The 72,089-nt window shown below is 43.2% G+C and overlaps 1 protein-coding gene across 1 annotated transcript; it reads left to right on the top strand.

Annotated features, from left to right (window-relative positions):
• The first annotated feature begins 9,091 nt into the window (after positions 1-9,091).
• On the top strand, positions 9,092-37,878 carry LOC141085739 (putative ferric-chelate reductase 1). Its single transcript, XM_073571274.1, has 9 exons — positions 9,092-9,220; positions 13,612-13,807; positions 17,620-17,759; positions 19,851-19,942; positions 20,031-20,121; positions 21,137-21,233; positions 21,640-21,660; positions 21,753-21,911; positions 37,841-37,878. Exons 1-9 carry the CDS (start codon positions 9,092-9,094, stop codon positions 37,876-37,878), a joined length of 963 nt encoding a protein of 320 aa, XP_073427375.1.
• Positions 37,879-72,089: the final 34,211 nt, after the last annotated feature.

Raw genomic sequence — 72,089 nt, forward strand, 5'->3', positions numbered from 1 at the left:
CAGCTGACATTACAAGGCTGACATCAACCCCAACCCTATTACTCCACTAGCTACTGCCACAGGGCAAGTGGGAACAGTGAGGCTAAGTGCCAGATTTGGCACATCTTACGTATGTGCCATTTCTGGGGTGGCTGAGGGCTTATGTTGATAGCTTGGGGGAAGTATGGGAGAAATATATCTGGCCTCTTCCCAGACTATTAATATCAACTCACAGCTTTCTGTTTAGCCTTTGCTGGTTTGAATTTATAGGTGGACCATACATCATTTTTTTCTGGAGTCCCCCTTAAACTCACCAGTAAAGGCTAAGCAAACAGCTGTGAGCTGTTATTAATAGCCTGGGAACACTTATGGGGCATTGTCCCTTGTCTCAGATTATTAACATCAGTCACCAACCGTGGCGTTTCCCTCTACTGGTTCTGAATATTGCGCGGGAGCCGGGTTTTTTAATCTTTTACACAGGAGTTACACACCTTATCCTGGTTACAACTCCCAACATTGTCTCCTGGTCGGGCTGATCTCAGCACAACCATGAGACAATGATGAGAGCTGCCTCAGATGCCGAAGCCTGGGATCAGTGCAAACTGTACTGCTTTTCTTAGGCGCTGCTACATGTCACACGCACACACGGATGGCACACGGATGTGACACACGGACAGCAAATGAATACACGGATGTCACACACATACATACAAATGACACACGGACACAGACCACAAATCTCACCAGTGCTGTTTTTTTCTGTACAGGAATCACCAGGACGTCTGATGGAGGGCTTTCAGAAATTGTACAGGATAGGACATTATTACGATAAGGTGCCAGGATGAGGACATTACTACATGGAGAGTGATCATGCATATATCTTTATAGGGTCTAGAACGTAACTAAGGCCCATACATCTGACAAACATGGATGTGGGGTCTCAAGTCCAAATATTTGCAACGAGGCAGACAGGACTCTAGTCATGCCAAAATTCTTGCGTTATGGTCTGTTTGTTATGGGAAAATGAATTGGTATAGCATTATATTCAGACATATTCTAATATTATGCAATATACAGTATTTCATATTTTCTTGCATTTCGCTATGACACCTGAAATGCTTTGTGATGAACAAAACACAATAATTTACTGATAAATACTGCATTTCCTTTGAAGTTTTGCTTTAAAAAGTTTTTCTTTTGGATGCGAAAGTCCTCAATGTCAAATTCTTCTTATTTTTCATTACATGTGCGTTCCGCATACTATTCATCAGAGGTATTGAGCATTGCATTTTACTGTGTGATTATAATGTTGATGTGATTTTTAGGAAACCAGTAGCATGAAGAAGTAAGTAACCACTGTAAATAAAGCTGTATAAACCCAATACAGTGAATAATGGACTGTCGCTCATGCATTCACTTTCCTTGATTTTAAAGCAATCATAAAACATAACCAAAATACAATTGTACGTGACAAAAACAACTGTGCAAATTAAATACAACCTTATATTACAACATGGTCAGATACATCTACCACACATACTTTTATATGCATATTTGGATAGTGATGTATCCAGGTCGGACACAGACTGTAGTGGGCCCTTGTGTAAGAAATTTTTCGGGGCCCCCCCGTCCTTCATAGGACAACAAAGTTATGTAAACATATAGATGGGTAATATATATAGGCACCCCCATTCCCCTTTGTTTCATAATGCTCTCCCCCATATGCGGTCTACTTTTGGCATAGTGCTTCTCGCCCTATGTGGCCCCCCCAGTTTATGTTGCTTCTCCCCATGTGGCCCCCAGTTTATGCTGCTTCTCCCACTATGTGGACCGCCCGATTCAGGTTTCTTCTCCCCCCATGAGCCGTCCCATTCATGAGCAGCTAAGCATCCCCCCAGGGCCCCCCATTCATGAGCAGTCATGCTTCTCCCCAGGGGCCCCCCATTCATGAGCAGCCATGCTTCTCCCCAGGGGCCCCCCCATTCATGAGCAGCCAAGGCCATGCTTCCCTTCTCCCCAGGCCAGGGACCCCCCATTCATGAGCAGTCAGGCCATCATGCTTCAGTTCTCCCCCAGGACGGAACCCCCCAAAATCATGCCTGCCATGTTCAGTTCAACCCACCCCAGGAGCCCCCCAAAATCATGCCGGCACCTCGGTCCCAGTCCCTCAGTCCTGCTCAGCTCTGGTAGTACGCTTACCTGGAGCAGGCAGGGCAGGCCAGACCAAGAGGATCCATCCATTCCACACTGTCCAGTGTCCGCACTCCGCACATTCCTGAACTGCTGCAGCATATGGGCAGGGGCAGGGCTGCCACTAGGAATTTCGGGGCCCCATACTGGGAAAATTTTCGGGGCCCCCGCAAGACTCCGCTCAGGCTTCCCCCCCGGCCCCACGAAATCATATAAAAAAACCCAAAAAACGATACTTTATTATTAAAAGACCAAAGGTCACACCACAAAGTGAACAAAACTAAACAACAACGTGTCCAATAACATCCAATTACAAAAAACATGTAATGGGGGTTACCTAGGAGTCCCTAATACAGTCTAACGCTCAATCCTTCCTTACCGCGGAGGTTGGCACCCTAGGGGGAACGTTGTGGCGCCCCCGCTCAACGGTGGCTGTCCCTAGGGACCCTGATAAACCCTGCAGCCACTAGGGATCCCTTCCCCGATGCTAAAGGGACCCCTATCATTAGACAGAGATCAACTATAATAAGGAGGACCCTAATCCCCAAAAGGATTAAAAACAAAAGGAACACATTAATATACTGGCATTAAAGTGTTGGCATCGTGGTGACGTGATTCAAATAAATGCAGTAGAGAAGGTCCACAGCATATAGAGTATCAAATATCATTTACATGAGGTTAGATCCAAATGGCACAAAAATGCAAACTCAACAAATGGTGAATCACTAAATGGCCAAAAAGTTTGCATGCAAAATGACAATGATCATGCCACTAGATTAGAAATACGGTGCCATTAGATACATAATTCAAACACTCAGTGATCAATGCTGCAGATACTCATCATGTCACACGCCATCTGCCATGTACGTGAAGCGCCTCAACGCGTTTCGCCCCATCTGGGCTCATCAGGAGGGCCGATCTCAATAACAATAGTGTCCTGATGTGGTATAGTAGATGTGCTGGCATGATAGCCCTTATTTTATAGTTACCGCCACAGCGTTCGCCAGCTCCGGACGCTATGAAGGGACACACCCCCTTAACGCTACTGCGCATGTCCCGACTCAAAAAGACTCACCCATTGGTTATAGAGTGTCTCATTCATTTCCTCACATCGAGTACGCCTATCATGACTTAGATAACGCCCCTGTCACGGGTGTAAAGGCAAACCCACCCTACCCCCGTATTATACTGCGTTTGATGATAAACGCGCAAAGTCCCGGGGGATGGATATGTGTTGACAGGAACATGTATTGATGAATACGGGTCAGTTTGACCTAATTCCTAACACGCATGTCGCTCATCAATATACCAAAATATGGGGCTTGCGTATGTACAACCTGGAACTGATTGTATTATTTCCGGGTAGGTCAAAGGTGGATCTCACTGTGCAGAGCCACGGCCTCTCAAAAGCGCACTCACTTCATCCATAACACAAAAGTGTCCACCGTGCAGATTCCAGCTTGGAAGCACCACTATCATACATCCCTATTACTGCGCATGTCCACCATCGGCCATTCAATGCCCGTATTCAGAGCGGGTGCATAGCACTCAATGAAAGCCGGCAGAAAGCATCCAGAACAAAGCACAATAGAAACAGATGAACCCGATCCTCCAATCCAGCAGAGCAGAGGCAATGTGTACCGCTAGCTCCACAGATGACATACAATTGAAGCCCATGTTCGTCTCTTAAATATGGTACCAGATGAGACACATACAGTGTAGATCCATGATAAAAAGCATCATGTTAATAGGTGCATTCTGTCCTCTATTTATGTATATATATTTGGCCAATGTATACATCTATGATTAAACACGATACTTTATATTAACAGAGCAAAGGCAATATATACTACTGTCCTCATAAGTAACATAATTTTAATGCCCGTGTTCATCTCTTAAATATGGTGCCAGATAAGACACCCTGTTGGTAGGTGCATTAAATCCTTTATTAGTGTATATTAGGCCAATACATAAATCTGTGATTGGCCAATATCAGACCTAAAACTACCTTGATCATCTGGGTGGTCTCAGAGCGGGGTGTCAAGTCCCTAATAATTTAAGGGGGAAATAATCATCAAAAGAATTTGTCATGGTAGATCCATGTAGGTCTTTAAACAAGACCTTAACAAGAATTTGGAAAACAGTCCAGTCTTACATTTGGTCCTCATATAAACTATATCCGGGTTTAGTATATAGCAGACCCGTGAAAAAGGAAGAAAAATCACAAAAAACAGGCAAAGGAAAGTTGTTCATTTAGTCCCCTCGGTTCACGACTCTCCATCCTGAATATCCATTCACACTCTCTTTTCAGGATGGTTTTATCCGTATTACCTCCTCTGGGATTAATATTCACTACCTCAATAATCGTGAATCTGACCTCAGCAAGGGAATTATTGTGGAATAATTGCATGTGCTTAGCCAAGGGGGTGTCTCTCCCGTTCCTGATGTCTCCCATGTGCTCGCCTACTCTACGTCTGAATTCCCTCTTCGTCTTCCCAATATAATCCTTAGGGCAAGAGCAAGTGGCCAGATAGATCACTCCAGTGGTCTTACAGTTTGAGAAATTGCGTTGGTAGACGGTCTTCCCCGTGGCAGCACTACAAAAGAATTTGTTGGGCTTCATCCATCTACAAAGGCTACAGTCCCCACACTTGAAAAAACCAATAGGTTTCCTCTCAAGCCAAGTACACTTTGGTTCCGGTCTCTTGTATTGACTATGTACTAGCATGTCTCTAATGGACTTCCCTTTCCTGAATGTAATATTGGGGCGTTCGCCTATCAGACTTCCAATATCCGGATCTAATCTCAGAATATCCCAATGTCTTGCAATAATTCTCCTAACTTCTTGATGTTTATCATCAAATGTACCTATAATTCTCACTATTTCAGATGTATCCCGTTCAGTACGTTTTTGTAGGAGTTGCTGCCTATCCGCTCTTTCAGCAAAGTTTAGTGCTGTATCCAAGACATGTGTCGGATATCCCTTTTCCCTAAATCTGTTATACATGTCCCCAGCCTGACTATAAAAGAGGTCATTTCTCGAACAATTTCTCCTCAGTCTAAGGAACTGGCCTTTAGGGATTCCTCTCTTGAGAGGGACAGGGTGATGACTCTGCCAGTGAAGCAGACTGTTGGTACTAGTAGGTTTACGATGAATACTCGTTGAAATATTCCCGAAAGATTCTCTCCTGATTTTAATATCCAGAAAGGCCAGTTCTTGCTTCTCAATTTCAAAGGTATATGCGGTCTACTTTTGGCATAGTGCTTCTCGCCCTATGTGGCCCCCCCAGTTTATGTTGCTTCTCCCCATGTGGCCCCCAGTTTATGCTGCTTCTCCCCCTATGTGGACCGCCCGATTCAGGTTTCTTCTCCCCCCATGAGCCGTCCCATTCATGAGCAGCTAAGCATCCCCCCAGGGCCCCCCATTCATGAGCAGTCATGCTTCTCCCCAGGGGCCCCCCATTCATGAGCAGCCATGCTTCTCCCCAGGGGCCCCCCCATTCATGAGCAGCCAAGGCCATGCTTCCCTTCTCCCCAGGCCAGGGACCCCCCATTCATGAGCAGTCAGGCCATCATGCTTCAGTTCTCCCCCAGGACGGAACCCCCCAAAATCATGCCTGCCATGTTCAGTTCAACCCACCCCAGGAGCCCCCCAAAATCATGCCGGCACCTCGGTCCCAGTCCCTCAGTCCTGCTCAGCTCTGGTAGTACGCTTACCTGGAGCAGGCAGGGCAGGCCAGACCAAGAGGATCCATCCATTCCACACTGTCCAGTGTCCGCACTCCGCACATTCCTGAACTGCTGCAGCATATGGGCAGGGGCAGGGCTGCCACTAGGAATTTCGGGGCCCCATACTGGGAAAATTTTCGGGGCCCCCGCAAGACTCCGCTCAGGCTTCCCCCCCGGCCCCACCTCCACCCTTCAAGCTGTCCACAGTCCCACCGCCCTCTCTTGGAAAACTCCACTTCTCACCAATCACACATTAACAGTTCCCATCACCAGATCACACATATAGCCGGCACATTTTTTTTTCGCCAAAATATTTTTTAAGCTGCCATCACCACACTATAGACACTTTTGGCTGAGCTCTACTCTACTGTAACCTATTAAATATTTGTTAAAATATGCAATACAATTTAGGTACATTTGTATTAATTTTTCAATTTTTAAAATGACCATTAATATCATATACAATGGACAAATACCACCGCACCATGACCAGACACAATATTACCACCACATAGTGACCTATTATAATTAATATCACATACAAGGAACAAATACCGCCACACCAGGACCGGACTATATATTACTACCACAGTGACCGAATAATATCACATACAAGGAACAAATACCACCGCACCATGACCAGACCACATATTACCACCACAAAGTGACCAAATAATAGCACATACAATGGACAAATACAGCAACACCATGTCCAGACCACATATTACCACCACATAGTGACTGAATACTACAATAGTGATCAGTAATAAAAAAAACAATACTATCGCTATAAGTGCCATTATACACAGGGGATCTGTACTTACTATCCAGTGTCTCTGTACTGGTAATACAGTGATTAATGACATTATACACAGGAGCTCTGTATATAACGTACAGGTAATACAGTGATCACTGGTGACATTATACACAGGACCTCTGTATATCATATACAGTGTATAGTGTCAGTGTACAGGTAACACACTAACTCACCAGTGATGTCTCTAGGTAAAGTCCTTCATCCTTGCTTTTCATCTTTCATCCAGCACAGATCGCCATCACTTCCAGACAGGGCTCGTTTCCGCAGGAAATAATACAGTTATCTAGAGCTCCGCTTGCAGAACACATTACTTATTTTTTTCCCAACTTCTACACTACACCACATGAAGAAAAAAAGGCAACATAGTATCACTCTACACAGTAACAGGACTGCCCCCCCATTTAAAACAGTATACTCAAAAAATAAAATAAATACATCACTGCAGTAATAATATCCTTTAATTAACCTCTATGGTAATAATATCCCCCATCCTGCCCCCCATGTGTCTCATTCCCGGCTTCAGCCATATGTTCTCCCATCCCACCTTCATGAGTATCCATTGTGTCCTATATGATCTCCCCATCTGTCTCCATCGTATCGATCCTGCCCCATCTGTCTACAATCCTGCCCCATCTGTCTACAGTCCTGCCCCCTGTGTCGCCAATCCTGCCCCATGTCTCCATTTTGCTCTGTTTCTAATCATGCCCCTTGTGTCTTTCATCCTGCCCCTTTTGTCTCCAATCATGCCCCCTGTGTCTGCAATCATGCCTCATGTACCTGCAATCCTGCCCCCATGTCTTTCATCCTGCCCCCTTTGTCTCCAATCATGCCCCCTGTACCTGCAATCCTGCCCCCGTGTCTCCAGTCCTGCCCTCGTGTCTCCAGTCTTGCCCCGTGTCTCCAGTCCTGCCCCTGTGTCTCCAATCATGCCCCTTGTGTCTGCCATCCTGCCCCCAGTGTCTGCCATCCTGCCCCTGTATCTCCAATCCTGCCCCTTGTATCTCCAATCCTGCCCCCTGTATCCAATCTTGCCCCGTCTCCACCCTGCCCCCAATCCTGCCCCCCGTCACCATCCAGCCCCTTCTCCATCCTGCTCCCAATGTCTCCAATCCTGCCCTGTCTCCATCCTGCCCCTAATGTCTCCAATCCTGCCCCAATGTCTCCATCCTGCCCCCAATGTCTCCAATCCTGCCCCCAATGTCTCCATCCTGCCCCCCAATGTCACCATCCTGCCCCAATGTCTCCAATCATGCCCCGTCTCCAATCCTGCCCCATCTCCATCCTGCCCTGTCTCCATCCTGTCCCCAATGTCTCCAATCATGCTCTGTCTCCAATCCTGCCCCTGTCTCCATCCTGCCCCTGCCTCCAATCCTGCCCTATCTCCTGACCCCAATGTCTCCAATCCTGCCCCCATCTCCAATCCTGCCCATCTCCATCTTGCCTCCCCCCTGTCTCCAATCTGCCCTGGCAGGATGAAGACACACGGTGCGACATTTGGCACCATCTGGAAGTTCACAGCTCCGTCAAAACTGTAGTGGCTGAGGCCAAGTATTACTGATCCATCCTCTATATATGAATAGTAGTGTATCTGTAGTACCAACTCATGGCCGCTATGGAATTGACGGAACTGTTGGTTCCTGCAGCATTTGAGAACTTCCAGTAGCCATATGCACCGTTAACACCCCATCGGTCAGAAGTTGATGGCCTATCTCAAGGATAGGTAATCAATTAAACAGTAGTGGCCAACCCTTTTAATATACTGTATATCAATGAGATTTTAAAGCAGAAGTATCTGTTTAGGTTAATAGTACACGAGCACTAACAGGAATCTCAGATGAGTTTCTAACAGATAAGTTACTTTTAATCTTTGTACTATTACTGCCAGGGCTGGGTTACCGTACATCAGCAGTTTGATAATGTATGGAATATGGACCCATACTGGCAATGGTGACAGGTGGTGCTTGCAGACAGTTGATGGTATAGTAGTCATTTGTCCTTGTGTATGGTCTACAAAGCACTGCAGGACTTTGGATTTGGTGGTGAAAAAGTTGGCAGACCATTTAGACAGTAAATATATTACATTTTATTTCCTTATTTTATATACTGTATGTGGCACCATGTCCATAATTTCTAGGACTGGGCAACCCATCTTATACATTTATTTCTATCTTCAACTTTTTTGTAAACCTATTATTTTCTTCTAATTCTTTTTCCTTTTCTCATAAACTCCAGTGTTTAGAATATAATTTAAGTCTTCTGTGTCTCATCTTTCCTCCTCTTGCTCACCATCACCAGCGGGTCATTGTCATGGATTTATCTTTACACAGATCACAATGATACTTACAAAGTAACAATAGATAGCACATACTTCTAGACATGATAGACAAGTGGCCACTCCCCGAGCTCCATACCTGCATCATTTATAAGACTGTCTCTTTGTTAACGATTAACAGTGGGAACCTGACCTTGGATATTCGTGAACAGACCAACTCTGTAAAAGACAAGGTAAGAATATCATCCTTCTCTGATTTTCTTAATTGAATATTTCAATGGTATATTCATTACAGAATATTATATATGTTATATATATTCCATGTACAGTATATGATATTAGCTAAAAACAATTGACTGACCTAGATATATAGTATGTTAACAGCTGCCGCGGGGAACAGATAATTTTTGGTCGAAAACTTGCTACATTGTATAGAAAGTAAACAAATGTTTATTTTTTGCTATCTTATGGCACCCTGATTCTACTCAGACTACGTTAGCCTATCTTAACCTCATTTAATTTTTTCCATTGTATTTTAATAAATATATCTAAAGTTTTTCATAATAATGTTATCCTCTTAATGCCGCAGGTTTTTTTTTCATTTTGTTTATTATTCCTGCCTTCTAGTAGCTCTACCTTTTTCATTTTTCGGTTAACGTAGGCAATCTTGTTTTTTGTTGGATGAGTTGTAGTTTTTAATGGCACCATTATATTTACCTTATATGATGTATTGGAAAACAGAAATATAAATCTAGATAGAGTGGAATGGAAAAAACACATAAGTATATTCTCACCAATTTATGCCATTTATCTTATAACCCTCTGTTGCTTATCTGCATGACTGAGTTCTTCTTTCTAGGATTATATGTCCTCCCAGATATGCCACATTATTGAAAGTACTGGCTTGAAGTCTATAGAGACTTTGACTTGTTCTTTGTGTGTGGAGCGTTGGAATCAGATATATCTTTATATTCCTTTCCTCTTGGCTTGAGATACAGTTGCAATTAAAACTACCATATTCAACCCCAATAAAAAAGTTCAAGAAGGATCAGGATGCCATTTTTTTTTTTTAAATAAATAATATATTACCAGCTATGGGTAGTAGATTCTTTGATGGTACATTGATCCAGAGGACTAATCTAATTGCCGTATTTGGGGTCAGGAATGCATTTTTCCCCTAGTTTGGGGCAATTAATGCCTGCCACATGGATATTTGCTTTACTTTGTATCAACACGTCGACTTCTTTCAACCTTAAGACTATAAAATTAAGCGTATTACCAAAATGTAAAATTTTTCAGATGTTTGCAATAAACCAGTGAATCAAGTATAATTTAAATAAGTTAACAACTAATATTAGTGGTTTCTCCAAACTCTACACAAAATGACGCTTTTATTACTGAAGCTTCATAATTACGCAATCCTTTCCTGAAAAGGGCTTTAGTACATAGTAGAGCATCTCTTGCTGTTTTCACTTGCTGCAAATGTGATGCATAGCCAGACACCAACTTCTGGAAGCCGTTTTGAGAAATCTTTGCTCATTTCTGGTTGGCAGTGGTGTCCAGTTCACTAATATTTTTGGGTTTGAACACTGCAACCGCCCTCTGCAACTGCCATTAATGATTATCTATGGGGTAAAAGACATGAAACTGTGATGGCCACTCCAGAATCTTCTACAAATTCTTCTGAAACCAAGTCTTAGTGGATTTTGAAATATGCTTGGGATTATTGTCCTGCTGGAAGATCCAATGATGTCCAAACTTCAGCTTCTTCATATAATGGATTTATTTTCTCCTATAATTTCCCTATAATTGATTGAACCAATCTTGACCTCCTGACGCTGCCGATTTCTAGTCCCAGAGTTAGGAAAGCAGTCCCAGATTATCACCGATCTACCGCCAAAGTCCCACCTGTAGGCAAGGTGCTCTTCTCAGCATATGCTCATTTTTTTTCTCCTCCAGACATATCATTGATCCATAGCCCAGAAAATTCCAGTGTTGTCTCATTGCCCAACAGAACAGAATACCAGAACGTTTGTAGCTTATTAACATAGTTTTGAGCATACTTAAACTGTTTTTGGATCTGTAGAAGTGTACATCTTGCTCTTCAGGCAAATACACCTTCAGAGTTTAGAATGCTCATTATTGTGCAAACTAAAACGTCAGTGCCTACTGTGAGCAAATCTTCCTGCAGCTCTTTTGCAGACATTTAAGGGTTTGTGACCACCTGTCTCCTGAGTCATCTGGTGATAGTTGGTGGTAGCTTCCGCTTTCTGCCATGTCCTAGTAGTGTAGTCAGTTCTCCTTTAACTTGGAACTTGCAGACTAAGCTTCCAACTGTATCTCTACTCTACAAACATTCAATTCCTTTGCTTTGTTATTGTATCCTTTTCCTTGGTATGCAAGGCAATATTCTCTTCTCTTAACTTTTTGGACCACTCTCTCAACATATTTAACATGCAAATGTCACAATCAATAAAGCCCTAGCCAGTCCGGGTATTTGATATGTTTTATCTTAAGCATACCTGATACAAGTGATGAAGTTTTTCATTGGTTGCATCACATGCGCTTGATTTGAAAAACCAAAAAAAAAACCTGATTTGAAAATGTGTCATTATTTGGGATTCTGTTCAGAGGGTTAAATAATTGTGAGATTGCAGTAGTCAGTAAAGGGGGCATTTTGTGTTGAATTTTATACTAGTTGTGTAAAGCTATTTAAAATGTTTTTGTTTGATGTTTTTATTGCAAATGACAGAAAGTTTGTACACCTAATTTACAATGGAGGTTAAATAATTTTGATTGCAGCTCTATCTTGAGATGTATAATTTGGAAAATAGAAGTATATAAAAGAACTCTGTATTCGAGTGACTGTCGATTTTACAAAATGGTTGAGATAAAGAGTTTCACTGATTCGTATTAATTAAATTGTATAAGACTGTTCATAAAAAACATTAAGCATGGTCCTCTTTCACTATATAGGGATCTGGACTAATGTATTATGGGATTATTTTTGTGCAGTTTCCTTATATGTGATGTTTAGCTGGTGGCCTCATTATATTGGAGGAATAAAAAGCTGGAAGTAAAAGGAGAAGTATCAGCTTTGTGTAAAGTTATGTTTGTCAGACAAAACTCAACTTCTAGTAAAACTGGTTTTATGTAATTGAGTAACTACCCATGTACAGCTCTTTTCATAAACCCGGAATTGCATTATTTTTATTTTCTGTATTTGAGTTCCTGGTCAACATATCCATGGTTAGGGGTATACAATTTATGACACTATCTATATACTTTATATAATTATTCCACAAAAATGTCATTGGTGAGTGAATTCTACTCTTTAGGTATAAATGACTCATTTCAAGTCATGCTTCCTAAATATAAAGTGTTACATGGAGAAAATGTTAGGAAGCGTGCGAAAGTATTACTGACTTGTGTTTGTAATATCCATAAGCCTCATATGTAAGTATCAATATGATGGGGTAATACTACTACTATAACTATTACTACTACTGCTACCTTGCATCAACATCAGTACAGCTGTTGAGCTGCGGAGAACTATTAATGCAGACTTTGTAGAAATCATACAATTGTAACCCCCACCCCTTTCTTAAGGAAGATCCCGCAATGGATAGATAGACTTTTAAATGTCGAAAAAGCATACTGAGCAGATTGTCAATCAATAAAGAGGCTGTGACAAATCTGGTCAGTCCTTACTTTCTCCTGATCCTAAGGTTACATTCAGATGTCCACACAAAGTCGGACTGCAATGCACGGACTGGCCATTGCTCTCCCAACCCAAGTGTGACAACTTCCTAGAAATATATCAAGCTGTCAAGCTCTGGTTGAGATACCCATGGCCAGTCCGTGCATTGTGGTCCAATCTTGGACCGATTTGCACAAATGTCTGAATCCGCACTAAACTTCCAGCCAATTTCATTACAAAACAGAAAGGTGTTAATACTTAAAAACTGAACTAAAAAGATAAGGAATTCAACACCTCAATCACCAGGGTCTTTCTTAAAAATCTCATCATTATTCTAGATCAATTGATTAATTTATATTTAACTTTATTGGCATCATAGACGACCAAGGATGTGTTAAAGCAGCCCTTCTACATATCCTAAATAAATATTTGGACTATTAGAATGATATGTCACTTGGTTTCACAGTACAAAGTGCATACAATGTTGAATGGACCATCAGAGACACATCCAATGATGCAGTTTTTCAGTTGACTGCTGCAGCCAATCAGAAGCTTCAGTGGTCAGGTGACTGAAAAACAAGATGTCACTACTGCTTCTGATCTCAGCACAGGCCACCGATGTGACTTGTGCTGACTCCATGGGGATTAAAGCAGGTTAGTATAGGAGTTGGTTTGCTATTTTATAAACATCCCACTGATTTCCAGATTTTAGTGTATGTTGGACAACGCCTGTAAGGACCTCTTACAGAAGCCTTTTAATTAGACCCATTAAATAACCAATTCCTTGGATTGTACTGAATACGACGCCTCCTCCGCGGTCTCCACTCCAGTATACACCATATTAGTAGCTGTATTGCTACAATTATAATAGTCGTTATGTTCTCATATGTAGAAATATTAGTAAGAATGTTATTTCTGTTCCAGATGAATCCCTTGTTCCAGTACATGGTGGTCGCCCTTGTTCTGTTCCCTCTCCAAGTTACTGCTTACCCAAATGGTTTAGTTACAGAAGCTTGTTCGGATATGTCGCCTCAGCATGGGTACGCCGCTCAGACCAGCAGCGCCCCTTATATGCTAACCGCATCCAAAACCAGTTACAAGGCTGGAGATAAAATCACAGGTACCTCTTATTAATAACCGTATCACGACTTATCAAGATTCTTTGAGGACAATTAATTACATCATTTCCACCAATGGCTATAAAATTGCTAATTTTCCATCAGTGAAAAAGTTTTGCTCTTTTTGCACCTGCTCCGTCAAAGTGGCAGAGGCTTAAGGACTGCACCAACCACAGCACAACAGATTAACTGTACATTTTAATGACAGGTGTATGTACCAGTGTTCCCACTTTAAATACACAGATACTTGGTATACAGAAGCAGCATATACCAGAAACGCAGACTGCCTATGTGCTGAATAGAGCAACTGTAGTATATAGATAAGAGGATATGCGCTACAGCACCGAGGTAAAATAAAAAATGCTCCAATCAGACCTGAAGACATGAGTCCAAAGAGTCCCCAATTTTTGAGTGAAATACCTCTATGTTAGGAGTTGTCCTCAGAGAAAATGTCAGTCGATCACCTTGGATTTCTCTGTGCTCTGCTGGGTGGATTCACAGACAAATAAAAGTATCATCCAAAAGATTAAGATCTATTAGATACAAACCGACCAATCATTGTCCCTAATCACCTATAAAAGACCCCTTTGTCCCTACAACGATAATCTCTGAGGAAGGACGACATTATCCTGCGAAACACGTAGGTTATAGTCATACCTACCTTTTTCCTGCATAGGAGTCCATAGCTGGTGACATCACTACAACATGGGGCAGCAGTTTTATTTAATCTTGGGAGGCTTCATCCAGCATGACCGGCCGGAACGCTGAGTACTGATAGCACCATGGATTTTGGTTTGATCCACTCAGCAAAGAGCAGAGAAATGCATGGCTATCCACTAACATTTACTCCGAGGCCTTCTCCTGACATAGAGATATTTCATTCATAAACTGGAGCGGGACTCTTTGGACTCATACGCTCAATTACATCAGCATTTTTTTATTTTACCTCGGCACTTTAGCACATATCCTCTTATCTATATAGTTCGGTAACAGTAAATTTTGCTCGACAGTGGTGTAAAGCAGAGCTCATAACAGTTTTAGATTTTTAGAGTACCTGTAAATTTGCCTAATTTATTAAAGGGAGTTTGTCACCCTTTTTTGGACTATGAGCGGCCGGCAACGACATCAGTGGCTTATCTACAGCATTCTATAATGCTGTAGATAAGCCCCCGATGTAACCTGAAAGAGAAGAAAAACGAGATATATTATACTCACCGGGGGGGGGGTGGTCCAGTCTCGGTCCGATGGGTGTTGTGGTCTGGCGCCTCCCATCTCCATACGATGCCGTCCTCTTCTTCCCTTCCTGTCATGGCTCCGGCGCTGGCGCACTGCTCTGCCCTGTTGAGGGCAGAGCAGAATACTGCAGTGCGCAGGTGCCAGACCTCTCCCGTCGCCTGCGCACTGCAGGACTCTGCTCTGCCCTCAACAGGGCAGAGCAGTGCGCCTGCGCCCGAGCCACGACAGGAAGGGAAGAAGAGTATGGTATCGTATGAAGATGGGAGGCGCCAGACCGCTACACCCATCAGACCGGACCGCCCCCTCGGTGAGTATAATCTAACTCTTTTTTCTTATCTTTCAGGTTACATCGGGGGCTTATCTACAGCATTACAGAGTGCTGTAGATAAGCCCCAGATGTCGATGCCGGCAGCTTATAGTCCAAAAAAAGGGTGACAGATTCCCTTTAAGAGATGGGCAGCACGGTGGCTCAGGGGTTAGCACTGCAGCCATACAGCACTGGGGTCCTGGATTAAAATCCCACCAAGGACAACATCTGCAAGGAGTTTGCATGTGCGCCTAATGTTTGTGCCGGTTTCTTCCGAGTTCCCCGGTTTCCTCCCACATTTCAAAGGCATACTGGTAGGGGATTAATATTGTTGGGACAGTGATGTCTGTAAAAGTGCTGCAAAATTAATGGTACCATGTAAGTGAATAAAATAAATAAATGTGCACCTCTTAATGAATTTAAAAACAAAGGGAAAAAAAGGGAAAATTGCAAGTCAGCTCACCACATCCAGGAGCACCTTGCTGTGTCAGGTGAAGCTGCACCGAGCCGTTCCAGACCAAGACGTGAAAATGAAAGAAGGAAAGAGAGAGGTCCTCCAGCAGCAAATGTCCACTATATAAATCGATAATCTGGTTGGAATAGAAAAAAAAAATCGCCTTTTATTGGATCAACATAAAAAATATAAAAGCTGACTACCTAAAAGGATGGAATGTGTACAAACCGACACGTTAAAGCTAAGTGCCTTAATCATGGTGTATATCAAAGCATACTGGACAGGATTCTGTCATACCTTACCTACTCCCAACACAGTTGAAATATATAAAGGTTGGATAATTGTAACAAAATTTAACCCTATAGGATGAGGTGGAAAGTACAAACAGATTTATAAACAAAAATAGGAAAAAACAACTAAGGAAAAAATAATAATACAAATGAAACATATCATACAAAATATCCAGATAATTATAAATTAGAAAATTGACAATCAACTATACATAAATATTTTAATTATATTGTAGAATTAAATCTTGTTTGTAATTCTTTCCATGGGGGACTCTTGTTTGAAGCTTGAAAATCGAAAAAGATTCTCGATTGAGTATCTTTCTCTTTAGATCTCCTCCTCTTTTAGGTCTGAACACTTTTTCTATGCGACAGAATTTAAAGTATTTGGTATTACCCTGGTGAACTTGGGAAAAGTGTTTAGAGACTGCGGAAGTATTAACCGTAGCGGTATTAACCGCATCCTACAAGTGCCTCCTAATCCATTTCTTGAGCGGTCCTGTAGTGCAGCCGATGTATTGTACGTTGCACTCCTCACAAACAACCAGGTAAATCACCGCTATTGTATAACAATTGATGAAGTTTTTTATTGTAAAATTTTGGTTAGTGGTAATGGATTTAAATGTGTTAGTCCTCAGTATCGGAAGATTACTGATATTATACAGAAATATCTACCTATATTAAATGCAGACAGCAAACTGTCTGAGGTCCTCAATAAATCAGGTATTAGATTTGTTGCTAGGAAGGCATCCACATTAGGCAACTTAAGGCCCCTTTACATTTAGCGATGCACCAGCGATCCCGACCACGATATGACCCGGTCAGGATCGCTGGTGCATCGCTAAACGGTCGCTAGTGAGCTGCCAAACAGGCAGATCTCACCAGCGATGCAGCAGCGGTCGGCGGTCGCTCTTACCTTTCAGATGCAGCAAGGGTGTCCTTCTTCTGCCTGTGTCCATGGCTCGCTCGTCGGCGCCAGCAGGAAGCCGGCGACGAGAAATGGACCAGGCCGATCTCGCACGATCAGCGATGACCAGCGGGGGAGCCGGTCGGAGGTAAGTATCACATGTAGCGATATCGCTAACAATATCGCTGCTGCGCCACAAAATCGGTGACGCTTTAGCGATATTGCTAGCGATATCGCTATGAGTAAAACCCCCTTTACTCTCACCTCCTTATTTTTCAATTAATTAGCAAAAACCACATTCTACATGGTTTTCCCTAAAAGGTTTTTGAAAGTGTGTGGACACTATTTGTAAGGCTTGTGTTTATCCTGAGAACGGAAAAAACATATTTAAATTTTTAAAAGGCGATGTTTTATTCCAACCAGATTATCGATTTATATAGTGGTCATTTGCCGCTAGAGGACCTCTCTCTTTTCTTCTTAATGAATTTAGACCACCCCACAGGAGTAGAGTTAATTTTCAAGTTAGGCTCTTGGAGCGTTATAAACTTTATATAACTTCAGGTATTTTATTTAGTTTTCCATGGGAGTAATTTCAGCCTTTATTTCTTGCTATTCTTTAACAGTGACGCTGAAAAACACTTCCCAAGACTATCCTATCGAAGGTTTTCTGATCCAAGCCCGACAACCAAACAGTAACACTCCTCTGGGCTCATTCCAAGTCACTGGTTCAGATATACAGACCTTAAACTGTACCACTACTGCGGTGAGTCCTTAGGGTACATTCCCATGGAACAGATTGGATTTTGTTCGGAAATTTCAGTGTCCGTGCAATTTACCAATTCATGTGAAAAGGGATTGCAAATATTCATGCAAGTTCTGCAAAAATATCTCCATTACATAGAACAAACTTTTGAATCCCAAAAATGTCTGCAGTGAATTGGCCACCTGTGAATTTACCTTTGGGAATTTGATACAGTATGTGACAGTTAAGAACATAACTACAGATAGGAGCTTTAACCCCTTAATGACCTATGATGTGCTGTGTTGATCATAGGCCACCTCCCCCTCTTGCGGGCTCCAGTGATGAGTCTGCACCTTTTCTGGCACATGACAGCTGATCTGATCAGCTGTCATGTGACCCTAACAGCCACGGGTGGAATAGCAATCCACTCACGGCTGTTAACTAGTTAAATGCTTGTCAAAATCTGACAGCGGCATTTAACTTGCGCAAACCGAATGCACATCTTAGCTGCGACCATTGGCGCCCGTGTCACATGAGGGTTGTCAATGGGTTGGCATGACAACCTGTGGTCTGCAGTCAATGCCCAGTGTTCGGCGCTCATAGCAAATGAGCAGATGATAGCAGCTTCTAGTCTATTAGAGACTATAGAAGCAAGTAAAAAAAAAGTTTTTAAAAATATTTTTTTTTTAAAAGTTCAAATCACCCCCCTTTTGCCCCATTCAAAATAAAACAATAAAAAAATATAAAACATACACATATTTGATATCGCCGTGTCCAAAATCGCCCAATTTGTCAATATATAAAAAGAATTAATTCAATCAGTGAATGGCGTAACGAGAAAAAAAAGCCAGAATTACGTTTTTAGTCACTGCAACATTGAATAAAATGCAATAATGGATGATCAAAACATCATATCTATCCTAAAGTAATGTCAATGAAAATGTCAGCTGGGAGCGCAAAAAATAAGCCCTCACCCAGCCCGAGATCCCGAACAATGGAGACGCTACATGTCTCAGAAAATGACACCATTTTTTTTTTTTACATATTTTGTATTTTTTTTTTCACCAATTAAATAAAGAGATTTTTTTCACGTTTTCCAGTACATGATATGGTGAAATCAATGGAGTTGTTCAAAAGTAAAAAAGCAAGCCCTCACAAGGCCATATTGATGGAAAAATAACAAAGTTATGGCTTAACGGGAGAGAAAAATGGAAATGCAAAAATGGAAATACCCCTGGTCCTTAACGGGTTAAGGCAATAATATAATGTACATACTGTAGCACTAATGATATAATGTAACCTGCAGCGAAAAGCACCTTCATGGAGAGGTCCTTGACCACGATCCATGGCATAGTGATAATTACACTTTGCCGTCCTAGGAGAATAAATGTGGTATGTTGAGATACCAACACTGATAATATTCTGTGGGAGGTCCATGGGGAGTTCATGGGACACAGGGCTTAATGTTGGTTTAGGTTTAGTTTAGCAGAACTGCAGAAAGTTGAGGTATTACAGCAGTAAGGGGGTGTGCACACATTAAGTATATGGTGTAGACATTTCTGCACCACTAAGCAGGAAAAATGCAGTGGCAAACATGCATGATTTTGTTTCATTTTCTACTTTAGTTTTTTGGGAAGATTTTCCCCCACTCATTAGTACAAGTGAAATCTGCAGCAAAACACAGAAAGAATGGGCATAATGCAGATTTGAGTCTGCACGAAATCTGCAAGTCACAAATAAGCAACGTGTAGATGAGGCTTCAGGATTCTCGTTCACTTTGTTGGTATCAGGAAACCTTTCAAGTTTTGTGACAAATCTGCACTGAAATCACAGATAAAAAGCAACGTGCAAACACAGCCTTAGGGTACTGCCACGTGCTGCAGCCGGACAAAGCCCCGAAACTTGACCGTCCATCTACAGTGACATAAAATCGAGCTACGGGGGGCGTGAGAGAGCCAAGCCTGCACCAATGATTAGCCAGGAGGCTTGTCTAGGACTACCTCCAACCCTCTATCGGCAAGGCAAATAAATGGATAAACTGTAGTCAAGGATCACAGCTATCATTTTTTAGCTCATGCCTGGACAGTTGATTTCACTTTCTATATCTTACAGAGCGCAGTTAGCCACACATCCGACAAGGCCAAGGATATTGTGGAGGTCACCTGGATTGCCCCAAACGTCACCTTTTCAACAATCCAGTTCAGGTAACTGGGCAAAACAGACATAAGACCGAGACTAACGAGAGCACTCAAGTCTTCAAATTGTGTGAACCTTGGATTTTCTTCTTTCTAGGGCAACAGCTGTGAGTAATTTGTCAATTTTTTGGACAAATCTAGCTGGACCAAGTCTTACATATTCTGGCTCTGGACTATCGCACCTAACAGTAAGTGACTTTAAGACTATTTTTCACTAAAGTGCTAAGGACCTACCAAGTGACCAGCATGCCACCTACAGTAAAATGTTTTTCGCAACCAGTTAAAGATCAGGCCATTTTCCACCATTAATAGTTTTTTGTGTTTTCTCGTTTTGGAAGAACCCTGTTCCTTACCACAACTCTGTTCATTAATCACCCTTCCAGGGTCCAGTGCTGCTTCACCGCTGCTTCTCCAGGGTATCTTGTATCGTGTTGATATCACAGAGCTGAAGACAATAACTATCACATGATCATGCCACATCTCCTGGGCAGGGGTGGAAGCAAAAGAGAGTATACAGACAAGACATCATTGGATCACAGATTATTCTTTTTGTGAGTCAAAACATTTCCCTGTCTGTTTTTAAGCAATGTTCTACCTTAGGGCTCATACTCACTTGCGAGAGACTCGTGCAATTCTCGTGCGAGTCTCTCGCATGAAAACCTGGCACTGCCGTTGGCACTCGGACCGGAGCGTGCGGCGGCATAAAAATACATGTAGCCGCTTGCTTCGGTCCGAGTGCCAGTGGCAGTGCCAGGTTTTCATGCGAGAGACTCGCACGAGAATTGCGCGAGTCTCTCACAAGTGAGTATGAGCCCTTAAAGAAAGAATCATCTACGATCTCCTGCTGTAGGGTCTGTATACTCATTTGCTTCCTCCCCTACCCAGGAGCTGTGGTATGATCAGACCATGTTCCTGCATGGTCAGACACAGCCATTACAAAGTACACAGCAGGGGCACATTTATAAGATTATCTCAGCACAGGAACATTTTTATTTAACCACATCCAATTGTGGAACTTATTATTATTCCAAGATGTATTGATTAAAATGTTGATTAAAATTAACTTTGTTCCTGTAAAAACCCCTTTAAATATTCATTTTAATATGTTATTTAAAGTAAATATTTTGCAATTAAAAGTCAATAATTTTTATCTTATATATGACATGCACCAAAATTTGTAACTTTATCCTACAAATGTTGCAGAAATTAATAAATTCCCTTCTGTTGGATGAGCCATCCATGATCAGGGGAAGACATACCACTAATGCATGTTTTATCCATGGCATGTGCTGTCCAGTAGGTAAGAATATGTACACGTGTGGAGTCACACCCATGCCGACTCATGATGAAATCACATTGCCCCATGATTGTGAGCTCTCGGAATTACATTGCCTCTCTTGTGTGACATGCACATAAATGAGCTGCCTTGCACCACGAGCCCATAATGGGGGGCGCCTGTCTGTACCCTGTTCATTTAGACAATGTTCAAATGTTCAGGTTTTAAATACATTAGATAGGGACTGCTCCGTGAAGGGTTACCTTTACGTGGTGTAGCAGCTTGCTATACAGTTTTTTCAAAAAATGTATCGACTAAATACCCTTTATTTGTTATCCAGCACTTGCTGATTACTGTCATATTTTTTACTGCAGAGTATTTTTGCAAATTTGTCATTTTGTGTTTTCTTGTTGTGTTTCTTGTAATATAGGTGTAGAGTATAAAATGCCTAGTAATAGACTTCTTCTGAAGGGTCTTACCCAATCCCGCCATATTATATTATTTTATTTTCAGCATTCATTGCCGTGTTGCTCTGTCTTTCAGGCTCCTTGGCGAATTACATACTTATCCATGTTATTCAGCATCTCGCTGACATTTTCTTCACAATTCTGAAGCAACTTCCCAAACATCTCAAGATGATCACATCTTTGCTGCAAAACCTTCCAGACAAGCAGAACCATTATATATCTCAATCCTCAAGATGTAAATACATAGAAGAAATATTCTACAATGTAGTTTATAAACGGTAGTTATAACGTCTATTAACTTGTTTGGATCAAATGATAACTTGTGCTCCATTTTTAACACCTATTTTTTTTTTAGTTTGAGTAATTACAACTAAACAATGTAAGATAAAATCCTATTTTTGTTACATAGCTCTATAGTAAATATGGTTGAAAAAAGAGAAATGTCCATTGAGTTCTATTGAGGGATGGGAAAATATATACATTTTTATTAACCAATCGGTAAAATAGGTAAAAAAGTAATGTGAGATCAATAGCATTGTGCTTTTAGTATAGTAAAAAAAAAAAATAATGAAACATATTGAAATTGACATTTTATTGGGGTTTATGAATATTTTTTTTTGTTTCTTATGTAATCAACTGTTCACTGAGAGCAAGCAGAGACACTGAAGGATCTGAATTAGGCCGGGATCACACATGCGAGAAATACGGCCGAGTCTCACATGTTAATACCCAGCACTGCCGCCGGCACTCGGGAGTGGAGCGTGTGGCCGCATAGCAATACATGCAGATGAACGCTCCGCTCCTGAGTGCCGGTGGCAGTGCCGGGTATTAACATGTGAGACTCGGCCGTGTTTCTCGCATGTGTCATTCTGGCCTTACAACGCATATTAGAAAATTGTATGATTTTTCTTTCCCAGGGTCAATCCCCTATAAATATTGTAAATTACCCCAAATTTTACTGTAAGTATTACTTTATGGTATTTCCCAATGTTGTAAGCCATGGTGTTGAATTGCAGTGATCAGTCTTTGTTTGATGGTGATTGAGACGTTCAACATTTGATCCACGCATACTATGGCCGCACGCATACTATGGCCGCATGCCATATGGCTGGTATTTAACACCTGCTCTGGACGGTCATACCACCACTATGATTAATGAGGGACCCAAGAAATACGAAGCTGTCGGCCACTTCTGCTCAATCATTGTTGATCTTTATATGAACTTCCTCGTTGGTAGTAGCCATGATTGTGGTCTTCTTGAGAGATCAGGTAAAGTCCATGTGTATATAGCATCTGATATTTTCAGGATGTAAAGAATTCCCACAAAAGCAAATTATAATCTGACCCTTTTTTCAATAGAAAGAGATGCCAATTATCATTTGAGCTGAAGCTGCTCATCCAATGACTCCATCAGGCTTCTTCTTGGAAAAGGATCTTATTTAAATGTCATCTGTCACCTCAGAAAGTGCTATATGCTTACACATAAAAGGTTTATCTGCAGGTAAATTGCATTTAAACACTGACTGGTTACTTACTGAAGGTGCGGCTACTGGAAGTCGATGAACTTTTTTTCTCCCAGGTGTTGCCGGCTTTCAGTTATGGGGGTGTGTACAAAGTGGCTTCAGTCACCATTCAGAATACAGTGAGATTCAGCTGTAAGCACGCCCTGGCACCTTAACTGACAGTGTGCTCTGCACAGATGTGCTGCAGAGCCAATTGATAATCCAAGTGTGGCAGGGTGCGCTTACAGCCGAATTTTACTGTGTTCTAAATGATGACTGAAGCCACTTCGTGCACACCCCCATAACTTAAAGCCGGCAACTCCTGGGAGAAAATAAGTTAATTTTCTCCCAGTAGCCGTACCTTCAGTAAATTTACTTGTAGATTGAACTTATATCTGCAGCTGATTAGCATTTTCTAAGTTGACAAGTTCTCTTTAAATCTCTTTACCTTGCTCTTAACCTGACATATTTTCCAAAAATTATAACTATTTTTTCACATGTCTAACATGTGTGAACCGAGGTGTTTGTTTCTGCTTTTAAGATGTGTTTGGAGGGAGGTCCTCTTCTTTAATCATTGCATTGTATTGTTGATATATAATTCATGGCATGCAAACCCGGCGGTATATATCCCACTAAATTATCAATTTGTATACTCTTTATTATCCCTTTAAGGACCCCGCCTGTTTGCATATTAATGATCTTGCCAGTTTTTGTAAATCTTAGTACGTGTGAATATTTCAGGAAATAACTGTGGATCTTTTCACATTCAAGGAATTTGCTGTCAAATGTTGTACTTACTTTTGTTGAACATGTTTTGTGTTTATTAATAAAAAGTCATGAAAAACTATAAAAATAACAAAATAAAAAAGTCTTATTTTTAATTGTGTTATATTAAATATTTGTGCACACGCTATGCAAATCTGGTAAAAATGACAGTAATTAAATGCAAAATTTACATTTTTTTAATGTTCTATGCCAAAACTTCATACAACGAAGCTTACATTAAGTAATTCAGAAATACACTCTATACATTGCTAATGTGGTAAATGACTATTCTAGCTGCAAACATCTGGTTTGTAATGCAATATCTTCATAGGTGTATAGAGGCCCATTTCCAACAACCATCATTCCAGTGTTCTTATGGTTCTTTGTGTTTGCTAACTGTGTAAGAAGGCTGATGGATGGTTAGAATACCCTTGAAAACCCTTGTGCAAGTATGTTAGCACAGCTGAAAACAGTATGGCTGATTAGAGAAACTATAAACCTGACCCTCCTCTGAGCTAGTTGACAATCTGGAGCATTACATTTGTTGGTTCCATTAAACTCTCAAAATGGCCAGAAAAAAAGAACTTTCATGTGAAACTCGACAGTCTATTCTTGTTCTTAGAAATGAAGGCTATTCCATGTGAGAAGTTGCCAAGAAACTGAAGATTTCCTACAACGGTGTGTACTACTCGCTTCAGAGGAGAAAGAGAAGTGGGAGGCCCTGCTGCACAACTGAGCAACAAGACAAGTACATTAGAGTCTGTAGTTTGAGAAATCAACGCCTCACAGGTCCTCAACTGGCAGCTTCACTAAATAGTACACGCAAAATGCCAGTGTCAATGTCTACAGTGAAGAGGCGACTCCGGGATGCTGGCCTTCAGGGCAGAGTGGCAAAGAAAAAGCCATATCTGAGACTGGCTAATAAAAGAAAAAGATTAATATGGGCAAAAGAGCACAGACATTAGACAGAGGAAGATTGGAAAAAAGTGTTATGGACAGACGAATAAAAGTTTGAAATGTTTGAATCACCCAGAAGAACATTTGCGAGACACACAACAACTGAAAAGATGCTGGAAGAGTGTCTGATGCCATCTGGCAAACATGGTGGAGGTAATGTGGTTGTCTGGGGTTGCTTTGGTGCTTGTAAAGTGGGAGATTTGTACAAGGTAAAATGGATTTTGAATAAGGAAGGCTATCACTCCATTTTGCAACGCCATGCCATATTCTGTGGGCAGCGCTTGATTGGAGCCAATTTCATCCTACAACAGGACAATGACCCAAAGCACACCTTCAAATTATGCAAGAACTATTTAGGGAAGAAGCAGGCAGCTGGTATTCTATCTGTAATGGAGTGGCCAGTGCAGTCACCAGATCTCAACCTCATTGAGCTCTTGTGAGAGCAGCTTGACTGTATGGTACGCAAAAAGTGCCCATCAAGCCAAACCAACTTGTGGGAGGGGTTTCTGGAAGCATGGGGTGAAATTTCTCCAGATTACCTCAGCAAATTAACTGCTAGAATGCCAAAGGTCTGCAAGGCTGTAATTGCTCCAAAGGGAACATTCTTTGACTAAAGCAAAGTTTGAAGGAGAAAATTATTATTTCAAATAAAAATCTTTTTTTCGAACCTTGTCATTGTCTGGACTAGACTTTAAATTCATTTGGCAACTCATTTGATTAATAAAAGTATGAGTTTTCATGGAAAACACAAAATTGTCTGAGTGACCCCAAATTTTTTTTTTTTTTTATAATATATTTTTTTAATAAGGAAAACTGAAGCAACAATACAATTATTTAGTACTTTTCAATTACAGATGCAGTTTCCAGATAATATGTATGTCGCAGGGTCTAGAGGGTTTAACTAACAGAGTCAAGCCTAACAGTATAACAAGGAAAACAATAGAACAGTACATTGGTACAAGTTTGCGAGGAGAGTAAGGAGTGAATGTATACAGTTGTGGCTAAAAGTATTGACACCCCTGCAATTCTGTCAGATAATACTCAGTTTCTTCCTGAAAATTATTGCAAACACAAATTCTTTGGTATTATTATCTTCATTTAATTTGTCTTAAATGAAAAAACACAAAAAGAATTGTCCTAAAGCCAAATTGGATATAATTCCACACCAAACATAAAAAAGAGGGTGGACAAAAGTATTGGCACTGTTCGAAAAATCATGTGATGCTTCTCTAATTTGTGTAATTAACAGCACCTGTAACTTACCTGTGGCACCTAACAGGTGTTGGCAATAACTAAATCACACTTGCAGCCAGTTGACATGGATTAAAGTTGACTCAACCTCTGTCCTGTGTCCTTGTGTGTACCACATTGAGCATGGAGAAATGAAAGAAGACCAAAGAACTGTCTGAGGACTTGAGAAACCAAATTGTGAGGAAGCATGAGTAATCTCAAGGCTACAAATCCATCTCCAAAGACCTGAATGTTCCTGTGTCTACCGTGCGCAGTGTCATCAAGACGTTTAAAGCCCATGGCACTGTGGCTAACCTCCCTAGATGTGGACGGAAAAGAAAAATTGACAAGAGATTTCAAAGCAAGATTGTGCGGATGTTGGATAAAGAACCTTGACTAACATCCAAACAAGTTCAAGCTGCCCTGCAGTCCGAGGGTACAGCAGTGTCAACCCGTACTATCCGTCGGCGTCTGAATGAAAAGGGACTGTATGGTAGGAGACCCAGGAAGACCCCACTTCTTACCCCAAGACATAAAAAAGTCTGGCTGGAGATTGCCAAAACTTACCTGAAAAAGCCTAAAACGTTTTGGAAGAATGTTCTCTGGTCAGATGAGACAAAAGTAGAGCTTTTTGGGCAAAGGTATCAACATAGAGTTTAGGAGAAAAAAAGAGGCATTCAAAGAAAAGAACACGATCCCTTTAGTCAAACATGGCGGAGGTTCCCTGATGTTTTGGGGTTGCTTTGCTGCCTCTGGCACTGGACTGCTTGACCATGTGCATGGCATTATGAAGTCTGAAGACTACCAACAAATTTTGCAGCATAATGTAGGGCCCAGTGTGAAAAAGCTGGGTCTCCCTCAGAGATCATGGGTCTTCCAGCAAGACAATGACCCAAAACACACTTCAAAAAGCACTAGAAAATGGTTTGAGAGAAAGCACTGGAGACTTCTAAGGTGGCCAGCAATGAGTCCAGACCTGAATCCCATAGAACACCTGTGGAGAGATCTAAAAATGGCAGTTTGGAGAAGGCACCCTTCAAATATCAGGGACCTGGAGCAGTTTGCCAAAGAAGAATGGTCTCAAATTCCAGCAGAGCATTGTAAGAAACTCATTGATGGTTACCGGAAGCGGTTGGTCGCAGTTATTTTGGCTAAAGGTTGTGCAACCAAGTATCAGGCTGAGGGTGCCAATACTTTTGTCTGGCCCATTTTTGGAGTTTTGTGTGAAATGATCAATGTTTTGCTTTTTGCTTCATTCTCTTTTGTGTTTTTTCATTTAAGACAAATTAAATGAAGATAATAATACCTAAGAATTTGTGTTTGCAATCATTTTCAGGAAGAAACTGAGTATTATCTGACAGAATTGCAGGGGTGTCAATACTTTTGGCCACAACTGTATGAGTAAGTCATCTGTGGAACAGTATCGAAAGTTAGGATTTTTAGAGGCTTTGTTTGAGGAGTGGACCAGAGAGGGAAGCCTAGTAGCCTATAAGGCGAGGGTCTTCCAGAAGAAGGGGGTTCTTAGGATGGTAGATAGTGAGTGGACCAACCTGGGAGAGGATAGAGGATGGAGAGCATATGGGGTGACCCCAAATTTTTGAACGGTAGTCTAAGCTCTGGAGGCAGATTCTCAGGGAGATCTATGTCCAACTTATAGATCTTAACAGCTCACTTACATATTTAAAAAATGTGGATTTCTCTGCAATAAGACATCGGATCATAGATATCAAGGTATCATTTTATTCAGCTTTCTATGACCTGCGTGCTCATATAGATGGCTTAGGAGGGTTGATTCTGCTGACAGATTCCCTTTAACGAGTCTTGCTACTAATAAGATTGTTACTTACAATAGGTGGCACTAGAATTCTAGTCTCTTAGGCTAGTTTCACACTTGCTTTTTTTTGCAGCGCGTTTTTCCCGCAAAAAAACGCATTGAAAAAACGCATACAAAAGCATACAACTGCTGCGTTTTTTTCAAGCATTTTTATGAGCATGCATGAAAAAAACGCAGCGTTTTTATGCGTTTGTATGCATTTTTAGTGCGTTTTTACCGCGTTTGCGTTTTTTTCCAACATTTTTAGGTGGCCCCTCACACTACCCAAACCATGACTTTACTAACCCTAACCCTGACCCTAACCCTAACCCTAACCCTGACCCTAACCCTTAACCAAATCATACTTAACCCTAACCCAAACCCTAAACCCTAACTAACCCTAACCCTAACCCTAACCCTGACCCTAACCCTAACCCTAACCCTGACCCTAACCCTAACCCTAACCCTAACCCTGACCCTAACCCTAACCCTAACCCTGACCCTAACCCTTAACAAAACCACACTTAACCCTAACCCTGACCCTAACCCTAACCCTAACCCTGACCCTAACCCTAACCCTAACCCTGACCCTAACCCTTAACCAAACCATACTTAACCCTAATCCTGACCCTAACCCTGACCCTAATCCTTAACAAAACCATACTTAACCCTAACCCTGACCCTAACCCTAACCCTGACCCTAACCCTAACCCTAACCCTGACCCTAACCCTTAACAAAACCATACTTAACCCTAATCCTGACCCTAACCCTGACCCTAACCCTTAACCAAACCATACTTAACCCTAACCCTGACCCAAACCCCAACCCTAACCCTAACCCTGACCCTAACCCTAACCCTAAACCCCCTTAACTAACCCTAACTCTAACCCAAACCCCTAAATTCCATGGTTAAAAAAAAAAAACGCATATGAAAAAAAACGCATACATGAGCATGCCAGTGCGCACATATGCGCATCCATAGGCTATAATGGCCATTTTTAGCGCAAAACGTGCGCATATGTGCGCATGCGCTTTTTTGCAGGGCCAAAAAATGCAACATGCTGCGTCTGGAAAATACAAACGCACACCCCAAAAAAACGCAGCGCATGAAAATCGCATACATGCGCTTACAAGCGCGCAGGTATGCGCACCCATGTTAAATATAGGGGAAAAAACGCATGCGCACATATGCGTTTTTTTCCAGCGCTAAAAAACGCAAATGTGAAACCAGCCTTACTCTCTGAAGTGGCAATTTGCATATTTAATTTAATTCATTTCATACAGGAGCTGTCATGATGTGACTATAGGGTAGTTAGGACTGTGGGCCCTAATTTAGTCCCTCGAGCTAAAGGGGCCCTAGCCTGTCCCTGTCCCCAGGATTACTGCTCAACTCCTGCTCCGTACTAATCCGAACTCCTTCCGCACACAGGGAAGAAGGGGACAGAAGTGAAAGGGTTAACACATAATAGACAGACAGGGGAAAACAGAAGCTCAGTCTCACAGAACTCACACAGGAATAATCACCAAGGTGCAAGAGTAAGAAGACAGTGAGGCAAAGAAACTACATGAAACATCAAAAGGAAAAGAAAAGGATTTCACTAAAAACCGCACACAATCACAGAGCAACCACCATAAATGCCTGGATTTGTCCATCTCTCCAGACCAGGTTAAGAAAAGCTATAACTGGCACTATCTGAACAGTATATAGTAGGCGTTAATTCATCGCACACTCCTTTTGGATATGCAAATAGTTTATTTTACATATAGTGATTCAGATGTAAGCACTGATATAAAAAGGGTGCAGGAAAAATGCGACATTTTAGCATTTCAACCCTGCCAAGGTCTCATTCATAATGTCTCTGTGAAGAAAAAGAAACATTTCATAAATAACAGCTATACTGTGCATACATACAGACTACATACAAAAGAAGCCTTTCTCATGCTAATTGTGGATACAAGTACATTCTTCAGCGTCCTGAAGGACATACTTCTTATATTTAAGAATCCGGTAAATACCTTGACACATGGTAGATTATAGGTACACTTTTAGTGGACCGGACAGAAAAGGCCCAAGTAGAGCAAAGAATTGGAAATTAAAACAAAAATATGAAAACAAGAGGGCAAATCAACAGAAAATAAAATGTAGATGGGTGGAACTTAGGTAATCCTTACTTCCTTAGTCAAGGACTTAGTCATCCCCAAAGAGGAAGAAGTTTTCATGCAATACTAAACTTAATATGTCAAGACAGAATTGAGTTGAATCATCGCTCAAATTTCATTTTATTGCGTCAGAAATGTTTCCAAGGCCTTAATCATAGGTAATGGACATGTATAAACTGTTAACATCTAATGTGAACAGTAAGCTGTCTGGAGGAACTGACTTGTTGTGATTGATAATTTGTAGGAAGTAACTCTGTTGGGCAAGTAAGAGTTGTTATTTTTGGTGAGGGGTGTAAGTGCATTCTTCAAATAAACAGATAAAGTGGTCAGACTATACTTGTAGTCGGTGTATGTTAATATGGGGCAATCAGGGGAATTGTCAGTGATTTGTGTATTTTTGGTATAATGTGAAAGACCTGTGTTATGGGATGTGGATTGGTGAGAAATGAAGCAGTGTTTTGGTCTATGGCATTTTTACAAAGATAAGTTGTTATGGTCTGTTGAATTTTGTCTCTGATTGTGGTAGTAGGGTCCCTTGAAACCTTTTTGTAGGTGGAATCAGACAGTTGGCGTTGTATTTCCTTCAGGTACTGTAAGTGGTCCATGACTAGTATAGTGCCCCCAGTGATGAGCAAATATACTCATTGCTCGGGTTTTCCAGAGCATGTGTAGGGAGATGGACAGGGCTGGGGCAGCTTCTTGTATGTCTGGGCTGGAACCATCGGGGCTGTCACCATTGTTGCGGGGGGAAGTGCTTTCTGACCTGAGCAGACCTGAGCACCTGACTGCAGGGATAATTAGCACTGAGCGCGCAAAAAGGGGACTTCTGATGGGAAGACAGAGAACACGATAGGAGAAGGTTGACTCCGTCTCCATTGTTCCTCGCCAATCAGCAGGCCGACGCCGTGGTTTATCCTCCTCTACGCGCACAGCCTGCGTCCAGGCAGAGCCGAGCTCCCAACAGACTTCCACATCTGTGAGCTCTGATTGGACAGCACCCCTCGCAGTTCCTGACAGTCGTTTGCAAACAGACCACATGCAACACGCTGCCTGCAAGGTCCCCTCTTCTTTCTCCTCTCCAGAACTTTGTGACTCACTTGTTCTTTCATCTTCTTCACCCCGTGCAAACCCGTATACCAGGATCGGAACCCCGCAACAGGAAAACCAGGAACCGCTGTTTCTTTCAAGAGACATTGCTTTGACGTCATCCGGGATCGATTCCGAGACTTCTCCTGCCACCTGCGTCTACGCCGTGGAATCGTGTAACCCAGACTGGCCGGGAGCTACAGACTGATAAGTTTGATCCATTCCTTTTTGTTAGCGTTAGGTCTACACTGTTCATCTTTCCTGTATTTGTATTACTTTGCTTTTGTGTTCTCCCTCCGTGGAGCACTGACTGCCAATTAATCTCTGCATTAAATACCCGTTAACTTTTGTTCTGCCTTTTGTTCTGCCATTGCATCCCGCGTTCCTGCTAGTACCTTGCACATGCTCGGGTGTCCTCAGAGTATTTTGGCGTGCTCGAAGATTTAGTTTGTGTCGACACAGATGCATGATTTGTGGCTGCTAGACAGCTTGAATACATGTGGGGATTCCCTAACAAACAGGCATTCCTCACATGTATTCAGGCTGTCTACCAGCCGCAAATCATGCAGCTACGTCGACACAAACTAAATCTCTGAGCACGCCAAAATACTCAGAGGAAACCTGAGCATGCTCAGGAAAACCCAAGCAACGAGAAACTCGCTTATCACTTAGTGCCCCCTTTATCAGCTGGTTTGATGATAATATTGTGCTATTTTTAAGAGACTGTATGTTTCTCAATCGAAGAGATATTTTGATTGGTTGGATAGAGACAGAGAGTTTGTGTGTAGATGTTGTTTAAAGGCCCTATCTATCAAGTCTATGAGAGTTTCAGTAGCATGGTGAATGTGGGAGGATTGAACGTACTAGGATTACCTAAGCCAAGACAGAAGACAGAAAGATCCAGAACAGAGAGGCCCTCGGAAAGGAGGTGCTCTGTTTACAGAACTCACAAAGGAGTAAACACCAATGTACAAGAGTAACACTGTGAGGTAAATAAACTATATGAAACAACAAAGGAAAAGCAAAAGATTTTCACCAAAAACCACACACAACAATCACAGAACAACCACCATAAATGCCTGGATAAGTCCATCTATCGAGAACAGGTTAAGAAAAGCTATAACTGGCACTACCTGAACAGTATATAGGGCATACATATATAGGGGAAAAGAAGATATGAGTGGTTCTCCAAAAGCATGTGACCAAGGAGCACTAACAATCTAATACAGTAGAAATTTAACTCTTGGTAACCTGTCTAGAAGCTACAAGTCTTTGCGTCGATGCCCGAGTCTCTCTGCGATGATTACAGTCATTACTGAAGTTACAAGGAAGATTGCTAGAACCTATAGATTTCTCAGATCCTGATGTCGCCCTGAGAGTCAGCGACATTTGAAAAAGCCTTCTTGTGACAGGAGTATTGTATGGCCTATAAGTCACCTCAAAGGAGAAGCATTACCCCCTTAACCTCTGCCAGAGGCCTCTTATCCAGCCAAATCAAACATATTACCATATTTTTCAAACTATAAGACACAATTTTTTCCTTCAAAAATGTGGAGGAAAATGGGGGGTGCGTTTTATAGTCCAGATGTCCCTAATCTGACTGTGGTGGGGAGGTGGGGGAGGGAGCAGCAGCAGCGGAGCAGCGGGTCACCAGAGGCAGAAGCCAGCTGCTGTGGCTAAGTCCTGTGCCCACTGCTAAAGAGAAATTAATATTCACTGCATTCCACGCCCATGGGAGTGGAAAGGGGTGAAAATTCATTTCTCTTTAATAATGAGCAGAGTGGTAGCAGTAGCAGACGGCTTCTTGCAGCTGCCCGGCGTTTGAGTGTGCCAGCTACTTTTGGCAATGAATATTCAGTGCACCCCAAGTTACACTGTTTCTCCTTTTTACAGAAATGCCCCCAATGTGTCCCCAATCTGCTGAATTGACACACAGCGATACCCAGAATAAAGAGAGTACCATTTAACTTTCAGGCCGTAATCGAATGATTTCAAGGCCAACTAAAACCCTTAAGATATTCACGTATGAGTATAATGAGAATGTAAAGGGAACTTGTCAGCTAAAAAAAAACCTGCTATTTACCAACTGTGATAGCGGTAATCTGCAGGTAAGTAGCATTTCAAACATGTTCTGCTCTGTAAATGGAAAAGAAGATGCAAGGAGAAACTGAAGCTCTATTCTCACCGCAGCTACTTCTGGTCATGGGGCAGTACAAGGGACAGTGATCAGTTAACAAAAACAAGCACAAACTTATCCGCACTGCTGCAGAACCTATGTCCATACACCTGATTGAGGTGTCAATACCGCTGTAAGCATCCATGCCCAGGCTTACTGGTGCCAACCCAATGAAGAAAAACAGAGAAAATGTCCATGCACAAATAGAAAACGGGTCCTCGACCCATAGAAACGCATTTGTGCAAAGCGATTGTCGTCCTTCACTCTCCACATGAGACTCTCCTGTCCTGAATGTTTTAAATTTCCGTAACAAATTGGGTTTTATGGAACGGTGAGTGCCACCCTCATTTTTCTACACATTGGTTATGCGGTATTCACTCTTTTACATCTCAACTGACAGCCTGCTCTACACACACATGCTGCATAAAAGGGATCTGGGTAGTTTAAGATAAATTGCTGGGAGCATAGATTGGTTTACTCAGCTATTAAATGTATTCATTCTTGTAACAAAACCACTTCTAAATATTCACAACACTTAATTCCCCAAAATAAATATTAATTCCTTACACAGAAGTAAAATCAAGAATTTAAGGGGTATATGTGGTGATAGGCAGAAAATCAGGGTCATTGGCACTTGAGCCAGGCTCAGCTGGCTCCATCTTGGGGTTTATCACTATTGATGCATGACCAAGACAGAAAAAATGTCCTCACCCTCACCCTGTGTTTGTTTATGAGAACAGGTTATCTCAAAGACTTTATACAGCGAATGAAACACAGTGGGGAAAATAAGTATTTGATACACTGCCGCTTTTCCAAGTTTTCCCACCTACAAGGAACGGAGAGGTCTGTAATTTTTATCTTAGGTACACTTCACTAGTGAGAGACAGAATCTAAAAATAAAAATAAAGAATCACATTGTATGATTTTTAAATAATTTAATAGCATAACATATCAGAACCTGAAGACCTACCTCTTCCGACAAGCCTATAACCTGCAGTAACCACCGATCGACCAATCCACTGCACGACCAGCTCTACCCTCGCCTACTGCATCCTCACCCATCCCTTGTAGATTGTGAGCCCTCGCGGGCAGGGTCCTCTCTTCTCCTGGATCAGTTGTGACTTTTATTGTTTAAGATTACTGTCCTTGTATTTATTATGTATACCCCTCCTCACATGTAAAGCGTCATGGAATAAATGGCGCTATAATAATAAATAATAATAATTATTATAGCACTGAGTAAATGGAAAATTACCATTTTTCCACTATGATATAGGAAAGATATATATCTTTGTACCGTGTTAGCCAGTAGATAGAAGAATATTTAGAATTGAGAGTCCTCAGTGGTTGATACCTTTTAATGGTATCAATGGTTTAACTTTCAGTTAGCCATTAAAAGGTATCAACCACTGAGGACTCTCAATTCTAAATATTCATTTTTCCACTAAAATGTTTTTTTGATCCCGAGCTTTTAACTTTTAAAAGGGCTAAAAGGAGAAAATGAAAAGTACAGTTTGTCTCCTGAGTACGCCAATATCCCATATGTGGTCAAATCTACTTTTGAGGCACAGTGCAAGCTCAGATGGGAAGAAGCGCCATATTGGAGCTCAGATTTTGCTGGAATGTTATGAGTTTGCCATGTCACACTGACAGAGAATTTAAGGTGTCAGAACAACAGAACCCCTTGATAAGTGACCCCATTTTACATACTATACCCCACAATAAGTTCATCCAGGGGTGCAGTGAGCATGTTGACACTACAAGCACCTCACAGAATTCAGAATTTTATACCATTGGGAGGTGAAGAAAGAATAATTACATTTTTAAAACTAAACTATTGTTTTAGTCCCAAGTGTTTACATTTTATGAGGGCTAATATGAAAAATTTGCTTTGCAATTTCTCCTGAGTGAGCCAATACCCTACATGGCTTGTTTTTTTGTGGGATGAGTTAATATTTTTACTTGTACCATTTTTGGACAAATAACATTTTTTTACAGCTTTCTATTCCAATTTTTGTGAGGCAGAATGAACCAGCAATTCAGGAATTGTTTTTTGGGATTTGTCTTTATGTCATTCACCGTATGTTGAAAGTCATGAAACAGCTTTATTCTTCGGGTCAGTACGATTACAGCGATATCACATTTATATAATTTTTTATGCTTTGCAGCTTTTACGCAATAAAAACTATTTTATGGGAAAAAAACATTTTTATTTCTCTGCTGATGGAGCTTTATGGTGACTTGTTTTTGTAGGAAAAGATGACATTTTCAGCGTCACCATTTTTTTTATTTACGCGTAACTTTTTGATCCCGTTTTAGGCTGGTTTCACACTTGCGTTTTTTTGCGCTGTATTTTAGCGCTAAAAAACGCATGCGCTTTTTTCCCTATAATTTTCATGGGATGCGCTTATGTGCGCATACACATGCGTTTGTATGCGTTTTTACGCACATGCGTTTTTTTGTGGTGTGCGCTCGGGCGCACAAAATGCATCCTGTTGCATTTTTTGGGCGTCCGACTTGCCTCAAAAAAACGCATGCGCGCGCAATGCGTTTTTTACAGCAAGACACCAATGGGTCTATGGGTGCGCATATGTGCGCATTGGCATGCTCATGTATGCTTTTTTGAGCATGCGTTTTTTTGTTGACCATTGGTTTGACAATGGAAATTAGGGGTTTGGGTTAGAGTTAGGGTTAGTTAAGGGGGTTTAGGGTTAGGGTTAGGGTTTTGGTTAGGGTTAGTATGGTTTGGTTAAGGGTTAGGGTTTAGGGTAAGTTAGGGTTTAGGGTTATTGTTTGGGTTAGGGTTAGTAGGGTTTGGTTAAGGGTTAGGGTTAGTATGGTTTGGTTAAGGGTTAGGGTTAGGGTCAGGGCTAGGGTTAGGGTTAGTATGGTTTGGTTAAGGGTTAGGGTTAGGGTATGGTTTGGTTAAGAGTTAGGGTTAGGGTTAGTAAAGTCATGGTTTGAGTTAGTGTGAGGGGCCAACTAATGTTGGAAAAAAATGCAAACGCGGTAAAAACGCACTAAAAACGCATACAAACGCATAAAAACGCTGCGTTTTTTTCATGCATGCGCATAAAAATGCTTGAAAAAAGCGCAGCATTTGTATGCATTTTTTCGATGCGTTTTTTTAGGGAAAAACGCGCTGCAAAAAAAAGCAAGTGTGAAAGTAGCCTAATTCCACTTTTTTGGCAGTATGATGAAAAAGCATCAATTATCAATTTTCTCTGTCGTCCACATCCAGGGAGATTACCTACAATGCCATTTATTGTAAACTTCTTGATTATGCTGCAAAATGTGGATAAAGGAACATCAAGATCTCTGGAGATGGACTTGTAACATTGAGATTGTTGATATACTGTATTTCAGCAATTTTAGTTCTCAAGTCATCAGACAGTTCTCTTCCCCTCCTTCTATTCTCCATGCTTAGAGTGGCACACACAGACCCACAATGCAAAGATTGGGACAACTTTTCTTTTTTTTATCTGGTTTCAGGTGTGATTTTCATATTGCCCACACCTGTTACTTGCCATAGGTGAGTTTGGACATTCATCACATGCTTGAAACAAAGTTGTTTACCAACAATTTTGTTGGGGTTTCTCGGCAGCATGAAATGTTTGACAGGTTTGCTTTGAACAAGGCATATGTATTATTAGAGCAGCAAAGGAAAGTCTGATGTGTTTTTAACTCCTTAACTCCTGGGCATTTTTTTCTTAATTTTTGCACTTATTTTTCCCCTTTCTACCAAAATCTATAACTTTTTTATTTTTCTGTTGACATAGCTATGCAAGGTTTTTTTTGTGTTGAACAAATTGTCATTTTGAATAATAGCATACAATGAACTGTAAAAACAGAGAAAAAAATCCAAGTGGAATGATATGGTGAGAAAAGTAGTTTCTTGGGTTTTATTTTTACGATGTTCATTGCAGGGTAAAAATTTCCTGGAAACCTGAAACTGAAGGTCAGTACGATTATTGCGATACCAAACTTGCATAATTTTTTTTTTATTTTAGTAGTCAGGAAAAAATTCAGAGGTTTGTAAAAACAAACAAAATGTGTATTTTGTTGTCATTTTCCAAGTCCCGTAACTTTATGATTTTTCCATTTATGGAGCCGTATAAGTCACTATAAGGGCTTATTTCTTTTTGCATGATGAGATCGCGGTGTTTTCCATACCATTTTGAGGTAAATACAATGTTTTTATCACATCTTGCATTTTTTTTTAAAGAAGTGTGGAGCTAAAAAAAAAACGCAATTCCGGTGTCTATATTTTTTTCCTCTTTATAGTGAGATCAGTACAATCAGGTTAATTAATTTTATATTTTGATAAATGGGATTTTTATCGACGCGGCTGTACAAAATATGTCTGTTTTACGTGTTTGCATTTCTTTATTTTTAATAAGGGAGAATGGGGATGATGCACATTTTTATATTACAGTATATTATAGATTTTTTAATTTATAATCTTATTTTTTAGTCCCTATAGGGGACTTGAACCTGTCAATGATCACTTAAACTATGTTCTGCAATCCCACAGTGTTGTAATATATAGTAAATGTCGCCATCTCCTCTGAAGCTCATCCTGTGGTTCTGTACTATTTGTGTCGTCGGACTGAACTTCCTTCTCCAGTGCGAACTGTGGCACCCACTCCTCACTAGGCCAAAAACTTTCATGGTCTCTCTTGGCCACTTCCGGTGAAGAACATAGGATGGTCGCTTCTGTATCTGACTCTTCTGCCACGGCGAGTATTCTTATGAGGAATATATTGTTCTGGGCACTCTTGTGCACCTTCAAGGAAATTGTTTCATCTAATGACATTATACCTATGTCAATTCCTTTTAAATTCCGTAATAATAACCTGTATACTTCTGCCTCGGCTTTATGAATGTTCACAGCCTGTAGGGGGCGCTGTTGTACAAACCGTTCCAACAAATGCTTAGTCATTACTGCTATTGCTGTCTCATCCATAGTTGTGGGAACCAGGGGAAGACTAAAGTGCGCACACTAAAAAGGCCTCATTCATTCTTCTGAAGTCCCAGTGGCTTGTACAAACATGGTAAACATCCACAATGACAATGCAAACCACTAATAATAGAAGGTGCTTAGTCACACAAGGTTGTGTACAGTCATCTGATAACTGTAAGTTATTTGATTCTTTGTCAGCAATGAAATAGAAGTGGATCTTTCAAGAAATACAAGTTTAACAGCCATGATGGGCTACTACCTCCAATAATGAACCTGAACGCGTAAGATGATTGGTTCAATTTCATGGGAAATCACCATTACAGTGATTTTTTTATTTGTGGTTGCATAGTAATTTGCAATGTATTATACCAAAATAATAACTTTTGCCTTGTTATGTGTCCTGATGTCCGTGTGTATAACGGCCTGAATAATTCATGCATGGGTAACTGTATTTCTGAGGACAGCAAGATGGGAATCATAAAAGACGCAAATTCTGAAAACAGCTGAGACCTCTGCATTCCAGCTCCTAAGGTGAGTTATGTTAAAGTCCCAGTTTTTGAATGGAGATACACTTTACAATAGATAGGGGATCTTGATGGATCTAGAATATAGACATAGAATTGTGTTATTCTGATTAAATAGTTTTTTCAGGATTCTTTAAGGTGGGCAAAGAGTAAGGATTGGAATGAAATAAAATAAGTAGAAGTGCATATGCTGAAAAGCGTATTTTCAGTCTGAGTGCGTTCCGACAAAACATCAGATAGCGCTCAGACCAATGTAATTTTATGAGACCGTGCACATATTCAAGGATTTCCTTGGACACTGTCCCTATTTGCCAGACATACACGGTCTGCCTTGACTGCTGCGGTTCGAGTGTTTAGCGCACGCGGCAGAGCGCAACAAGCGCTGATCCCATCAGCTGTTCTCCTTTAATGTGACCGGATTTCAGATTATTTAGAGACATGGGGGGCATTTTAGTACACCAGACCCCCCTGAGGAAGCGATATCCATTTATGCGAAACGTACGTTGTGGTAGCATGCTTGTGTAGCATTTTGGTAGTAACAATCAGTTTGGCCAGAGTGTGATTTGCTTAATCGGCTGAGAGAATCTACAGTACAGCAACTGCCCTTATTCATCCACTTTTCTGCTGCTCCTTGTCAGTGTGGGACGTCCCATCCATCATTCATTCTTGCTACCTCTCTGTTGCCCATGTGAGTGAGTGTCTGTTGTGATTTTGGAATGTCTCGTACTCAACATTCTCTACTCTGCCTACTTTTTAGAGAAAAAAAATCAGGAAAACTCCTTTAATATTGTTCCACAATTACTAGTACTCTAGAAAGTGTAGGGTATGAAGAGTAATATTTTCAATAGCCTCCTAATTTATCTATTACATAAAAGGAACAAATCTAGTCACAGTGCATTTTATTATATTAGTAGGGCAAAACACCTAGTTCTAAGCAGAAAGTCTTTGCACAATGTCAGGCACATTCAGGTGTAGCATTGATGGTTGAATTCTTGTCTAAACATTTGGACAATTTCTATGATGCAGGCAACAGGTTGACTGGAGGGATTGTCTTGCACATCGCTCTTTTTAACCTAGCAGTGAGATAATTGTTAGAAAAACTTTATTATTTGACTACTGTAACTGTAAAGAACTCTTTCCCACAATGATGTCTGAATCGTTATTCTTTTATGTTGGCAGTAGATTAAGAGCTGTATTGTCCAGTAGGAATGAGCAAATATTTGAATATTCGGTTCAGATTACAATCGCCAAATTTGCAATATTCGCTGAATTAATGGGCGAATATTTGCCGAGTATAACCAAACGCAATTGGAGTCAATGGGAGGTAAAAACAAACGCATGCACAACACCTTCAAACATTCCCAAAAGCTGGCAAAGCACATCAAATTAGGGGCAGACACCAGGAAAGTGGCCTCAGTTCACCCACAGTACAGATTTTAGAATAGCACTGCAGCAATCAGCCAGGCATGAGGTTTAAGAGTGTGGGCCAGCATGTACAGTTTTGAATTGAACTTCAAATTAAGATGAGGTGGGTGAGGCATCGGTGTAGGCTTGGTGTGCTTGGAGCCCTTATACCACATGCAACAGCTCAACCTGTTTTTATGCTCAGCCAAACTCAGGTGGCACAAATATCAGTTTCGTATTTTACTATTGACAGAAAAATTTAATGATAGTAACGCGGCCAGTTGACTCAAAGGAAGTGGAAGCCGGCCAGTGTCGTAGGCCTACTGCTACAGGCAACACGCATAAAGGAGACCCAACCAGGAATCTTCAAATGTAAAATAATTAGGGGCATTCACCACCAAAGTGGCATCAATTTCACGAGTAGAAATAGTATAATGGGGAGTGACATCTCTTTCACTACAGTCAATCCAGCAGATGGCCACCCAACCAGGAGTGTTCACATTTCCAACTATTAATGGCAGACACCAATAAAGTGGCATCAATTTCACCACAGTAGAAATAGTATAATGAGGAGCGACATCTCTTCCACGATAGCCAACCCAGCAGATGGACATCCAACCAGGAGTGTACACATTTCTAAAAATTAGTTGGAGACACCAACAAAGTGGCATCAATTTCATGAGAGTATAAATAGTATAATAGGGACAGACAGGTCTTCAACTACAGCCAACCCAACAGATGGACACTCAACCAGGAGTGTACACGTTTCTAAAAATTAGTTGGAGACAACAACAAAGTGGCATCAATTTCGCAAAAGTAGAAATAGTATAATAGGGACCGTCACATCTTCAAGTACAGCCAGCCCAGCAGATGGACCCCAACCAGGAGTGTACAAATTTCTAAAAATTAGTTGGAGACACCAACAAAGTGGCATCAATTTCATGAGAGTATAAATAGTATAATAGGGACAGACAGGTCTTCAACTACAGCCAACCCAACAGATGGACACTCAACCAGGAGTGTACACGTTTCTAAAAATTAGTTGGAGACAACAACAAAGTGGCATCAATTTCGCAAAAGTAGAAATAGTATAATAGGGACCGTCACATCTTCAAGTACAGCCAGCCCAGCAGATGGACCCCAACCAGGAGTGTACAAATTTCTAAAAATTAGTTGGAGACTCCACCAAAGTTACATCAATTTCACAAGAGTGGAAATAACATAATGGGGAGCAACATCTCTTCCACTACAGCCAACCCAGCAGATGGACACCCAACCAGGAGTGTTCTCATTTCAAGCAATTAGTGGCAGACACCAACAAAGTGGCATTAATTTCACCACAGCAGAAATAGTGTAATAGGGACCGACAGGTCTTCAGCTAAAGCCAACTCAACAGATGGAGAACCAGGAGTCAGGAGTCATCAAATTTAAAATAATTACGGGCAGACACCAAAGTGGCATCAATTTCACGAAATTAGAAAAAGTATAATGGAGAGTGACATCTCCCCTCCACTACAGCGGAAGTGAGCACACAGCTCCCGTGTTTTCTGCAGCAGCTCACCCAGGCCAGGATACTGGCAGAGAAAATGCTGTAGCACCAGGTTGAGGACATGCAAGGCATGTGTGTGAGTTTACCCAGGCGTAGGGCGGCCAGCAGATTCACACCGTTCTTGGACATGGCCTTCCCAGGATCCAGGTTCAGCAGAGACAGCCATTGCTCAAACTCGGCCTGAAGAGCTGTCCACAACTCTTCAGCTGTGTGACTGATTTTCAAGGCATATCATATTTAACACTGCCTGATTGCGGTGAGCCCTGACTGTGCAGTACAGTGGTGGTGGGGATTCACTCTGCACTGTTGGAACATGTGTCTCATTAAGGCAGAGGTTGAGGGTGCACGTGGAGGCCTCAGCAGAGGTAGAGGAGGAGGCAGAAGCAGTGGAGGAAGTGTGAAATACAGAGGTTTGTCCAGCAAGTCTTGGGGATTCCAAGACTTGTGGAGCAGCCCATTCCCCATCTGCCAGCCAGAGTCATTCAGTTCCCAATCAGCAAGATGCAACGCTCTTGGCCATGCTTACTCGTCCAAGTGTCTGTGGCAAAATGCACCCTGGCAAACAGAGATTAAGTCAAGGAATGGGCTATGTTGTCTGCAACATGCTGGTGTAACACAAGAAAAGAAAAGCCAAACACGTGAAAAAATACCTGTATTAACCCCTTCACTACCAAGGGTGGTTTGCACGTTAACTCCCGGGCCAATTTTTACAATTCTGACCACTGTCCCTTTATGAGGTCATAACTCTGAAACGCTTCAATGGATCCCGGTGATTCTGACATTGTTTTCTCGTGACATATTGTACTTCATGTTAGTGGTAAAATTTCATTCAAATAACTTGCGTTTTTTGTGAAAAAAACGGAAATTTGGCGAACATTTTTAAAATTTCGCAATATTCTAACTTTGAATTTTTATGCCCTTAAATCACAGAGATACGGCACACAAAAACTTAATAAATAACATTTCCCACATGTTTACTTTACATCAGCACAATTTTGGAACCAAAATTTTTTTTTGTTAGGAAGTTATAAGGGTTAAAAATTGACCAGCGATTTCTCATTTTTACAACACCATTTTATTTTTAGGGACCACATCACATTTGAAGCCACTTTGAGGGGTCTATATGATAGAAAATACCCAAAAGTGACACCATTCTAAAAACTGCACCCCTTAAGGTGCTCAAAACCACATTCAAGAAGTTTATTAACCCTTTAGGTGCGTCACAGGAATTTTTTGAATATTTAAAAAAAAAAATGAACATTTAACTTTTTTTCACAAAAAAAATACTTCAGGTTCAAAATTTTTTTATTTTACCAAGGGTAACAGGAGAAATTGGACGGCAAAAGTTAATGTGCAATTTGTCCTGAGTACGCTGATACCTGATATGTGGGGGGAACCACTGTTTCGGCGCATGGCAGACCTCAGTAGGGAAGGGAATTTTTTTTTCCACAAAAATGATCTTTTCACCCTCAATTCTTATTTTTCCAAGAGTAACAGGACCCTAAAAGATATTGTGCAATTTATCCTGAGTGCGCTGATACCCCACATGTGGGGGTAAACCACTATTTGGGCGCATGGCAGAGCTCGGAAGGGAAGCAGCACCATTTGACGTTTTTGGCTGGAATTGAGATCGGACACCATGTCGCGTTTGGAAAGCCCTTGATGTACCAAAACAGTAGAAACCCCCCACACATGACACCATTTTGGAAACTAGACCCCCCAAGGAACTTATCTAGATGTGTGGTGAGCACTTTGAACCCCCCAGTGCTTCACAGAAGTTTATAACGCCCGGGCGTGAAAATAAAAAAATCGTATTTTCTCCACAAACATCATCTTTTAGTCCCCATTTTTTTTTATTTTTCCAAGGGTAACAGGAGAAATTGGACCCCAAAAGTTTTTGTCCAATTTGTCCTGAGTACGCTGAAACCCCATATGTGGGAGAAAACTACTGTATGGGGACACGTCGGGGCTCGGAAGGGAAGTAGTGACGTTTTGGAATGCAGACTTTGATGGAATGGTCTGCGGGTGTCATGTTGCCTTTGGAGAGCCCCTAATGTACCTAAAGAGTGGAAACCCCCCACAAATGACCCCATTTTGGAAACTAGACCCCCTAAGGAACTTATGTAGATGTGTGGTGAGCACTTTGAACCCCCAAGGGCTTCACAGAAGTTAATAATGCCCAAGCATGAAAATAAAAAAATCGTATTTTTTCCACAAACATGATCAATTAGTCTCCAATTTTTTTATTTTCCCAAGGGTAACAGGAGAAATTGGACCCAAAAAGTTGTTGTCCAATTTGTCCTGAGTACGCTGATACCTCATATGTGGGAGAAAACTACTGTATGGGCACACGTCGGGGCTCGGAAGGGAAGTAGTGACGTTTTGGAATGCAGACTTTGATGGCATGGTCTGCGGGTGTCATGTTGCTTTTGGAGAGCCCCTGATGTACCTAAACAGTGGAAACCCCCCACAAGTGACCCCCATTTTGGAAACTAGACCCCCTAAGGAACTTATCTAGATGTGTGGTGAGCACTTTGAACCCCCCCAGTGCTTCACAGAAGACTATAACGACCGGGCGTGAAAATAAAAATATCGTATTTTTTCAACAAACATCATCATTTAGTCCCCATTTTTTTTATTTTCCCAAGGGTAACAGGAGAAATTTTACCCCAAAAGTTGTTGTCCAATTTGTCCTGAGTACGCTGATACCTCATATGTTGGAGAAAACTACTGTATGGGTACACGTCGGGGCTCGGAAGGGAAGTAGTGACGTTTTGGAATGCAGACTTTGATGGATTGGTCTGCAGGTGTCATGTGCGTTTTGAGAGCCCGTGATGTACCTAAACTATTGAAACTCCCCACAAGTGACCCCATTTTGGAAACTAGACCCCCCACGGAACTTATCTAGATGTGTGGTGAGCACTTTGAATCCCCAAGTGCTTCACAGAAGTTTATAACGCCTAGGCGTGAAAATAAAAAAAATCATTTTTTTCTGCAAAAATGATATTTTTGCCCCCAATTTTTTATTTTCCTAAGGGTAACAAGAGAAATTGGACCCCAAAAGTTGTTTTGTAATTTGTCCTGAGTAGGCTGATACCCCATATGTGGGGGTAAAACACTGTTTGGGCGCATGGCAGAGCTTGGAAGGGAAGGAGCACCATTTGACTTTTTCAACGCAGAATTGGCTGGAATTGAGATCAGACGCCATGTTGCATTTGGAGAGCACCTGATGTGCCCAAACAGTGGAAACCCCCCAATTATAACTCCAACCCTAACCCCAACACACCCCTAACCCTAATCTGAGCCCTAACCCTAGCCCTAACCCTAGCCCTAACCCTAACCCTAGCCCTAACCCTAACCCTAGCCCTAGCCCTAACCCTAATGGGAAAATGGAAATAAATACATTTTCTTTTAGTTTTATTATTTTTCCCTAACTGAGGGTGATAACGGGGGGTTTGATTTACTATTTATGGCGGTTTTTATGTTTGGCGGCTGTCATACGCTAAAAGACGCTTTTTATTGTAAAAATAGTTTTTGCATCACCACATATTGAGAGCTATAATTTTTCCAGATTTTGACCCACCAAGTCATGTGAGGTCTTATTTTTTGCGGGACGAGTTGACGTTTTCATTGGTACCATTTTCGGGCACGTGACATTTTTTGATCACTTTTTATTCCAATTTTTGGGACGCAGAATGAACAAAAACCAGCGTTTCATGAATTTCTTTTGGGGGGGTGCGTTTACACCGTTCCGCGTGCGGAAAAATTGATAAAGCGTTTTTATTCTTTGGGTCAGTATGGTTACAGCGATACCTCATTTTGGTCTTTTTTATGTTTTGTCAGTTTTTTGCAATGAAAACAATTTTATATAAAAAATAATTGTTTTTGTATCGCTTTATTCTGCGAGCTATAACTTTTTTATTTTTTGCGGATGACGCTGTATGGTGGCTCGTTTTTTGCGGGACAAGATGACGTTTTCAGTGGTACCATGGATATTTATATGCGTCTTTTTGATCGCGCGTTATTGCACTTTTTGTTCGGTGGTATGATAATAAATCATTATTTTTTGATTTGTTTTTTATTTTTATTTTTTAAGGGGTTCAATAAAGGGGTTAACTAATGGGACAGTTTTATAGGGTGGGTCGCTATGGACGCGGTGATACCAAATATGTGTACTTTTATTGTTTGTTTGTTTTGTTTTTTTAAATGGATTTATTGGGGAATATTTTTTTTTTTTTTACTAATTTATTTAGCGATTTTTTTTAAATTATTTTTAACACTTTTTTTTTTTTTTTTGCACTTTATTACCTTGTCCCAGGTGGGACATCACTGTCCTGTGACAGATCGCTGATCTGTCACATCACAGATCACTGTGACAGATCAGCAATCTGTCACAGGCAGTTCTGCAGACTTCCTCATGCCTGCGCTTTGCAGGCACTGAGGAAGTCAGCTCCCTACAGGCCCCCGAAGGCCCCCGTCGCCATCTCGGATCCGGGGGCCTGTAGGGAAAGAGACCCCCGCAGCAGCGCTGCACATTGCGCTGCTGTGGGGGGCTCAGGGAAGCACAGAGGGAGCCCCCTCCTTGCCGATGCTTCCCTTTAACCCCCGGTACACCGCGATCGCGTTTGATCGCGGTGTACAAGGGGTTAACGTGTCGGGGGCGGTCCGTGACCGCCCCTGACACATTGTGCCGGGTGTCAGCTGTGATAATCAGCTGACACCCGGCCGTGATCAGCGGCGCTCACCACGTGGGCGCCGCTGATCGCTGTGACGTAATATTCCGTCCATGGTAATTAGGTCCAGGGTCACATGGACGGAATATTACGTCCATTGTAGGTAAGGGGTTAACAAAGTGGTAAAGGGTAGCACCGCATACAAGAGGTATCCGCACCATAAAAAATAACAGAACATATAAATATAATAAAATTATATTAAAAGGCCAACTCCAAGGTAACAGATATATATAATATACACTGCTCAAAAGAATAAAGGGAACACTAAAATACCACATCCTAGATATCTCTGAATGAAATATTCCAGTTGCAAAGTTTTATTCATTGCATAGTGGAATGTGTTCAGAACAATAAAACATAACAATTATCAATGTAAATCAAAATTAATATCCCATGGAGGTCTGGATTTGGAATGATACTCAAAATCAACGTGGAAAATCAAATTACAGGCTGATCCAACTTCAGTGGAAATGCCTCATGACAAGGAAAAGATACTCAGTAGTGTGTGTGGCCTCCATGTACCTGTATGACCTCCCTACAACGCCTGGGCATGCTCCTGATGAGGCGGCGGATGGTCTCCTGAGGGATCTTCTCCCAGACCTGGACTAAAGCATCTTCCAATTCCTGGACAGTCTGTGGTGCAATGTGACGTTGGTGGATGGAGCGAGATATGATGTCCAAGATGTGCTCAATCGGATTCAGGTCTGGGGAACGAGCGGGCCAGTCCACAGCTTCAATGTCTTCATCTTGCGGGAACTGCTGACACACTCCAGCCACATGAGGTCTGGCATTGTCCTGCATTAGGAGGAACCCAGGGCCATCCGCACCATCATATGGTCTCACAAGGGGTCTGAGGATCTCATCTCGATACCTAATGGCAGTCAGGCTCCCTCTGGCGAGCACATGGAGGACTGTGTGGCCCTCCAAAGAAATGTCACCCCACACCATTACTGACGAACTGCCAAACCGGTCACGCTGAGGGATGCTGCAGGCAACAGATCGCTCTCCATAGCTTCTCCAGATTGTCAGGTCTGTCACATGTGCTCAGTGTGAACCTGCTTTCATCTGTGAAGATCACAGGGCGCCAGTGGCGAAATTGCCAATCCTGGTGTTATGTGGCAAATGCCAAGCATACTGCACGGTTTTGGGCTGTGAGCACAACCCCCATCTGTGGACATCGGGCACTCAGACCATCATCATGGAGTCGGTTTCTAACCGTTTGTGTAGACACATGCAGTTTTGTGGCCTGCTGGAGGTCATTTTGCAGGGCTCTGGCAGTGCTCCCCCTGTTCTTCCTTGCACAAAGGCTGAGGTAGCGGTCCTGTTGCTGGGTTGTTGCCCTCCTTCGGCCCCCTCCACGTTTCCTGGTGTACTTGCCTGGTAGCCCCTCCAGCCTCTGGACACTACGCTGACAGACACAGCAAATCTTCTTGCCACAGCTCGCATTGATGTACCATCCTATATGAGCTGCACTACCTGAGCCACTTGTGTGGGTTGTAGAGTTCGTCTCATGCTACCACGAGTGTGAAAGCACAACCAACATTCAAAAGTGACCAAAACATCAGCCAGAAAGCATTGGTACTGAGATGTGGTCTGTGGTCCCCACCTGCAGAACCACTCCTTTATTGAGGGTGTCTTGATAATTGCCAATAATTTCCATCTGTTGTCTATTCCATTTGCACAACAGCATGTGAAATTGATTGTCAATCAGTGTTGCTTCTTAAGTGGACAGTTTGATTTCACAGAAGTTTGATTTACTTGGAGTTATATTCTGTTGTTTAAGTGTTCCCTTTATTTTTTTGAGCAGTGCATAATAAATCAATTGAAATATACACCATAAGGTACTATCTGCTACAATTTGCACAAAATATATATGTCACTGTGTGTATAAATATGTACAACAACATATTTTTTAAATATGAATGAGGGGAGTAAGATACTCCAAAAGTGCAAAAATAGATGATTCTGATGGAAAAATCAGCCATGGATAGTGAAAATAACATAATGATGTAGTAGATAGGGCTGAAATAAATAGTGATAAGCACCGTTAGAGTGAGACCAAACTGTTGGTAAGTATAGTTTAAATAGGACCAGAATGGTAATAATGGTCTAAACAATTCCTGTAGAGCTGTGGCTGGAATGAAACTGGGGGCACAATGACATAATGAAAAAAAAAACAAATGTTACCTGGATAGAGGATGCCTCCGATGCGTATAAATGTTGTATATGAAATGGTGAATTGTAAAGCGCTGCAGAATATGTTGACGCTGTATAAAGATTATTATTATTATTGTTATTATTATTATTAGATACAGAGGTTAGCCCCACAAGTCCTGGGGATTCCACAACTTGGTTTCTAGTGACACCACTGTCTAGTGCTTTAGTTCACCATCCCCTGGTGTGTAGTAGTTTAGTTCTCCAACCCAAACTGTTTAGTAGTTTACAGGTGCATCTCACAAAATTAGAATATCATCAAAAAGTTAATTTATTTCAGTTCTTCAATACAAAAAGTGAAACTCATATTATATAGAGTCATTACAGAGTGATTTATTTCAAGTGTTTATTTCTGTTAATGTTGATGATTATGGCTTACAGCCAGTGAAAACCCAAAAGTCATTATCTCAGTAAATTACAGGGTGGGCCATTTATATGGATACACCTGGGTGGGTCATTTATAAAATGGCCACCATGGTCACCACTCATCTTGAAAAGGTTTCCCCCTCCCATATACTAATGTGCCACAAACAGGAAGTTGATATCATCAACCATTCCCATTTTATTTAGGTGTATCCATATAAATGGCCCACCCTGTAGAATACTTTATAGCACCAGCTTGAAAAAATGATTTTAAAATCCAAAATGTTGGCCTACTGAAATGTATGTTCAATAAATTCACTCAATACTTGGTCATGGCTCCTTTTGCATCAATTACTGCATCAATGCGGCGTGACATGGAGGCGATCAGCATGTGGAACTGTTGAGGTGTTATGGAAGCCCAGGTTGCTTTGATAGCAGCCTTCAGCTCGTCTGCATTGTTGCATTCTGGTGTCTCTCATCTTCCTCCTGAAAGTACCCCATAGATTCTCCATGGGGTTAAGGTCAGACGAGTTTGCTCTCCAATAAAAGTGGTACTGTTGTTTTTAAACCACGAATTGGTACTTTTGTCAGTGTGGACAGGTGTCAAGTCCTGCTGGAGAATTGAATTTCCATCTCCAAAAAGCTCTTCGGCAGAGGGAAGCATGAAGTGCTCTAAAATTTTCTGGTAGATGTGGGTCGCCCTCGCACACCCAGGGCAGCGGGGTACTCGTTACCGGGCCAGTGTCAAGGTGGGAATGTGTCACAGCAGCGGTGACCCGGTCCGTGGCCCTGGGCGCCCAATATCAATGGCGGTGATGTTAATGGTGTTAAAGTTTATTAGAATAGTTTGTGACGCCACCCGTGGTGTTTGGCAAGTAAGATGTTGAGCCAACGCTGCATGCAGATCCGCTGGGACTGATGGTGTGGTGCAGCAAAGATGGTGTAGCTCCCCACAGGTGGAGCTGTAGTGCCAGAGCAGTGTAGGTGCAATGGATGAGGAGAGGCGCAGAATGGTATGGAGGCTGGTATCCAGGTGTAGTGGTGCGGGAATAACTGGAGGACACCCGAGTATGCGGTTCCAAAGCTTTACTCACTGTTTGCAGATCACTCCACTGCCTGCCTCAGTACCGTGTTCTCCAGGTCAGGGCTCCAGCCAACCTCCAGGTAGGATAGGATTCTCCCTTCCACACTCCGCCAACATGTACCTTACTGAACGACTCCTCCAATGCGCCTTTAGGTGCGAAGCACTTCAGTACTTAGTTACCCTGGAATGCCTCTCTTTAGGTGTTCCTAGTCTTTATTTGTATGACAGACAGCTGTAGCCTGCTTCGGGGACTCCTCAATGCGTCCCGGCTCTCTATTCAGTTGCTGTTGTGTCCCAGTCTATGATGGGAGCAAGGCGTTAGCGGCTCACTACTCCTCCGGTGTCTGTTGCCGGACATAAAGATCCAATCAACCTCGGGGACCGGGCCCCGGCCTTTGCGCTCTCTGGACTGGAAGGGTTCTCTATCTTTCTTCAACCAGCTTCCCACCGTCCTTCTATTCTCCTTCGTTCCGATCTGTTCTATCTCTCTTATGGAAGGTTAGGTTATCAATCTTATCAGTCTCTTTCTCTGGTCTTTCTCGTGCCAGCAGCCCCGATCACTGGGACCTGCTGCAGCACGTCCTTCAGACACCCATCTTCTCTCTTCTCTCTCCAACTAACCAACCCCCTAACTCTCACTCTTCCCACTCTTTTATATCATCTCACTCCACCCGCCTCCCAGCACATCTCGTGTTACGAAGCAGGGTTCCACGAGGGGTGCTCTGCTAACCCCCAGCCTGAAGCTGTTAGGTGGCCCCACTGAACTATCCTGTGTGTGGAATGCAGGTGTGGAGCATGGTCAGGAGTTCCGACCCTACCTGGATGGTGGGGCACTACACCTTAGGAGAAGGTGCAGTACCTCTGTGGTGACTGAAGCCTCAGGGGTGCCACAGATGGCTGCACTGACTTTGGTCTTGATAAAACACAGTGGACCTACACCAGCAGATGACATGGCTCCCAAAACCATCATTGATTGTGGATACTTAGTTTAGTTCTCCATCTTATGGTGTGTAGTGCTTTAATTACCCAACTTTAGGTATTTACTAGTTTATTTCACCAAGCCCTGTTGTCTAGTACAGGGTGGGACATTTATATGGATACACCTAAATAAAATAGGAATGGTTGGTGACCCAGATCGGCGTGCTGAATTTGCAAAATGGGCAAAACAAAAATTGGAACAGGACTCTCAGTTTACACAGAACATTATGTTCAGTGATGAGGCAAATCAAAAAACAATGTCACTGCCACTAAATGACTAGCTATCTAAACCAGGGTTCCCCACCTCCAGTCCTCAAGGCCCACCAACAGATCATGTTTTCAGGATTTCATTAGTATTGCTCAGGTGATAATTGCATCACCTGTGCAATACAATGGAAATCCTGAAAACATGATCTTTTGCTGGGCCTTGAGGACTGGTGTTGGGGAACCCTGATATAAACTACCTGATTTAGAAACAACCGCCGAGCTAAATAGCTAAAATCTATCAGCACCCAGGACCAGCATCCAGAGCATCCTCTCTGTGCTGTTATATTGAAAAAATGGTGCTAAAACAAGATGTCCACTCTTTATATAGAGAGGGACATGTGATTTCAGGAGCCAGTGACACAAGCTGTTGTGTCTAGACATTGTGGATATTTCCTGCACCCTGATTGGCTAGCCACAATGTGCACACATAAAGTTAGAAAATTTTGTTTTTACAAACACACCCCTCATCTAAGCTATCCCCACCCCCTACCCTCATCAAACCCGTGCCCCATGCTCACCATTCCAGAATCTGTCCCTTCCTCAACCCTCACTCTACTAAAATGCTTGTGCATGCCCTCATCATCTCCCGTCTCGACTACTGCAACAACTTTTTCTGTGGCCTCCCTGCTAACACCCTTGCACCTATCCAGTCCATCCTTAACTCTGCTGCCTGACTAATTCATCTCTCTCCTCGCTACTCCTCCACTTCTCCCCTCTGCAAATCTCTTCACTGGCTTCCATTCCCTCAGCGTATCCAATTCAAATTACTAATACTGACCTACAAGGCCATCTATAACCTGTCTCCTCCATATATCTCTGAATTAATCTCCCGATATCTTCCCTCACATAATCTCCGATCCTCCCAAGACCTCCTTCTCTCCTCCACACTTATTCGCTCCTCACCCAACCGCCTCCAAGACTTCTCCTGAATAGCCCCCACCCTCTGGAATTCTTTGCCCCAACACGTCCGGCTATCAACCACACTCGGATCCTTCAGACGGAACCTGAAAACCCATCTCTTCAGGAAAGCCTACAGCCTGCAATGATCCCCGCTGCCCCCTCACCAGTACTGGAGCTACCACCTCACCATCACTGGAGCTGCTGCAACCCCCCAACCTACTGTCTCCTTCCCCACCATCCTGTAGAATGTAAGCCCGAAAGGGCAGGGTCCTCTCTCCCCTCTATATCAGCCTGATTGTTAGTTTGTTTACTGTAAGTGATATCTGTAATTTGTATGTAACCCCTTCTCATGTACAGCACCATGGAATCAATGGCGCTATATAAATAAATATTAATAATAATAATAATAATACACCATCACTATCCTAGCCAAAGTGCTCAAAATACTTTAGTTGGCAGCACAAATATTTTCCTAATTAAAGAATCTTACCGATTTTATAAAAATGTGCTCATGTTTCTGATCACGAATCCAGATGTGCCATATTGGTGTCGAATTTATGTTTGCCAATCGTTTTTCGAACACAATATATTCCCTCATCTGTACTGTCCAGCCGTTTAACAGTGAATATTAAATTTATTCAGGAACAAACAAAACACAGCTTACAACTGGTATTTCTTATAGCTTCGGATCTTAGCATCTTGTTTGTCAGCTTGCAAAGTGAAAGTAAAATGTGCTTCAGCTACTAACACACAATGAGTGAACAGAAACTTTTTTTTTTTTAAATATTGCTTTACTGGCAATATAACACTTGCTAGAGACAGAAACTCATGCACTATTATACAATAGCAAATAGTAGTTGATTAAATATATACAAAAAATAAGCATTATTCCAACATTTTACACATACATTTCTACTGGTCCTTTGTAGAATACTAAGAATGGATAAATTCCGTGCTATTACTTTGTATTTACTACAAATATATTCATGCATGCTAATATGATCACTTCCAATTGATGTATAGGTGACTATTGAATTTGAAACTCCCTTTTTTATCTTTAATTTTATAAACACTGCTTTTGGTGTAACTACTTGACATTGAGTGCTGCTTGTTAGTTTACCGGTATTCAGTACAAGACTGGTTTCACAAGTCCTATATTTGCAGTCTAAATATGAACTGTGATGTCTGGACCAACCACAGACCTCCTGACCTGCAGAATGGGCAAAACAAATATTGGAACAGGACTCTCAGTTTACACAGAACATTATGTTCAGTGATGAGGCAAACTTTTTTGGGTGGGCCATTTATATGGATACACCTAAATAAAATGGGAATGGTGACAGTTGTCTTGCGTAGGGTGTCTTGCATTGAAATCTGCTGCAATGACCCGGGTACTGCGTTCACCAGACATCACCACAATTTCTATCTGCTCCTCACGTGTTAACCTCTGCGACATGTCAATGGCTGAAAACAAAGAGAAACTTGTAAATAACTCATGAAAGAATAAAGTTACGTTAAAACCAAGCACACCATTGTTTTTCTTGTGAAATTCTCAATAAGTTCAATGTGTCACATGACCCTCTTCCCATTGAAAAAAATTAAGTTGGATCCAAAATGGACGACTTCAAAATGGCTGCCATGGTCACCACCCATCTTGAAAAGTTTTCCCCCTCCCATATACTAATATTCCACAAACAGGAAGTTGATATCACCAACCATTCCCATTTTATTTAGGTATATCCATATAAATGGCCCACCCTGTAGTTTAGTTCTTCTTATGGTGTGTAGTGGTTTAGTTCTCCATCCCCAGTCACCCTGCAAGCCTCGGGGATTCCAAAACTTGTGGAGCAGCCCCTTCTCCGACTTCTCCCACAGCCACCAGAGTCACCCAGTGCCCAATCAGCGAGATGTAATGCCCCTGTCCATGATTGCTCATCCAGGTGCCAGTGTTGAAATGCACCCTGGCAGACATAGAATTTTTCAGGGAATGGGTGATGTTGTCTGCTACATGCTGGTGTAGCGCAGGATATGGCGTGCTTTATTATGTTTGTAACTGCAAAATAATGGTTTTTTTTTTATTCTGCGTGATCTCTGCACAAAGCTGAATTTCACCTCCACTAAATGACAAGGTGAGATATGGCGTGCTGAATCACGCTAGAAACTGCAAAAATATATTTTTTACTGTGTAACGGCTGTACAGAAAGATGAATTTCACTGCCAATAAATTATAAGGTGAGATATGGCTTGCTGAATCACGTTAGCAACTGCCAAAAAATCTTTTTTTTTTACTGTGCCACTGCTCTGCACACAGAACAACGTCACCGCCACAAAGTGTCAAGGTGGGATATGGCGGGCTGTGTCATTTTTAGTAACAGAATTTTATTTTGTACTGTTCAACAGCTGTGCAGAAAGATGAATTTCACTGACACTAAATGACAATGTGAGATATGGCATGCTGAATCACATTTACAATGGTGAAAAAAATTATTTTTACTGCCAACAGCTCAAATCAAAGAATAATGTCACTGCCACTAAATGACTAGCTATCTAAACTATCTGATTTAAAAACAACCGCCTAGCTAACTAGCTAAAATCTATCAGCACCCATGATCAGCATCAGGAGCACCCTCTCTGTGCCGTTATATTGACAAAATGGCGTTAAAACAAGATGTCCACTCTTTATATAGAGAGGGACATGTGATTTCAGGAGCCAGTGACACAAGCTGTTATGTCTAGACATTGTGGATGTTTCCTGCACCCTGATTAGCTAGCCACAATGTAAACACATAAAGTCAGAAAACAATTTTTTTACAAGCACACCCCTCCTCTGAGCTATCCTCACCCCCTACCCTCATCAAATCCATGCCCCACGATCACCATACATCAGCACTATCCTAGCCAAACTGCTCAAAATACTTTAGGGGCAACGCAAATATTTTCCCGCACTTATTAACGATTATTACCAATTTTATAAAAATTTGCTTGTGTTTCTGATCACGAATCCAGATGTCCCATATTGGTGCTGAATTTATGTTTGCCGATCGTTTTTTGAACATAGCATATTCCCTCATCTCTACAGTCCAGCCGTTTAACAGTGAATATTAAATTTATTCAGGAACAATCAAAACACAGCTTACAACTGGTAATTCTTATAGCTTAGGATCTTAGCATCTTGTTTGCCAGCTTGCAAAGTGAAAGTAAAATGTGCTTCAGCTACTAACACACAATGAGTAGAGTTGAGCGACTTTTGGTTTTTTAGGGTCGCGTTTCGTTTCGTGAAACCCGACTTTTCCAAAAGTCGGGTCGAGCAAGATCGTCCGATTATAGGGAAAAGTCGGGGTCGTACCAAAACACGAAACCCAATGTAAGTCAATGGGGAATAAAAGTCGGCAGTGAGAGGAGGACAGGAAACACACCTACAGTGCCCATTTGAATGCCAAAAGCATCAATTCTTCTTACTTAAGCTTGTCAACCTTAATTAACTTCATAATACAAGTTACGCACTGAAAAATGGGGGTTATTTGGCTAAAGTTGTGGGGGGGGAGGGCTGGCTGCAGGTTTTCATGTGCCCTGGGCGAAAGAGCGCCCCTTTAACACATACCACAACTCATCATGCTCCGATACGGCAGAGAAATAGAGGTATAGTACAATGAAAAATACCTCACTTTTTACATCTCATGACGAGGCCCATCTATTTCTCCATACAGAATCATTGGTCCCATATAATGTTTGAAACAATATATGATGAGCTCCACATAATGCTACAGTATATGTTGGTCCCCATGGATGAAGCTCCACTGTCTTATGGGCCCAAATAATGCTCCAAACATAATGGGCCCCATTTCTAATGCTCTAGTGTATAATGGACCCTGTAAATGCTGCTCCAGTGTCTGATGTCCACCTTTGGAATGTTCCAGTGTATGGTGGGCCCCATCTATCATTCTCCAGAGTATAGTGCTCCCCAAAAATTGCTGTCCCAACATTGAAAACAATCAAATAAGTCTCCTCGCTAGGGAATCCCTGTACTTGTCTGGATTCCTCGTCGTCCCCATCTTCCATCTCACTGCACAGTATTTCAACTTTGCAAGTGCTGTGATCCTGGGCAAGCAGGGGGGGCCCACTCGTTGGCGACGGCACTGGCACAGGGCCCCTGATAGTACGGTGGTGTGTCTGATGGCGGGTGGGCCGAACCTGCACTTTCATCTGCAGCTTCCTCTTTGTCACCGTGTAAGATGGAACTGTATATGGGAAGGGTAACCTGAGTTTCATCAGGGTCAGATTCAGGTCGTGTAGCGTGCGAGGGGAATGTAGTGGTCTGGGTCAATGTACCAGCAGATTCATCGAGCAGTGGCTGGGCATCAGTGCACTTGTGTCGCCCCCAGGAGTACGGTCGCCACAGTGGCATTACCTTCTTCCTAGGGAGTGTGATGTCATGCTTGGGAGCAACGAAGGATCTCTCTAGCAGGTTAACTGATTGGGCGGCGTTATTCCCACGAGTCATGACCCTCCAAACAGCGTTCATGAAGGCAAAGTGTTTGTTTTACGTGGGCAGTATGGTTGCAAAGCTGAACCTTAAAGGAATGTCCAGAAGGGCACCACCAGGAGTGGAGCCTACGGTTAAATTCGACTCCACCTGGGAAACCTCAACCATGCCAGCTACAGAACAGATGCACACATTGCAAGCTTAATTCCGTTAACGAACGAGACTCCGTCATGCCCCGCGGTCCGAGTCCGGCTTACTAGAGGGACACGTGAGGCTCTGGCACATGAGATTGGCCAATAACTGGTGTGTCATGCCCTTACATGTCCGTGGCTGCATGTGCGCTACACTGAAAAGGCCAGCGTTTGTCGCTTACAGGTGCAGATAACCCGCTGAACAACGTTAGTGATGGGGATCACTGATTACAATTATTACCCGCGAACAATGATTTCCCAGTAAGTGCAGGTCAACCGCAGTTCCGGAATTAGGCCTAACCGTCATTCCTGAAAAAATGAAAAACTTACGTGTGCAAACCACAGGTGCTGTAGCTTGCTTGACAGCTCGCCAGCCGTTCTCACGCCCAGTATGGATTACACGTGATTGCACAAAGGTGAGAAAGGGTACCGTATCCCCAGATAACATGTATGGATAGCGTACACATTCAAAATATATGTCTATACATCAGGAAGCAGGCTCAGACGGTGTTAGGCCCAGTATGGATTGCACGTGATTGCACAAAGGTTAGAAAGGGTACCGTTTCCCCGGATAACATGTATGGATAGCGTACACATTCAAAATATATGTCTCAGGAGGCAGGCTCAGACGGTGTTAGGCCCAGTATGGATTGCACGTGATTGCACAAAGGTTAGAAAGGGTACCGTATCCCCGGATAACATGTATGGATAGCGTACACATTCAAAATATATGTCTCAGGAGGCAGGCTCAGACGGTGTTAGGCCCAGTATGGATTGCACGTGATTGCACAAAGGTTAGAAAGGGTACCGTATCCCCGGATAACATGTATGGATAGCGTACACATTCAAAATATATGTCTCAGGAGGCAGGCTCAGACGGTGTTAGGCCCAGTATGGATTGCACGTGATTGCACAAAGGTTAGAAAGGGTACCGTATCCCCGGATAACATGTATGGATAGCGTACACATTCAAAATATATGTCTCAGGAGGCAGGCTCAGACGGTGTTAGGCCCAGTATGGATTGCACGTGATTGCACAAAGGTTAGAAAGGGTACCGTATCCCCGGATAACATGTATGGATAGCGTACACATTCAAAATATATGTCTCAGGAGGCAGGCTCAGACGGTGTTAGGCCCAGTATGGATTGCACGTGATTGCACAAAGGTTAGAAAGGGTACCGTATCCCCGGATAACATGTATGGATAGCGTACACATTCAAAATATATGTCTCAGGAGGCAGGCTCAGACGGTGTTAGGCCCAGTATGGATTGCACGTGATTGCACAAAGGTTAGAAAGGGTACCGTATCCCCGGATAACATGTATGGATAGCGTACACATTCAAAATATATGTCTCTACATCAGGAGGCAGGCTCAGACGGTGTCAGGCACAGTATGGATTTGACGGCCCAGACTACACAGCGGAGGAGCAGGGAGAGGTAAAGATTGCAAATGCTGGGGCCCTGCCCAAGCAAGGGGGGCCCACTCGTGGGCGTCGGTCCTGGCACTGGGCCCCTCATAGTACGGCGGTGTGTCTGACGGCGGGTGTGCACCACCACCGTCAGAGACACTTGATTGCACTATGAAGGACCCTGTACCAGTGCCCGCGCCCAAGAGTCGGCCTACCCACCTGTCCAGGGCAACGGCACTCGCACGGTGTCGTGCGCTAGGTGGTGACCCCGGCCATGGGGGGGGGAGGCAGCACAGTTAGGGAGTTTTAGAAAGTGGCATATGTTGATGTTGGACATTCAGCTGATGCAAAAGGTGAAATAGGTCAAGTCCCAGGAAGAGGTGGACCAAAGCAAGCCATTTTTCTGTCACCCTATGTGTCATCAGAGGAAGGTGGGACAAAATCCTTGGAAACTCATGCGTGGTTCATTTTAATGAAGGTTAGATCATCCCCTGATGAAGAAATGGTATACATTTCGAAACGCGTTGGGAAATAAATGGATTAATCTTTCTCCTAAATATTGGATTGGTGAATTTATCTGGCAGCGCACAAAAGTCCGAGAATTTATTCCAAAATCTGACATTTTGGGTTGACAGACGGGTCCTTTTTTCTGTCAGGATTGATCCAGCTGCACTGAAGACTCTTTCCGATAGCACACTTGCAGCTGGGCAAGCGAGATCCTGTAAGGCATATTGTGCCAATTCAGGCCAGGTGTCCAGTTTAGCGGCCCAATAGTCAAAGGGGAATGACCTGTGTGGGAGAACATCGATATGGGAGGAAAAGTAGTTTGTAACCATAGTTGACAACTGCTGTCTCCTGTCACTTTCCATCGATGCAGTATTACCAGTTGTGTGAGCGGTACTTGAAAAATCAGTCCACAACATTGTCATGAAACCCCTGTCTCCAACGCCACTTCTGCTGTGTGCACCACGAACACCTCTGCCAAGCTGCCCCCGGCCCGTACGGCTCGTGTGAGAACCATCACCGCTGCTGTGTGCTGGGAATGCCTCAAGCAACCGATTTACCAGAGTTGCTTGTTTATTAGCCAATATTAGGTCAAGGTTCTCCTGTGGCATGATGTTTTGTAATTTGCCTTTATAGCGTGGATCCAGGATGCTGGCCAACCAGTAGTCGTCATCGTTCATCATTTTGGCAATGCGTGGGTCCCTTTTTAGGATCTGCAAGGCATAATCTGACATGTGGGCCAATGTTCCCGGTGTCAATGATGCACTGCGAGTGCTGGTTGGAGGAGCACTTTCTGGCAAATCCACATCCCTCCAGTCACGCACAAACCCTGTACCAGACCTTGCCACGCCAACATTTTCACTTGCCCCACGAGATGCATCCTCCTCCCCTAAGTAATCATGCCCATCATCCTCCTCCTCCTCCTCTTCTTCCTCCACCTCGTCCAGGAGAGGTCCCTGAGCAGACAATGGCTGAATGTCATCAAGGATTCCCTCCTCCTCTTCCTCCTCATCAACATTGGCTGCAGACGCCTGCTTCTTAAGGTGCGTCAAAGTTTGCATGAGCAGACGCATAAGTGGGATGCTCATGCTTAGGTTGGCGTCATCTGCGCTTACCAGCCGTGTGCATTCCTCAAAACACTGAAGGACTTTACAGAGGTCTTTCAGCTTCGACCACTGCACACCTGTCAACTCCATGTCTGCTCTCAAAGTGCCTGGCCGTGTATCCTCCCACAAATGCATTATGGCCTGCCTCTGCTCGCACAGCCGCTCCACCATGTGCAGGGTGGAGTTCCACCTTGTTGCAATGTCGATAATGAGGCGGTGGTTGGGAAGGTGGAGCAATCGCTGCAGCTTCTGCATACGAACGGAGTGTACAGGCGACCGGCGGATGTGCGCGCACAGTCTTCGCACCTTCTGGAGCAGGGCTGTTAACTCTGGATAATTTTTGAGGAAGCACTGCACCACCAGGTTCAAGGTGTGAGCCAAGCAAGGTATATGGCTGAGTTTTGAAAGGGCTATGGCTGCCACAAAATTACGGCCGTTATCACTAACTACCTTGCCTGCCTCAAGATGTACACTGCCCAGCCATGACTCAGTTTGTCGCTTCAAGTACTCGGCCAGCACCTCGGCGGTGTGTCTGTTGCCCATACACATCATCTGCAACACAGCCTGCTGACGCTTTCCACTAGCTGCTCGATAGGGGGACACATCGTGTGCAACAGTGGCAGCTGCAGATGGAGTGCTCGTACGACTGCGCTCTGTGGACGAGCTTTCGCTTCTGGAGGAGGAGGAGGAGGGTCGAACGCCTACAGCCAACTGTTTCCTATACCGTGGGCTAGGCAGCACTGTCCCACCACCGCTGTCCCCTGTGGACCCTGCATCCACCACATTAACCCAGTGCGCAGTGATGGACACGTAACGGCCCTGGCCATGCCGACTGGACCATGCATCAGTTGTGAGGTGCACCTTTCCGCTCACTGACTGCTTGAGTGCATGGACAATGCGGTCTTTCACATGATGGTGGAGGGCTGGGATGGCTTTGCGAGAGAAGAAGTGGCGACTGGGTAGGTCATAGCGTGGTACTGCATAGGCCATGAGTTCGCGGAAAGCTGTGCTTTCCACCAACCGAAAGGGCATCATCTCAAACGAGATTAGTTTGGCAATGTGGGCGTTCAAACCCAGTGTACGCGGATGAGAGACTGAGTACTTTCTTGACCTACTCATAGTGTCTGGGAGGGTGAGCTGGACTTGAGAGCTGCATATGGTGGAAGTAGCGGTGGACAGGGCGGACTGAGAGAGGGTTGATGATGGTGATGGAGTTGGTGTTCTTTCTGATGGCCTAGAATCAGTCTTTCGTTGATATAACAGTGGAATTCCCTGACTGCTGTGGCCTTGCAACGACACCTCAACATTTGCTGCTGTGCTAACCGGTGGGCTTACAGTGGGGGAAACAATGTAGCGTTGCTGACTACCTTCGTTGTGATCAGTTGCACATGTGGCACTTGAGGTTTGGTGTTGTGTCCACGCTTGCATGTGCATGCTGGTTAAATGTCTAAGCATGCAACTGGTATTCAAATTTTTCAGATTTTTCCCTCGGCTAAAGGTCTTTGCGCACTTCTTACAGATAACCTTGGCCTGATCATGAGGATTTTGTTCAAAAAAGTGCCACACTGCACTCTTCCTACTTTGGCAGACATTTTGCGGCCTAGCACGCTGTGATCTTTTGACCCTCTGGACAAGCTGTCCAGCAACTCTTTTGATGTTTGGAACCTGTCTTTGGAGTGCTACGGGCCTGCCTGATAACAGCTGTTGCGATGTCGATGTCTGCTATGGATGCTCCTCATCTGAGCTATTGGAAGCAGCACCCTCTTCCCCCAATGGATGCCAATCTGGGTCAACAACTGGGTCATCCATCACCTCCTCTTCTATGTCATGTGCACCTTCCTCTGTGTCACCGTGTATGGTGGTATAGTGTGCGGGAAGGGGCACCTGAGTCTCATCAGGGTCAGAATCTGGCTCTGTACACTGCGAGGACAATGTAGTGCTCTGAGTGAATGTACCAGCAGAATCATCCATCAGCGGCTGTGCATCAGTGCACTCCATGTCAGATTCATCTTGGCCTGGGTAATTCACCATTTCACTTGATAATCCAGGCATGGTATGTGAAAACAGCTCCATGGAGTAATCAGTAGTATGGCCTGCGTCATCCTTCAATCTTGGTTGGGGTGAAGGACACAAGGAAAGGTGTGGTTCATGAACATGAGCCTCCAATGACGACTCAGTGCTTTTACTTTTTACAACTGAAGAAGAGGAGGCGATAGAGCTGGAGGCTGAGTCAGCAATGTAAGACAAAACTTTTTCCTGATGCTCTGGCTTTAAAAGCGGTTTGCCAACTCCTAGAAAACTAAGCGTTCGAGGCCTTATGTAGCCAGACGATGACGCAGGCTCAACACCTCCTGCATAAGGTCCTCTTTTGCTCTTGCCACTACCATCAGATCCACCACCAACACCATCATTACCAGCTGCCAACCCCCGCCCAATTCCATGGCCTCTTCCACCAGCCTTCCTCATTTTTGGTAGAAATGTAGACAAAATCCAACAAACTATATAGTAATGTAAAACAAGGTACAAGGTGTCTATAGGACAGGGGAGATTTTGAATTTCTGCAGACACTTGTGGACACTGGACACTTTTGGATTGTGTGAGGCCCAATGAATATCTGAGCGCTATGTGACAGGCTCGATGGCACAGCTGTGACCAAAGTGACTAGAGGATAAGGGAGATTTTGAATCTCTGCACACACTTTTGGACACTGGACACTTTTGGATTGTGTGAGGCCCAATGAATATCTGAGCGCTATGTGACAGGCTCGATGGCACAGCTGTGACCAAAGTGACTAGAGGATAAGGGAGATTTTGAATCTCTGCACACACTTTTGGACACTGGACACTTTTGGATTGTGTGAGGCCCAATGAATATCTGAGCGCTATGTGACAGGCTCGATGGCACAGCTGTGACCAAAGTGACTAGAGGATAAGGGAGATTTTGAATCTCTGCACACACTTTTGGACACTGGACACTTTTGGATTGTGTGAGGCCTAATGAGTATCTGAGCGCTATGTGACAGGCTCGATGGCACAGCTGTGACCAAAGTGACTAGAGGATAAGGGAGATTTTGAATCTCTGCACACACTTTTGGACACTGGACACTTTTGGATTGTGTGAGGCCCAATGAATATCTGAGCGCTATGTGACAGGCTCGATGGCACAGCTGTGACCAAAGTGACTAGAGGATAAGGGAGATTTTGAATCTCTGCACACACTTTTGGACACTGGACACTTTTGGATTGTGTGAGGCCCAATGAATATCTGAGCGCTATGTGACAGGCTCGATGGCACAGCTGTGACCAAAGTGACTAGAGGATAAGGGAGATTTTGAATCTCTGCACACACTTTTGGACACTGGACACTTTTGGATTGTGTGAGGCCCAATGAATATCTGAGCGCTATGTGACAGGCTCGATGGCACAGCTGTGACCAAAGTGACTAGAGGATAAGGGAGATTTTGAATCTCTGCACACACTTTTGGACACTGGACACTTTTGGATTGTGTGAGGCCCAATGAATATCTGAGCGCTATGTGACAGGCTTGATGGCACAGCTGTGACCAAAGTGACTAGAGGATAAGGGAGATTTTGAATCTCTGCACACACTTTTGGACACTGGACACTTTTGGATTGTGTGAGGCCCAATGAATATCTGAGCGCTATGTGACAGGCTCGATGGCACAGCTGTGACCAAAGTGACTAGAGGATAAGGGAGATTTTGAATCTCTGCACACACTTTTGGACACTGGACACTTTTGGATTGTGTGAGGCCCAATGAATATCTGAGCGCTATGTGACAGGCTTGATGGCACAGCTGTGACCAAAGTGACTAGAGGATAAGGGAGATTTTGAATCTCTGCACACACTTTTGGACACTGGACACTTTTGGATTGTGTGAGGCCCAATGAATATCTGAGCGCTATGTGACAGGCTCGATGGCACAGCTGTGACCAAAGTGACTAGAGGATAAGGGAGATTTTGAATCTCTGCACACACTTTTGGACACTGGACACTTTTGGATTGTGTGAGGCCCAATGAATATCTGAGCGCTATGTGACAGGCTCGATGGCACAGCTGTGACCAAAGTGACTAGAGGATAAGGGAGATTTTGAATCTCTGCACACACTTTTGGACACTGGACACTTTTGGATTGTGTGAGGCCCAATGAATATCTGAGCGCTATGTGACAGGCTCGATGGCACAGCTGTGACCAAAGTGACTAGAGGATAAGGGAGATTTTGAATCTCTGCACACACTTTTGGACACTGGACACTTTTGGATTGTGTGAGGCCCAATGAATATCTGAGCGCTATGTGACAGGCTCGATGGCACAGCTGTGACCAAAGTGACTAGAGGATAAGGGAGATTTTGAATCTCTGCACACACTTTTGGACACTGGACACTTTTGGATTGTGTGAGGCCCAATGAATATCTGAGCGCTATGTGACAGGCTCGATGGCACAGCTGTGACCAAAGTGACTAGAGGATAAGGGAGATTTTGAATCTCTGCACACACTTTTGGACACTGGACACTTTTGGATTGTGTGAGGCCCAATGAATATCTGAGCGCTATGTGACAGGCTCGATGGCACAGCTGTGACCAAAGTGACTAGAGGATAAGGGAGATTTTGAATCTCTGCACACACTTTTGGACACTGGACACTTTTGGATTGTGTGAGGCCCAATGAATATCTGAGCGCTATGTGACAGGCTCGATGGCACAGCTGTGACCAAAGTGACTAGAGGATAAGGGAGATTGGATTGCTTTTAAAAAAGCAGTTTGTAGAGCAGTGGGTAAACAGCAATGCCAGCCTATCAGGAAGTCTTAAAAGGCAGCCCAACAACCAACACCACTGATACACCACAATATAGCCTCCCCTTGCACTGCACACACAGTGACTGGTGTGTTGTGCAGGCCAAATCGCTAGCAGCAGAAGCAGTTTTTTTGTCTTCTTCCCTGCCTAACGCTCTCCCTACAGAATCAGCAGCAACCTCTCCCTATACTGAGATCGGCAGAAGTAAGATGGCGGTCGGCGTGCACGCCCTTTTATACCCCCTGTGACGCCCACCAAAGCAAGCCAATCACTTGCATGCCCTTCTGAAAGATGGTGGTGACCCCTGCCTATGTCATCACGTTGCCCACAGTGTCCGTAGATCCTGATTGGCTGAAAAAGAGCGCAAAACAAACTTTTGAAACGCGACTTTGGCGCGTAAGTCGCCGACCTCGTGGCCGACCTCATCCTAGGGTCGGGTTTCGTTTCATGAAACCCGACTTTGCCAAAAGTCGGCGACTTTTGAAATTTTTCGACCCGTTTCGCTCAACTCTAACAATGAGTGAACGGAAACTTTTTTTTTAAATATTGCTTTACTGGCAATATAACACTTGCTAGAGACAGAAACTCATGCACTATTATACAATAGCAAATAGTAGTTGATTAAATATATACAAATAATAAGCATTATTCCAACATTTTACACAAACATTTCTACTGGTCCTTTGTAGAATACTAAGAATGGATAAATTCTGTTCTGTTACTTTGTATTTACTACAATTATATTCATGCATGCTAAAGCCTACAGCCTGCAATGATCCCGGCTGCCTCCTCTCCACTACTGGAGCTACCGCCTCACCATCACTGGAGCTGCTGCAAGCCCCCAACCTACTGTCTCCTTCCCCACCATCCTGTAGAATGTAAGCCTGAAAGGGCAGGGTCCTCTCTCCCCTCTATATCAGTCTGTGATTGTTAGTTTGTTTACTGTAAGTGATATCTGTAAATTAAATAATAATAATCTTTATTTTTATATAGTGCTAACATATTCCGCGGCGCTTTACAGTTTGCACACATTATCATCACTGTCCCCGATGGGGCTCACAATCTAAATTCCCTATCAGTATGTCTTTAGAATGTGGGAGGAAACCGGAGTACCCGGAGGAAACCCACGCAAACACGGGGAGAGCATACAAACTCCTTGCAGATGTTGTCCTTGGTGGGATTCGAACCCAGTATGTAACCCCTTCCCATGTACAACACCATGGAACCAATGGTGCGTTATAAATAAATAATAATAATAATAATAATATGATCACTTCCAATTGATGTATAGGCGACTATTGAATTTGAAACTCCCTTTATCTTTAATTTTATAAACACTGCTTGACATTGAGTACTGCTGGTTAGTTTACCGGTATTCAGTACAAGACTGGTTTCAAAAGTCCTAATTTTGCAGTTTAAATATGAACTGTGATGTCTGAACCGACCACAGACCTCCTGACCTGAACCCAACAACCTCATACTAAAGGCCCCATTACATTTAGCGAAGCACCAGCGATTCCGACCACGATATGACCCTGTCAGGATCGCTGGTGCATCGCTAAATGGTCGCTAGCAGATCTCACTAGTGATGCAGGAGCGGTCAGCGGTCGATACTCACCTTTCAGACGCAGCGATGATGACCATCTTCCGCCTGCATCCATGGCTCACTCGTCGGCGCCAGCAGGAAGCCGACGACGAGAAATGGACCAGGTCGTTCTCGCGCGATCAGTGATAACCAGCGGGGGGTGGTCGGCGGTAAGTGTCACATGTAGCGATATCGCTACTGATATCGCTGCTACGTCACAAAATCGGTGATGCTTTAGCGATATCGCTAGCAATATCGCTATGTGTAACAGGCCCTTAAGGTTATTCATAACCCAGTCCGTCTCTTGAAAATAAGACATTTGCATTAAAATACCGCAGTGACCGTTACCGCAGGTGTTTCTATTATGTCAGAGGAATATTCACTTGAAAAGGAACCCGATAGCTGATACATGCTGCCCGATGCGATTATTGCTGCCAGGAGTAAACAATGTAGAGACTGAAGGAGAAACAGAAGCGGTAATTCCCAGGAGCTGCCAAGAAATCACGGGCTGGATGTGCATTAAATTATTCTTTATTCAAAGAACACATTTCGGAAAAAGCAGACCAGACCGTTATTTCAAATCTGAACTCCAAAATAATTAATGGGGTTGTCAGAAAAAGAGCTCGAACTTGTTCGGAAAATGTTCACCAATCTCAAATTCGGCACGAACGTAGCATATTCGGATTCGTGTTCGGTTTCACAAGCATTTTTTACTCAAAGTCGGAAAAATTCAGGCAAAGTTTGGTAAATGATCACATTTCCATTAATGCTTTTGTTATTACTTTGGCTAGGATAGTGGTGCTGTATGATGAGCGGGGGGACGTGTTTGATGAGGGGAGGGGGTGTGTCTAGGTCAGAGGAACATCAGAGTATAGTTTTTATTTATTTTCATCTTTTTTCTTTAATAACTTAATGTGTGTACATTCCGACTGCCAATCGGTGCAGAAACCATCCACAACGTGATGACACAAGGTCTTGTGTGATTGGCTGCCGAAGTCACATGTCCCTGGCCATATAAAAAGCGGACATATTGTTTTGCTGTCGCCATTTTCTCAGTGTCACAATGTAGAGAAGCCACTCCTGATAGTGCTGCAAGTGAACTTGTCAGTTAGCTAGATAGTGTGGCGCCCCTGAGGCTCAGTCGCCACAGAGGTACTGCACCTTCTCCCATCTAGGTAAGGTGGGAGCTCCCTGCCACACTCCAACACCTGCATCCCACACACAGGATAGTTCAGCAGGGACACCTAGCAGCTTCAGCCTGGGGGTAGCAGAGCACCCTTCGTGGAACCCTGCTTCATAACACGAGATGTGCTGGGAGGTGGGTGGAGTTAGTATAAAAAGAATGGCAAAGATAGAATACCGGTCAGTCTCCCAGAGGGGAGTCGAGTGCAGTCCCTTAGGGGGCCGTCAGAGAGAGCTAAGACAGGCTGACAGAAGGTCAGTCGGGACGGAAGCCACTCAGACAGGAGTGAGGGTCCCTGGAAGAAAGAAAGAGTGCTGCAGCTGCCTCAGTGACCTGAGCCAGCTGGCACGGGAAAGAGAGAGAGAGAGATGTAGAACTGTAACCTGCATTTCCATAAGAGAGAGAAAGACAAGTACGGAACGAAGTGGAAAGAGAACAGAGAGGAGGAGTGGGTTGGATAGGAACCCTGCCTATAGGTTCTCAGCGCACGGCCGGGGCCCGGTCCCCGAGGTTGTATGGACACTTATGGTTCTGCAGCAGACACCGGTGGAGTAGTTGGCTGTAAATGCACTACTCCCATCCAAGACTTGGGGCTAGTGTTGAGCATTCCGATACCGCAAGTATCGGGTATCGGCCGATATTCGTTGTATCGGAATTCCGATACCGAGTACCGATATTTTTTCAATATCGGATACCGGAATCGGAAGTCCCCATAATGCAATGAGCCACTATTGTGGCTGTGATTGGCTGCTGAAATGATGTCATCATGATGCGCGGTCTGTGCCCACTGCGGGGGGTCTGTGCCGACTGTCGGGGGTCTGTACGGGCCTCTCGGGGGCTGTACAGGCCTGTCGGGGGCCTGTGCCGGCTCCCGGTGGTCTGTACGGGCCTCTCGGGGGCCTTTGCCGGCAGCCGGTGGTCTGTACAGGCCTCTCGGGGGTCTGTACAGGCCTGTCGGGGGCCTGTGCCGGCTGCCAGTGGTCTGTACGGGCCTCTCGGGGGCCTGTACCGGCTGTTGGGGGCCTGTGCCGGCTGCCGGTGGTCTGTACGGGCCTCTCGGGGGACTGTGCCGGCTGTCGGTGGTCTGTGCCGGCTGCCGGGGGTCTGTGCCGGCTGCCGGTGGTCTGTACGGGCCTCTCGGGGGACTGTGCTGGCTGCCGGGGGCCTGTGCCGGCTGCCGGTGGTCTGTGCGGGCCTGCCGGGGGTCTTGTGTGTGTGCAGGCATCGTCCGATGGGACTACAAGTCCCATCGGGCGATGCCTGCTACAATGACAGTGATTGACACATTAGCCAATGATGGGACAGTAGTAGTCCCATCATCCGGCTAATGTGTTGAATGTAAAAAAAAAAAAAAACATACTACATACTTCATATATACTACATTCATACAACATACATATATACTACATACTACATACATGCTACATATATACTACATTCATACAACATACATACATACTACATCCATGCCACATATATACTACATTCATACAACATACATACATACTACATATATACTACATTCATACATCATACATATATACTACATACTACATACATGCTACATATATACTACATTCATGCAACATATATACTACATACATGTTACATATATACAACATTCATACAACATACATACATACTACATCCATGCTACATATATACTACATTCATACAACATACATACATACTACATACTACATACATGCTACATATATACTACATTCATACAACATACATACTACATATATACTACATTCATACAACATACATACTACATACATACTACATATATGCTACATTCATACAACATACATACTACATACATACAACATGCTACAGACATACAACATACATACTACATACTGCATACATACTACATACATACTGCATACAATACATTCATACATTCATACAATACATACATATAGACAAACAGTACATATAACATAGAGTACATGCTCACCATCACTTGTCACTTTGATCCCCGAAGCCAGTGTCATCTAGGAAAAAATATGAAAATAACAAACAAGCCATATACTCCCTGATCCGCAGAAATCTACGAGGGTCCCATGCCGATCTCTCGTGGAGAACAGCAGCATCAGCTGATGCGACCGCTCTCTATGGGGCTCCAGGAATCCAGTGACGGGAGGTAGGTATCCTTCCGCACTGTATTCCTCCGCCACTGTAAAAAAATAGTCCCTAGTCTCACTTTTGGCATTGCTGTGTGAGAAAGTTCCCACACAGCTTTTGCCATAAAGTGAGACCATTAGTATCCATACAACCTTGGGGACCGGACCCCGGCCTTGCGCTGTGAACTTGAGAAGGGTTCTGCTGTAACCCTAATCCTCAGTCCTCCTCTTCTCCTTACGTTCCGTTCAAATCTATCTTTCTTATAAAGAGTCAGGCTTTCCATCAATGTCTCTCTCCTGTGCCAGCAGACCCAGGTCACTGAGGTCCGCTGTAGCACTTCCCTCGTCTATCCCTCTCTGGGGATCTTCTCTCTCCTTCTCACCCCGTCAGACTCACTGACTGACTGACTGGCTAAATCCTAAACTCTTCCCAATCTTTTGGTGCAGACTAAGCTCCACCCACCTCCCAGCACTCTTCGTGTTCCAAGCAGGGAGCCACCAAAGGTGCTTTGCTACACTACTATGTTGTGTGGGATGCAGGTGTTGGAGTGTGGTCAGGTGTCTCCACCTTACCTGAATGGTGGGACACCACACCTCAGGAGGAGGTGCAGTACCTCTGTGGCGACTGAACTCTCAGGGGCGCCACACATCTATCTATCTAAAGATCTATCCATCTATCTATAGATATATCTATCTATCTGTGTGTCTGTCTATCTATCTGTCTATAGATACATCTATCTATTATCTATCTATCTATCCATCTATAGATATATTTATCTATTATCTATCTATAGATACATCTATCAATCTATCTGTGTGAAAACAATCGAGTATGCAAAATAAGAGGTTGGACAAAGAAATGACATCACAACTCTTTTCTTGTTAAATAATAGATCTTTATTTAGCTTACAAAAACGCATCAAATCCACGCAGATCTTTTGCTGCGTTTTCTGCCAAGAGATGCAGAGTCTGTGTAGAAAATTCCACAGGCAAATCTACAACATGTGCACATAAACTAGGAGAGTGGGGTAAATTGTGTGTGCAGTTGTCCCCAGCAGAGAAAGCATAACTCCCATCATTTGCAATACACATATAAAACAGTATATACTGTATGTGACAGTTTTCTGGCGACACTGACACATGGCGCCACACATGGCTCACATCCTCACCATGATGGTACAGCAATTTCTCGGCCATTATCCCGGCCTGGATGCGCTGCTGCAGAAAGCATGGTCACTGTCTGCTCACGGTTAACCGTTTGATTTGCAATGTTCTGACACGGTGGAATTTCACTCTGTACATGCTGCAGCGACTGTGGCAGCAGCAATGAGCCCTGGTGCAGTATGTCTTTTTGCATAGCCTGGGCCAATGTAGTACGGACATGGTGCAAATCATGCTTGCAGATTGGCTACAGATGAAGGCCCTCTGCACACTTCTGCACAGTTTAGAAATGGCTACTTAGAAGGTTAGCGCTGACGATGCTCTCATCAGCATCACTATTCCAGTCATCTACATGCTGGAGCACACTTTGGATAGTCTGCGTGAGGATGTGGTGGTTTAAGAGGAAGAGGTGGAAGCAGAGGAGGATGCGGAAGGGGTAACAGTATCTCTAAGTTCCAGACTGTCGACGCACAGGTGTTAACCATGGGAGGGTGGATTACAGAGATCAAGGGGTGCTCATTGTACCAGATATACTGTCAGTGATGGTGCAGGAGCTTAGGAACCAATTGAGGCAGTCGAGGATTAAGAGTTAAAAGACGCGCAACAGTCAGGAGATGAAGAATATGATGATCCTCTCTGTTGTCCGCGGTTGGCAGGAAGGGACAGAAGAAGCACCCTTGAGTGTTACCCCGCCACCACCACAGCATGAACTTGGACCTCATGGAAACGCCCAACACATGAGAGCCTTTTTGCTGCACTTTCTTCAATATGATGCCAGTATTCCTAAGGTTAGAAATAGTGCTGACTAATAGGTTGCCACTCTGTTAGATCCACAGTATAAGAGTAAATTGTGCCAAATGCTCTCCCGATATCCTACAACACGCAATGTCCAGTTCTCCCGAGACCTCCTTCTCTCCTCCACATTCGTACATTCCTCACCCAATCACCTCTATTACTTCTCCCGAGTATCCCCCATCCTCCAGAAAACCATGACAAAACACGTCCAATTATCCACCACATTTGTAATTTCTAGACGGAACTTGAAAAACCATCTCTTCGCGAAAGCTTATAGCCTCCCCACCATTGAAGCTGCTGCAACCCCCCAACCTACTGTCTCCTTCCCCATAATCCTGTAGAATGTAAGTCTGAGCACGGTTCTATCCTTTCTGCAC

The sequence above is a fragment of the Dendrobates tinctorius genome, unplaced genomic scaffold (assembly GCF_039654945.1).
Source record: "Dendrobates tinctorius isolate UK_male_01 unplaced genomic scaffold, ASM3965494v1 ptg000029l, whole genome shotgun sequence".
Classification (NCBI taxonomy): Eukaryota; Metazoa; Chordata; class Amphibia; order Anura; family Dendrobatidae; genus Dendrobates; species Dendrobates tinctorius.

Coding starts and splice junctions, on each gene's coding strand:
- LOC141085739 (XM_073571274.1), top strand. CDS start 9,092: ATGATAGACAAGTGGCCACTCCCCGAGCTCCATACCTGCATCATTTAT. Junction 20,122..21,136: donor CTGGACTATCGCACCTAACA/GTAAGTGACTTT, acceptor CAAATGTTGCAG/AAATTAATAAATTCCCTTCT. Junction 21,661..21,752: donor TGTAGAGTATAAAATGCCTA/GTAATAGACTTC, acceptor TCTGTCTTTCAG/GCTCCTTGGCGAATTACATA.